The sequence below is a fragment of the Heterodontus francisci genome, chromosome 22 (genome assembly GCF_036365525.1).
Source record: "Heterodontus francisci isolate sHetFra1 chromosome 22, sHetFra1.hap1, whole genome shotgun sequence".
Classification (NCBI taxonomy): Eukaryota; Metazoa; Chordata; class Chondrichthyes; order Heterodontiformes; family Heterodontidae; genus Heterodontus; species Heterodontus francisci.
In genome coordinates this window covers 36951010-37022924 of record NC_090392.1, presented here as the reverse complement: position 1 = coordinate 37022924, position 71915 = coordinate 36951010, and the positions used below count along the sequence as shown (strand labels likewise).

The following is a 71915-nucleotide window of genomic DNA, read 5'->3' as shown; positions in this document are numbered from 1 at the left end:
CCTTCTTCCTCACAGGAACATGCTGGTCCTGGATTCTAATCAACTGACGTTTGAAAGACTCCCACATGTCAGATGTTGAATTACCCTCAAACAGCTGCCCCCAATCTAAATTCTTCAGTTCCTGCCTAATATTGTTATAATTAGCCTTCCCCCAATTTAGCACCTTCACCTGAGGACTACTCTTATCCTTATCCACAAGTACCTTAAAACTTATGGAATTATGGTCACTGCTCCCGAAATGCTCCCCTACTGAAATTTCGACCACCTGGCTGGGCTCATTCCCCAACACAAGGTCCAGTACGGCCCCATCCCTCGTTGGACTATCTACATATTGTTTCAAGAAGCTCTCCTGGATGCTCCTTACAAATTCTGCCCCATCCAAGCCCTTAGCACTAAGTGAGTCCCAGTCAATATCGGGGAAGTTAAAATCACCCACCACCACAACCCTGTTACCTGTACTGGAATATCAGCTGAGATTTTTCTGCTCAAGTCTCTGGATGTGGATTTGAACCCACAACCTACTGACTCAGATGAGAATGTAATCACTGAGCCATGACTAACACCTCATCATTACTCTATATTATTCCAGTTCTCAAACCTTCGGTTATTCTCATGGACAAGTCCCAACTCCCTATCTATTCCCAAGTGCCTCTCCTAGTGTTGGTATCCACACAAAAGATGTTAACTCCTCCGGCAGGAAGTCCACCCACCACTGACCCACAGGCAGTCTGCAACATTTTTCCCAATTGATCCTCATGGAGAAAGTGGCAGAAAAGAATCTGCTGGCACTCGCGTGTTCTCTGCAATTCAACGGGATCTGTGACTGTGAGGAGCCGTCATCAGCTCAAGCCAAGAGTACAACCCACGTGCCCAGCCTGTGCAGAGCCAAACGCACCAAACTCCTGCAAAGCAGGCACAAGAATGGCTCCATGCAGATGGTATATAATTGGCCAGACAAGGGGCATCCCTGATGTACTCCTCTCCCAAAGAGAAGCGGCACCATCAAGGACCAATTAACTTTGACCAGACATTCTGTGGCGGCGTACAAAAGTCGGATCTGCGCCACAAAATATGGCCCGAGTCCAACTGTGTGCAGAGTCCCGAGAAAATGTATTCGTGATCCACCCAGTCGAAAGCCTTCTCCTGTTCAAGGGAGAGAAAGGCGACCAACCGACAAGTCCTCCGAAAAAGATGGATCAGGTCCCGGACCAGGTGGATGTTGTCCTTGATGGACCAGCCTGGGACCGCGTAGGACTGGTCGAGGTGAAGCATGTGGGCCAGCATGGAACCCAGGCGGGTAGACATAGCCCAGGCAAAGATCTAATAATCAGTGCTGAGGCGGGAGACCGGATGCCAGTTCTTAAGCAAGCGGAGAATCCCTTTGGCAGCAGGACGATGACCGTCCTGCACAAAGAGAGGGGCGTCTCCCCGATTGCCAAGCTGTCCCCCAGGTCCCGTGCATAATCACCCCGCAGGACATCACAGAAGGCCCTGAAAAACTCCACGGTCAGCCTGTCTAGCCCCCGGGATTTTCCTCTCGAGAGCTGGTGGAGGGTGCCGCTCAGCTCTGCCTCCAGTCCTTCGGCACCCTCTGGATGACCTTCAACAGGTCCTCCCACAAAACTCTACTCGTATCCTCACTGGGTGGATCTGGAGAGAACAACATGCTAGAATGGGAATGGACAAAGAGGCCGATGCTTTCCAGATCCTTGATTGAGGATCTGTCACCAGCCAGAAGCTCAACGAGCTGCTTACAGAGCCCTCTCCGCAACCCCCGCCATTTTTCCAGCGGGTAGAAGGGATGAGGCACGGTCGAAATCTTCCAGGATCTGCAACCTCATGTACGTGCATCGGGACCCTTTGATCTGCAGGTCCCTGAGCGCACCCTTCTCTTTGTACGCCTGCCACAGGGCTAGGTCCACGATAGCCTGACCAAGACTGGACTCGCTCTACAGGTGCCCGATCTTGGCCTCCCACCTCTTGGTTGACCCCTTCACGTACTCCTGACAGAAGACACAGATGTGAGTCTTGCCCACATTCCACCATAACCTCAAGGAGGGGAAGCACCCCCTTGCTTCCTTCTCCAGTTGACCCAGAATCGACAATGCGCCCTGGAATTGCTCGTCCTCCAGCAGCCGGTTGTTAAAATGCCAGTACGTAGACCTGTCCACGTACAGAATGGACTGAGCTCCGCCCACACCAGGTGGTGGTCCGAGCACGGCACCAACCGCGTGGCGGCCACCAAAACGCAGGAGACGTATGCCTGATAAAGTAGAGGCGTTCGATTCGGGACCCTCCTCCTCCAGACCTCCAGGTGAAGGTGCTGGAGTCGGGATGGAGATTCCGCCAGACATCCACCAAGTTGAGGGAGCTGATCAATTCCCTCAACTTCTCCGACACTTGGCCGCGCTGGGGATCGAGCAATTCCTCACCTTGAGGGCACAGTTAAATTTCCCCCCGAGGATGATGCACTCATCGCTATCGATAGAGCTCAAGAGAGCAGACACTTCTTTAAAGAAGCGCGCTTGCAACGTACTGGGCCTGGGTGCATACACGTTCACAAGGTAGAGCTGCACATCACCCAGGTGAATAACAAGGTGGAGCAAGTGGCCTGGCACAAGCTCCTTGATCCCCAAGATCTCTGGCTGAAAGGTTGGGGCCAACAAGATAGCCACCCCACTAGAAATAGGGGTGAGGTGACTCATGTAGACCCCACCCTGCCACTCCAGGAGCTAAGTGGCTTCGTCTCGTGTAACGGTTTGGGTTTCCTGCAGAAAGCTTACTGCATAGTTCCCTTCCCTGAGGACTGAGAGATTGTGAAATCTGTGGAGAGACCTCCTGCTGCCGTTGATGTTGAGGCTGGCTATGGTCAAAAGTACTACGATCCCGTCATCACTCTGAGGAGGGAGTGGATCTGCTCCCAGCCTTCCAATCCTCCCAGCAATCCAGAGAGGAACACATTGAACAGGCACTGCACTATCTTTTTTCACGTCTGCGCCCTTTTTCCTGCTTCTTAATGGCAGCATAGGTGGATCTGATGATCGGTACCAAATTCGACCACCGGTCGAGGGCCAGCTGAACTTTGTTGTGGCAACCCCTGCAGGCTGCAAGGAAGTCCCGACGTTCCGCAATGGGGATGAGGGGAGACTTGGAGGCACGAGGAAGTCCACTGCCTCACCGGCGATGGATTCAATATCGTCCAACGTGCCCCACACCGAGCTCCCATCCTCCTCCAGGTCACCACCACCAGCGGCAGACACACCCACCACACATTATGGGGCGGACATCCCGGCCACGCCAGCTCTGTCGCGATCCCACCCCCAGGATCAATGGTGGAGGGGTCTGCCCTGGGTTCTTCGAGGAAACCTGAGCCTCTGGGCGCCAGTGGTTCAGGACCCCCTCCTCCACCTCCGTCCCCGGTTAGCGAACGGCCCAGGGGAGATGGTTGTTCCTGACTCTGGAAATCAAGCCAGAGCCGAGACTGGGGGTAGAGAGAGAACCATCCCCTGTCCCGTCAGCATCCACAGGCCCAGCGGGCAGGGCATTATCTTCATTTGCAACTGGATCTGTACATCCCAAACGGGATTGGACTCTAGCTGGGAGGGCCGACCCTTCAGGGCCTCACCCTTCCCTCCACCCAGGGCACCCAACCCAGTGGCAGATGCAAAGGCTTCTCCAGCAGTGTCCCTCGGCTCCGCCACTACAAGCACGGTTCTACTCTTCCCCCCCCCCCCCCCCCACAGAGGGGCCACATGAACAGGGATCACCCCCTCCCCTCCATTCTGAAGGGTAGGGAGCTCCTGCCCAGGCCTCGCAGGCATGATGGTGGTGGCAGGGGAAGCCCAGGGACCTGAACCAGACAGCTCTGCCCAGCAGGTGGCTCCTGCTCCTCATGGCCCTACACTACCTCCGTGGAGGAGTGCTTTCTCTTTTTTTTCTGCGAGGATGCAAAGGCTGAGAGACCTCCATGTTATCAGAGGACTCCGCCTCTGTACCCTCCTTTTACCCAGTTACCCTGGGCCCGAGCCAAGCCCAGGGCAGGTGGGTTCTCTGGGATCAGGCCTTGGGCTGAGCTCGGGTGTAGGGGGATATGGGAGGGGTGGGGGGGTGATGAAGGGTTGGCAGCATCACCCTAGGCTGCCAAGATGTAGTTGATGGCCAGGAGGTTGAGGCAGTTCTTGCAAGCATGCCCTGCTCCCTTATAGGCGTGGCACCACGCCCTGTTCCCAAGGTCGAGAAGACGGGGTAGGCCCCCTGGACCTCTACACTGAAATGTCCCCCCGTGACCTCCCGCACCATCTGATTAAATAGAGGCTAGGCTGTTCTCCTGAAGACTGAGCGGGACTGGGGTGATCCCCAACCTTATCTCCCCCCAAAATGATGCAGGTGGGGGAGGAGGAGCTCACCGGGAATGAAGGGCGGGACATTGGATAATCGAATCCTCTGCAAAGTGCCTCCCAGAGGGTCCACTGGCAATAAAGTCCCGCCCACAGTGAGCCCCTTACTCAGGGCCAGGGACATTGCCAGGAAAAATACAGCTTTCCCATACATCTTTGAAGCAGCGACCATGTCTGAGGAGCCATCAACCTCAGCCGGTACATTTACGGAAGACTCAATAGTCATCGTTTGGTGGGCATAACTCTTCAACCCGTGCTTTGCTGTTAAAAGCCTGAATGGTGACAGGGCCACAGGAACAGCTGCAGCAGTTGCTACAGCATAGGAAAGCCCCGCCACCGGAGAGGATTGAGATGCTGTGGGCCAAATAATAAATTTGTCCCACAAATACTTTGGCGGGGTTTATGGTAAGGCCCGGAGAGGAAGGTCAGGAGGAATCAGTCGCTGCAAATATGTTAACCAGAAGCAGTCTTTTCACTGGTCTTCCAGTTTGGGAGGGGAGTGTGGGGATGTCTTCACCTGGGATAGAGAAAGATGCCCAGGCACACTTTGCTTCTAATGTTGAGAGAAAAAAAAAGTCTCTTCAGCCAGACAACTCCACCTCGCCTAGGCCAGTTGGTTAGCGTAGGGAGGAAGCTCCCTATTCAATGGTGTCAAACTCAGGGGCCACCTATTGAACAAAATAGCCCCACCCAAGGTCTTCTGGTCTCTTCCCCAATCAATCAATGAAGACTTCAAAACCAAACTCAGAAAAGAGCTTTCAGTTCTTGTGGCTTCCTGTTTTCTCCCTTTGTTGTCAGAATAAATGGAAAACCTTCCTTTCTGTCTCAGTCTTTGGCTCTCTCCCTCCCCCCACTTGCAGCAGTTGCCTAGCCTCAGCACACAGCCACAATCAGCTGAACCTGGTTGTCCACTCAGCAGCTCCAATCAAGCAAACGCCAACGCAGTGCTGTACCTGCCCTGGAAGTGTTTGATGGGACAGTGTCGAGGGAGCTTTAGTCTATCTGATCCGTACTCTATCTGACTGGAGAATGCTTCAAGCAGATACTTGGTGCTCAGAATGCCCCATTCCCCAGCAATGACATCCATCACAGCAATGAGAACAACATTTAACCCAGAGATAAGAGAAACCCATCAGTTTTGCCCTCGGACACAGATCTGGAGGGACAATGAGTGTCCCATGTGCTTGATATTTCATCCCTTTGTTCTAATGAAAAGAGCCCCAGTTTCTCTAATCCCTCCTGATAACTAAAGCCTCTCTTCCCTGGAATCATCTCAGTGAATCTCTTCTGCACCCTCTCCATGGCCTTGACATCCTTCCTGATGTAAGATCCCAAAATGTGACCCAATATTCTAACTGCAACCTAACTAATGATTTGTGCAGATTGACATGACCTCTGACCTTTCTACTCTACACCCCGAATTATAAAATTTTTCTTTTACTTGTTTTGTGGGATTCACTGGTTAGGCCAGCATTTACTGCTCATCCCTAATTGCCCCTGAACTGCGTAACCTGCTAGGCCACATTGCTGTGGGTCTGAAGTCAGCATAGGTCAGATCAGGTAATAGCAGATTTCCTTCTCTAAAGGGCATTAGTGAACCAGATGGGCTTTTACAACAATCATCAATGGTTTCATGGTCACCATTAGACTAGCTTTACATTTCAGATTTTTTATTATTTGAATTCAAATTTTAACCAAGGCAGAATTTGAACCCAAGTCCCCAGAGCATTAGACTGGGCTCTGGATTATTAGTCTAGTGACATTACCACTACGCCACTGCCTCCCCATTTGATCAGGGAGTTCCAGGATCTTGATCCAGCAACAGTAATATATTTCCAAGTCAGGATGGTGTGTGACTTGGAGGGGAACTTGCAGGTGGTGGTATATCCACGCTGTCCTTGTCCTTCTAGATGGACGAGTTCACAGGTTTGGAACATGATTTCGAAAGAGGCCTGGTTAGTTGCTGAAGTGCATCCGTGTTGGTAGCAGAGGGAGTGAATGTTTACAGTGGTGGATGGCAGGCTGCTTTGTCCTGGATGGTGTCGAGCTTCCTGAGTGTTGTTGGAGCTGCACTCATCCAGGCAAGTGGAGAGTATTCCATTGCACTCCTGACTTGTGTCTTGTGGACAGGCTTTGGGGAGTCAGGAGGCAGGTTACTCCCCACAGAATTCCCAGTCTTGTGCCCCATATACCCAAGCCCAGATCATTTCTCTATATTGAGAAGAGCAATGGTTCCAACACTGACCCTGGGGGACACCACTGTTTCCATCCCTCCAGTCTGAAGAACATCCATTAACCACTACTCTCTGTTTTCTGCCCTTTACCCAACTTCCTATCACGCTGCCCAACTCCCTTTAATACCGTGAGTTTTAATTTTATCAACAAGCCTCCTGTCCGGCACCTTATCAAACACCTTTTGACAATCCAACTACACAACATCCACTGCAGTTCCTTTCTCACTACACTATTATTCTGTCAGATAATCCCTGCTGTCTGTCCTGAATGAATCCATTTCACTAACAAATGTTGAAATGTTTGCTCCACACCCACAGGGTTTCATCTGTTTGAAACCACAACAGAAAGGGCCAGTTTGCTGCTGGAGTTTGAGACAAATCAGCTTTCAAAATGATACAGTTTCAGCCAATGAGGGAGATCCGGGCTCAGCTCCGCCCACTCGGTGGCGCAGGCCCCGCCCCTCATTCAATCCGATTGGTTGGAGGACCAACCGCCAACTCGGTCCTCCAGCCTCTCTCTGCTCTTCTTATTGGTCCGTAGCTGGTGTCAATCAGCCAGGCATTGTGAGGTGCCAGGTAAGAGGTTTGGGAGCGGCTCCTGGGTTCACCCGAGCCGGAAAGTGCAGTGTAAACAGCAAAATCCGGGAGGAACAGCAAGAGCTGGGAACTCTCAGGGAGCGTCTGTAAATGGAGGAGAAATGGGGACTGGGCGGGGAGTGTCTGTAAATGACTGGGGAGCGGTAAACAGTGAGAAGGATGGTACCAGATCTCTACAGGATATTGACAGACTGGTGCAATGGGCAGATTCATGACAGATGAAATTTAATGCAGGAAAATATAAAGCAATGAATTCTGGAATAAAGAATGAGGAGGAGAAATATAAACTAAATAGTACAATTATAAACAGAGCGTAGGATCAGAAAGACCTGGGGGTGCATGTACACAAATCTTTGAAGGCAGCAGGACAAATTAATAAAGCTGTATAAAAAGCAGACTAAATAGAAGTCCAGAATACAGAGGCAAAGAGGTCTGCTAAACCATGATAAATCACTACTTTGATCTCAGCGAGAGGATTGTGTCCCGTTCTGGGTGCAGAGGAGATTTACTAGAATGGTACCAGGGATGAGGGGTTTCAGTTCCCTGGAGAAGCTGGGATTGTTCTGAGAGCAGAGAGGGTTAAGGGGAGATTTAATAGACATGTTCAAAATGGTGAGGGATTTTCACTGATTAGAGAGGGAGACACTGCTTCTACTGGTAGGATGGTCAGTAACCAGAGGACACAGATTTAAAACAATTGGCCAATAAAGCCGGCAGGAGGAGGTGAGGAGAAATGTTTTTCAGCAGTGAGTTGTTCTGATCTGGAATGCACTGCCTGAAAGGGTGGAGGAAGCAAACTCAATAATAACTTTCCTACCACATCCCCACCTGTCCCTATATTCCCCTACCACCTACCTATACTCAGGGCAATTTATAATGGCCAATTTACTTATCAACCTGCAAGTCTTTGGCTGTGGGAGGAAACCAGAGTACCTGGCGAAAACCCACGCAGACACAGGGAGAACTTGCAAACTCCACACAGGCAGTACCCAGGATTGAACCCGGGTCACTGGAGCTGTGAGGCTGCGGTGCTAACCACTGCGCCACCATGCCGCCCTTAAGTGAGAGATAGAAAATAACGTGGGCTAATGCTGCTTCAGTTTTTTATACGTTAATCAATGTGCTGAAAGGCAGACTCATTATTCTGCACAAGAGTTTATGCAGCTACATATTTTGCACTCTACTTTCATGCAAAAACGATGAGACAAGTTGGCAAACTGACATCCGTAATCTTTTCAAGAAAGCTTCCAGGGCTTTCCATAGGCTCAATACAGATTCGGTCCCATCACCTGCTACATCCAGTACTTTAGTGTAATGAGCATGCAAATCCCTTCCCACACACACAGCAGGTGAATGGCCTCTCCCCAGTATGAGTGTTTAGTTTAGAGATACAGCACTGAAACAGGCCCTTCGGCCCACCGAGTCTGTGCCAACCATCAACCACCCATTTATACTAATCCTACACTAATTCCATATTCCTACCACATCCCCACCTGTCCCTATATTTCCCTACCACCTACCTATACTAGGGGCAATTTATAATGGCCAATTAACCTATCAACCTGCAAGTCTTTGGCATGTGGGAGGAAACTGGAGCACCCGGAGGAAACCCACGCAGACACAGGGAGAACTTGCAAACTCCACACAGGCAGTACCCAGAATTGAACCCGGGTCACTGGAGCTGTGAGGCTGCGGTGCTAACCACTGCACCACTGTTGGTGTATCAGTAGATCCTTTGTGCTTTTAAAGCTGTTTGCACAGACAGAGCATTTAAACGGTCGCTCCACAGTGTGAACTCACTGGGGTATACAGAGGTTGGATGATCATGTAAATCCCTTCCCACACAGAGAGCATGTTGAACACCACTTGGAGCAAGCATTGAGAGTGGCGAGGCCACAGAATGTACTCTGGGTGGGGGACTTCAATGTCCATCACCAAGAGTGGCTCGGTAGCACCACTACTAACCAAGCTGGCCAAGTCCCAAAGGACAAAGCTGCGAGACTGGCTCTGCAGCAGGTGGTGAGGGAACTAGCAAGAGGGAAAAACATACTTGGCTCGTCCTCACTAATCTCCCTACCGCAAATGCATCTGTCCATGACAGTATTGGTAGGAGTGACCACCGCACAGTCCTTGTGGAGACAAAGTCCCACCTTCACATTGAGGATACCCTCCATCGTATTATGTGGCACTATCACTGTGCTAAATGGGATAGATTTCGAACAGATCGAGCAGTGCAAAACTGGGCATCCATGAGGTGCTGTGGGCCATCAGCAGCAGCAGAATTCTGCTCAACCACAATCTGTAACCTCATGGCCTGGCATATCCCCCACTCTACCATTACTATCAAGCCAGGAGACCAACCCTGCCAATGAAGAGTGCAGGAGGGCATGCTAGGAGCAGCACCAGGCATACCTCAAAATGAGGTCTCAGCCTAGTGAAGCTACAACACAGGACTATCTGCGTGCCAAACATCGTAAGCAGCATGCGATAGAGCTAAGCGATCCCATAACCAACGAATCAGATCTAAGCTCTGCAGTCATGCCACATCCAGTCGTGAATGGTGGTGGACAATTAAACAACTAACTGGAGGAAGTGGCTCCACAAATATCCCATCCTCAATGATGGGGGAGCCCAACAGATCAGTGCAAAAGATAAGACTGAAGCATTTGCAACAATCTTCAGCCAGAAGTGCTGAGCGGGTGATCCACGTCGGCCTCCTCCTGAAGTCCCCAGCATCACAGATGACAATCTTCAGCTAATTCAATTCACTCGGCGTGATATCAAGAAATGACTGGAGGCACTGGATACTGCAAAGGCTATGGGCCCTGACAACATTCCAGCAATAATACTGCAGACCTGTGCTGCAGAACTTGCCGTGCCCCTAGTCAAGCTGTTCCAGTGCAGCAATGACACTGGCATCTACTTGACAATGTGGAAAATTGCCCAGGTATGTCCTGTACACAAAAAGGAGGACATGTCCAACCCAGCCAACTACCGCCCTATCAGTCTACTCTTAATCATCAGTAAAGTGATTGAAGGTGTCGTCTACAGTGATATCAAGTGGCACTTGTTTAGCAATAACCTGCTCAGTGATGCTCAGTTTGGGTTCTGCCTGGGCCACCCAGCTCCTGACCTCATCACAGCCTTGGTTCAAACATGGACACAAGAGCTGAACTCAAGAGGTGAGGTGAGAGTGACTGCCCTTGACATCAAGGCAGCATTTGAGTTTGCACTGGAATGCTGACTTGGGGCTCCATTAGAGTGCTAAAGTGGGAGTTTTGTGACTGAGGGAGTTCGGTGAGGAGGGAGCGAGGAGCTCCTTTCATTTCCTACCTGTCCTTAAAGAGCGTGAGGGGAGCCAAGAGTTTCCAAAGAGCACAGCTGACTGGTGAGTAAGTCCTGGTGGGTATTTTTCAAAGTGGATTGAATTGTAAGTCATTGTTTTAGCAGGACTTAGTTGATTTATTTTTTTATTATAATAGTCTTCTAAAGTTTTAACTTTAAAGGGTTTAGTCATGGCAGGAGAGCTTAGAGCCATGGTTTGCTCCTCTTTCTGTATGTGGGAAACCGGGAACATTTCCAGTCCCTGGCACCAGCATGTGTGCAGGAAGTGTGTCCAGCTGCAGCTCCTGGAAGCTCGGGTTTCAGAGCTGGAACGGCGACTGGAAACACTGTGGAGCATCCACGAGTCTGAGAGCATCGTGGTTAGCACGTTTAGAGAGGTGGTCACACCGCAGCTGAAGGGACTTGAGGAAGGAAGGGAATGGGTGACCACCAGGCAGTCCAAGAGAAACAGGCAGGTAGTTCAGGAGTCCCCTGGGGTCCCGCTTGCAAATTGGTATTCCATTTTGGAGGCTGATGAGGCTGGTTCCTCCAGGGAGTGCGGACAGAGCCAATCTTCTGGCACCACAAGCAGCCTGTCTGCACAGGTAGGGGGAAAGAGATGAAGAGCAATAGTAATAGGGGATTCTATAGTCAGGGGAACAGATAGGCGCTACTGTGGCCATCAACGTGACTCCAGGATGGTGTGTTGCCTCCCTGGTGCCAGGGTCCGGGATGTCACTGAACGGCTGCAGGGCATCCTGAAGGGGGAAGGTGAAAAGGCAGAGGTCATGTTGGTACCAATGACATAGGTAGAAAGGGGGATGAGGTCTTGCATCAAGAATTCAGGGAGTTAGACAGTAGAATAAAAAGCAGGACCTCTCGGGTTGTAATCTCTGGATTACTCCCAGTGCCACGTGCCAGCGAGTATAGAAATAGGAGAATAGCACAGATGAATGTGTTGTTTAAGAGTTGGTGCAGGAGGGAGGGTTTTACATTCCTGGACCACTGGGACCGTTTCTGGGGAAGGTGGGACCTGTACAAGCGGGATGGTCTACATCTGAACCAGAGGGGGAGTAACATCCTTGCTGGCGGGTTAGCTAGTGCTGTTGGAAGAAGTTTAAACTAATTTGGCAGGGGGAGGGGACGCAGACTCCTAGCAGAATAGGGACACAGCTAAACACAGGAAAGCAAACAAGTCAGAGGGAATACAGCAGAAGTAAGTTTCAAGGGAGTAAGACCAGGATGGATGGCCTCTACTTTAATGCCAGGAGTATTACAGGTAAAACGGATGAGCAAAGGGCAAGGATTGACACGTGGAGTTGTGATATAGGAGCCATCACGGAGACATGGTTGAGGAAGGGGCAGGATTGGCAGCTCAATATCCCGGGATATTGGATCTTCAGGCGAGACAGAGGAGGGAGTAAAAGAGGAGGGGGCATTGCAATATTAGTTAAGGAGTCAGTTACTGCAGTAAGGAGAGATGATATCTTGGAGGGGGCATCAAATGAAGCTTTATGGGTAGAGTTTAGGAAGAAAAAAGGGACAGCCACATTGCTAGGTGTTTATTATTGACCCCCATATAGTCAGCGGGAAATTGAGGAGCAAATATGTGAGAAATTCGCAGAGGTGTGTAAAAATAATAACAGGGTAATTATATTAGGTGATTTCAACTTTCCCAACATTAATTGGAATAGTCATCGTGTTAAGGGCTTAGATGGAGTGGAGTTCTTAAAATGTATAAAGGAGAACTTTTTAGCTCAATATGTAGAGGATCCAACAAGGGAGGGTGCAGTGCTGGACCTAATTCTGGGGAATGAAGCCGGACAGGTGGTTGATGTGTTGGTGGGGGTGCATTTTGGTGATAGCGACCACAACACGGTACAATTTAAGCTTGTTATGGAGAAAGAAATAGACAAGTTGCAAAAAAGGGTTTTGGATTGGGGGAGAGCGAGTTTTAGTAAAATAAGGCAGAATCTGGCCAAGGTAGACTGGAAAGAGTTATTTGTCGGGAAATCTACAGAAGAGCAGTGGGGGGCATTCAAAAAGGAAATGGGGAGGGTACAGGCCCAACATGTTCCCTCTAGGGTAATAGGTAGGAGCAACAAGCCCAGAGAACCATGGATGACTAGAAACATTCAGGGTACATGAGATGGAAAAGAGAGGCTTTTAGCAAATACAAGGAGAGCAAATCAATGGAAGCATTAGTGGAGTATAGAAAGTGTAGGATGGAGCTTAAGAAAGCAATTAGGAGAGCAAAGAGGGGATATGAGAAAGCTCTGGCTGGTAAAAGTAGGGAAAATCCCAAGATATTCTCTAAGTATATCAATGGAAAGAGGATAACCAGGGAAACAGTAGGAAACATTAGGGACCAAGGGGGAAATCTGTGGGTGGAGCCAGAGGACATTGGTAGGTTGTTGAACGAATACTTCACTTCAGTCTTCACCCAAGAGAATGAGGATGTAGATATGGAACTCAGAGAGAGAGACTGTGAGGTTCTTGAGCAAATTGTCATAGGGCGTGACAAGGTATTGGAGGTTTTGGCAGGCTTAAAAGTGGACAAATATCCAGGTCCCAGGTTGCTGTGGGAGGCGAGGGTGGAGATTGCAGGGGCTCTGACCCAAATTTTTAATTCCTCTCTGGCCACGGGGGAGGTGCCAGAGGACTGGAGAACAGCTAATGTGGTCTCACTATTTAAGAAAGGTTGTAGAGATAAGCCATGGAACTACAGACCAGTGAGTCTCACGTCAGTGGTAGGGAAACTATTGGAAAAAATTCTGAAGCAGAGAATCAATCTCCACTTGGAGAGGCAAAATTTGATTAGTAATAGTCAGCATGGCTTTGTCAGAGGGAGGTCATGCCTAACAAATTTGATTGAATTTTTTGAGCATGTGAACAGGTGTGTAGATGAAGGTAGTGCAGTTGATGTAGTTTGCATGGATTTCAGCAAAGCCTTTGACAAGGTCCCACATCGGAGACTTATCAAGAAAGCAAATGCACATGAGATACAGGGTAACTTGATAAGGTGGATTCAAAATTGGCTTAGCTGCAGAAGACAGAGAGTGATGACACACGGCTGTTTTAGTGACTGGAAATCAGTGTCCAGTGGCGTACGTACCACAGGGATCTGTGCTGGGTCCCCTACTGTTTGTCATTTATATAAACGACATAGATGACTATGTGGGGGGGTAGTATCAGTAAGTTCGCGGATGACACAAAGATTGGCCGAGTGGTTAACAGTGAGGTTGAGTGTCTTGGGTTACAGGAAGATATAGACGGGATGGTCAAATGGGCAGAACAGTGGCAGATGGAATTTAACGCTGAAAAGTGTGAGGTGATACACTTTGGAGGGAGTAATGTGACATGGAAGTATTCAATGAATGACCTGACACTGGGAAGTTCCGAGGAACAAAGGGACCTTGGTGTGTTTATCCATAGATCTCTGAAGGCAGAAGGGCAGGTTAATAGGGTGGTGAAAAAGGCATATGGGACACTTGCCTTTATCAATCGAGGCATAGATTACAAAAGCAGGGCGGTCATGTTGGAGTCGTATAGAACTTTGGTAAGGCCACAGCTGGAGTACTGTGTGCAATTCTAGTCGCCACATTATAGGAAGGATGTGATTGCACTGGAGGGGGTGCAGAGGCAATTCACCAGGATGTTGCCTGGGATGGAACATTTAAGCTATGAAGAGAGGTTGGATAGGCTTGGGTTGTTTTCGCTGGAGCAGAGAAGACTGAGGGGTGACCTGATCGAGGTGTACAAGATTATGAGGGGCATGGACAGGGTGGATAGGGAGCAGCTGTTCCCCTTAGTTGAAGGGTCAGTTACGAGGGGACACAAGTTTAAGGTGAGGGGCAGGAGGTTTAAGGGGGATTTGAGGAAGTACTTTTTACCCAGAGGGTGGTGACGGTCTGGAATGCACTGCCTGGGAGGGTGGTAGAGGCGGGTTGCCTCACATCCTTTAAAAAGTACCTGGATGAGCACCTGGCACGTCATAACATTCAAGGCTTTGGGCCAAGTGCTGGCAAATGGGATTCGGTAGACAGGTCCTGTGTTTTAATGCATCGGCGCAGACTCGATGGGCCGAAGGGCCTCTTCTGCACTGTATGATTCTGTGATTCTGAGTATGGCATCAAGGAGCCCTAGCAAAACTGGAGTCAGTCAGTGAATCAGGGGGAAAACTCTCTGCTGGTTGGAGTCATACGTAGTGTAAAGAAAGATGGTTATGGTTGTTGGAGGTCAATCATCTCAGTTCCAGGACATCACTGCAGGAGTTCCTCAGGATTGTGTCCTATGCCCAACCATCTTCAGCTCCTTTATCAATGACCTTTCTTCTATCATCAGGTCCGAAGCGGGAATGTTCGCTGATGATTGCACAATGTTCAGCACCATTCATGACTCCTCAGATACTGAAGCAGTCCGTGCAGAAATGCAGCAAGACCTGGACAATATCCAGGCTTGGGCTGATAAGTGGCAAGTAACATTCAAGCCACACAAGTGCCAGGCAATGACCATTTCCAACAAGAGAGAATCTAATCATCTCCCCTTGACATTTAATAGCATTACGATCGCTGAATCCCCCACTATCAACATCCTGGGGGTTACCATTGACCAGAAACTGAACTGGAGTAGCCATATAAATAACATGGCTACAAGAGCAGGTCAGAGGCTAGGAATCCTGCAGCGCGTAACTCACCTCCTGACTCCCCAAAGCCTGTCTACCATCTACAAGGCACAAGTCAGGAGCGTGATGGAATACTCTACACTTGCCTGGATGAATCCACAAACATTCACTCCTTGCACCACAGACGCACAGTGGCAGCAGTGTGTACCATCTACAAGATGCACTGCAGCAACGCACCAAGGCTCCTTAGACACATCTTCCAAACCCATGACCTCTACCACCTTGAAGGACAAAGGCAGCAGATGCATGGGAACACCACCACCTGCAAGTTCCCCTCCAAGCCACACACCATCCTGACGGAACTATATCGCCGTTCCTTCACTGTCGCTGGGTCAAAATCCTGGAACTCCTTTCCTAACAGCATTGTGGGTATACCTACCTCAAATGGACTGCAGCGGTTCAAGAAGGCAGCTCACCACCACCTTCTCAAGGGCAATTAGGGATGGACAATAAATGCTGGCCTGGCCAGTGATGCCCACATCCCATGAACAAATATAAAAAAAAGCAATGAACGGCCTCTCCCCAGATTACCTGCATTGATGAGTTTATAGCTGGGATGCGTACTTGAATCTCTTCTCCCAGTTCCCACATTTCCAGGGTGCGGGTGTCCGTGTGGCTCTCCAGGTTGGATAATCAATTGAAGCCTCGTCCACACAGAACATGTGTATGCCTTCTCCCGGCTGTGAATGGGGGCGATGCTTTTTTTTCAATTTCTGTCAGATTTTGATGTCATGTTTGGTTTCAGTTTCCCCTCTGCAAAACCTTCCCTGGTAATACCCTGTAAAAGGAGTTTACAAAAGTCATCACTGTCAGTTCAGGATAGAAAGTCACAACATTCTGGCCCTGTTGTACATTCTCTGAGAAGAGGCAATATAATGCAATACTCCCAGCAACCTACAATCCACCTACATTACCAGGATAGGGAGACAGAGTTTAGAAACATTCACCAACACGACTCCAGTAAAACATCCCAGGAGGAAAAGGGGAAGCAGTGTGTGTACCTGCCCTGATATCCCCCTCCCCAGGCCTGTCAGTCAAACCCCCCACTCCTCCCAGTCCACAGCTCAGCCTAGCAGCTTCCTGCACCTTGAACCAGGTGTGGCCCAGTCCAAGGGGAGTCTTTGTGGAACCAGGGAGTGGGGGAGGGGAGACCTCTTGCCCTGTGCTGTGTCCCAAATGGTTCCTCCCTCCCCTCCCCCAGGCCCCTTTATAACTGAGCTAAGTTTCCTTTAAAGTTTTGCCCTTTGATGTTGCAGTTTATTAATCCTTAGTTCCTCCAAAAGAGCTGGAAAGCTGGCGGCCATTAACCTGGTCCTGTCACGGGGAGAAGCTCCGCAGCTGCAAATGTGGTACCTTGAGGTTATTAAACAGGTTTACGGCCTACGCTGTGTGTTTCTGAAGCTTCTCCGCCCACCCAGTCCTCATTTCTGCTCCATTTACAGACACCCCCTGCCCAGATGGACCAATTAAGAGCCGGTTTGTATCGAGGTGGGTGCTGGATGCAGAAGTCGGTCCCTGACCTGTGTAGGTCTTTTTTGTTGAATTTGAGTTTGGGCTGGAGTGGAGATGGAGGAGAAACTGCTGCGTTTAACCCCGAGTACTTTTGAGCCCAGTCGGGAGGTAGATTCCAGGGGAGATGAAGTTGCTAAATGGACACCAATCACTCAATGTACATGAGAATTGTTTTCATAACAAGCATTTCTGTGGTGGCTTTAATTCATTTTATCTGTACAGATTTTTTTACTTCATTATTGGGATATGGGCGTCACTAGCAAGATCAGCAGAGGTGCAGTCGGAAGCTCATCTTGAGGTCAAATATGACACCAAGGTTATGAATGGTCTGGTTTAGCCTCAGACAGTTGCCAGGGTGAAGGATGGAATCAGTGGCTGGGGAATGGAGTTTGTAACGGGAACCAAAGACAATGGCTTCACACTTCCCAATATTTAATTGGAGGAAATTTCTGTTCATCCAGTACTGGATATCAGAGGAGTCAGGATGGTATGTGACTTGGAAGGGAACTTGGAGGTAATGGTGCTCACATACACCTGCTCCCCTGTTCCTTCTAGGTCGTGAAAGTTGAGGTTTTGGGAGGTGATGTCAAAGTTCAAGTTGTCGATGGATAAAATCCTACTCCTTCGCTCCCTGGCCCTCCCACCCCCCTCTCTCTCCCTCCCTCCTCCCATAGAAGGCAGAGTCTTGTGTTGGCCCAGTCTGGGTGGCAGGTTCTCTTCCCTGAAGGACATTAGTGAACCAGTTGGGTTTTTATGTCAATCCAGCAGCTTTCACAGTCACTTTTTCCTAGTGCCGGACCGACAAATTACGAGATTCATTCAGCTCCATTTCACAACCTGTTGGTGTGTTTTTGTAGGTTCTCTCACACACTTTTTTCTGTTTTAAATCTGTTTCACAGTGTATTAAAAGGGGAGGATTTGCAATCAGGAAACTGAAACAAACATCACATCAGGATCTGAGGGAGTTGCCCAATTTATCACAACCTGAATATCATAGGATTTTGAACATGGAAGGAAAAAGCACTGTTCACAATGGGGAGAAACTGTACACATGTTCTGAGTGTGGACAAGGTTTCAGCCGATCATCTGGCCTGTCGAAACGCAAGTGCAGTCACACTGGGGAGAAGCCTGGAAATGTGGGGACTGTGGGAAGGGACCCGATTACCCATCTGAGCTGGAAACTTATTGGCACATTGACACCGGGACAGACTGTTTACCTGCTTCGAGTGTGGGAAGGGATTTACTCGGTCATCCAGCCTCTATACACACCAGCGAGTTCACACTGGGAAGAGTCCGTTCACATGCTCCGTGTGTAAAAACGGATTAGAGTCATAGAGAGATACAGCACTGAAACAGGCCCTTCGGCCCACTGAGTCTATGCTGACCAACAACCACCCATCGAAATGTGGAGCTTATTCAAGGAGCAGCTACTGCGTGTCCTTGATAAGTATGTACCTGTCAGGCAGGGAGGAAGTTGTCGAGCGAGGGAGCCGTGGTTTACTAAAGAAGTTGAAGCGCTTGTCAAGAGAAAGAAGAAGGCTTATGTTAGGATGAGACGTGAAGGCTCAGTTAGGGCGCTTGACAGTTACAAGCTAGCCAGGAAGGATCTAAAGGGAGAGCTAAGAAGAGCAAGGAGAGGACACGAGATGTCATTAGCGGATAGGATCAAGGAAAACCCTAAGGCTTTCTACAGGTATATCAGGAATAAAAGAATGACTAGAGTTAGATTAGGGCCAATCAAGGATAGTAGTGGGAAGTTGTGTGTGGAATCAGAGGAGATAGGGGAAGCGTTAAATGAATATGTTTCGTCAGTATTTACAGTAGAGAAAGAAAATGTTGTCGAGGAGAATACTGAGATTCAGACTACTAGGCTAGATGGGATTGAGGTTCACAAGGAGGAGGTGTTAGCAATTTTGGAAAGTGTGAAAATAGATAAGTCCCCTGGGCCAGATGGGATTTATCCTAGGATTCTCTGGGAAGCTAGGGAGGAGATTGCAGAGCCTTTGTCCTTGATCTTTATGTCGTCATTGTCGACAGGAATACTGCCGGAAGACTGGAGGATAGCAAATGTTGTCCCCCTGTTCAAGAAGGGGAGTAGAGACAGCCCTGGTAATTATAGACCTGTGAGCCTTACTTCGGTTGTGGGTAAAATGTTGGAAAAGGTTATAAGAGATAGGATTTATAATCATCTTGAAAAGAATAAGTTCATTAGCGATAGTCAGCACGGTTTTGTGAAGGGTAGGTTGTGCCTCACAAACCTTATTGAGTTTTTCGAGAAGGTGACCAAACAGGTGGATGAGGGTAAAGCAGTGGATGTGGTGTATATGGATTTCAGTAAGGCGTTTGATAAGGTTCCCCATGGTAGGCTATTGCAGAAAATACGGAAGTATGGGGTTGAAGGTGATTTAGAGCTTTGGATCAGAAATTGGCTAGCTGAAAGAAGACAGAGGGTGGTGGTTGATGGCAAATGTTCATCCTGGAGTTTAGTTACTAGTGGTGTACCGCAAGGATCTGTTTTGGGACCACTGCTGTTTGTCATTTTTATAGATGACCTGGATGAGGGTGTAGAAGGGTGGGTTAGTAAATTTGCGGATGACACGAAGGTCGGTGGAGTTGTGGATAGTGTCGAAGGATGTTGTAGGGTACAGAGGGACATAGATAGGCTGCAGAGCTGGGCTGAGAGATGGAAAATGGAGTTTAATGCGGAAAAGTGTGAGGTGATTCACTTTGGAAGGAGTAACAGGAATGCAGAGTACTGGGCTAATGGGAAGATTCTTGGTAGTGTAGATGAGCAGAGAGATCTTGGTGTCCAGGTACATAAATCCCTGAAAGTTGCTACCCAGGTTAATAGGGCTGTTAAGAAGGCATATGGTGTGTTAGCTTTTATTAGTAGGGGGATCGAGTTTCGGAGCCACGAGGTCATGCTGCAGCTGTAAAAAACTCTGGTGAGGCCGCACCTGGAGTATTGCGTGCAGTTCTGGTCACCGCATTATAGGAAGGATGTGGAAGCTTTGGAAAGGGTGCAGAGGAGATTTACTAGGATGTTGCCTGGTATGGAGGGAAGGTCTTACGAGGAAAGGCTGAGGGACTTGAGGTTGTTTTCGTTGGAGAGAAGGAGGAGGAGAGGTGACTTAATAGAGACATATAAGATAATCAGAGGGTTAGATAGGGTGGATAGTGAGAGTCTTTTTCCTCGGATGGTGATGGCAAACACGAGGGGACATAGCTTTAAGTTGAGGGGTGATAGATATAGGACAGATGTTAGAGGTAGTTTCTTTACTCAGAGAGTAGTAGGGGCGTGGAACGCCCTGCCTGCAACAGTAGTAGACTCGCCAACTTTAAGGGCATTTAAGTGGTCATTGGATAGACATATGGATGAAAATGGAATAGTGTAGGTCAGATGGTTTCACAGGTCGGCGCAACATCGAGGGCTGAAGGGCCTGTACTGTGCTGTAATGTTCTAATTTATACTAATCCCATATTCCCTACCACATCCCCACCTTTCTCCTACCACCTACCTATCCTTGGGGTAATTTACAATGGCCAATTTTCCTATCAACCTGCAAGTCTTTTGCTGTGGGAGGAAACCAGAGCACCCGGTGAAAACCCACATGGTCACAGGGAGAACTTGCAAACTCCACACAGGCAGTACCCAGAACAGAACCCAGATCGCTGGAGCTGTGTGGCTGTGGTGCTAACCGCTGCGCCACTGTGCCAGATTCACTGACTCATCCAACCTGCTGACACACCAGCGAGTTCACACCAGGGAGAGGCCATTCACCTGCACTGTGTGTGGGAAGAGATTTGCTCATTCATCCAACCTGCTGAGACATAATATAGTGACGAGAGACCTTTTAAATGTGCAATAAAAACAAGAAATGCTGGAATCACTCAGCAGGTCTGGCAGCATCTGTGGAAAGAGAAGCAGAGTTAACGTTTTGGGTCAGTGACCCTTCATCGGAACTGTGCAGACTGTGAGAATTGCTATAACATTTCTGGGGACCTGATGTCCCATCAATGTGTTCACACTGACGAGAGACCATTCAGGTGCTCTCACTGCAGGGCTGGGTTCAGGTGATCAGGTGACCTTACTGTACATCAGCACACTCACACTGGGGAGAGGCCACTCAGAGTGTGGGAAGGGATTCACTCAGTCATCCACCCTGCTGACACACCAGCGAGTTCACAACTAATGACAGTGATTTGATTCTGCTGTTAATCACATGCAGAACTGAACTATGTTCATTGGGGTCTGTTTCTGCTGATGTTAATAAACTACAGTCCAGTTATAGGGGTTATTATTCTGAATAAAAGTCAAATAAATCAGTTTTGTGTTAAACACACAGTGTGTCAGCCTTTTTAATATCTCTAACACAAGTTAGTTCGTTTTGAAGTGCTCTTCCTCTCTCCTGTCTCCTCCATCCTCACCTCCCACAAGTGCGAGGAGCTGAGGGACGTCTTTGTCACTAAGATTGAGACCATCCAATCAGCTGCCTCTGTTGCTTCCCTCCCATCCTCTAGCCCACTGGGCCAAACTGCCTCTAAAGTTCCCCCTGCCCGAGCCCGGAACCCGCATCTTTCTCTAGTTTCTCTCTTTTCTCCCCTCATGCCCTCTCCAAGCTCATCTTGTCCATGAGACCCACTTCCTTCTCCCTCGACCATATTCCCACTAAACTGCTGATCACCCAACTTCCCCATATTAGCTGATATTGTTAACGGTTCTCTCTATTCAGTTACTGTCCCTCTCTTTTTTAAATCTACCATCATCATACTTCAGGTATACCGTTTTGGAGACTGTTGCGGGGGACGACTTACCAGGGGTAAGCAATGGGGTACAGGTATCTGGCACAGAGTCTGTCCCTGTTGCTCAGAAGGGAAGGGGGAAGAGGAGCAGAGCATTAGTCATTGGGGACTCCATAGTTAGGGGAACAGATAGGAGGTTCTGTGGGAACGAGAGAGACTCACGGTTGGTATGTTGCCTCCCAGGTGCCAGGGTTCGTGATGTCTCGGATCATGTTTTTGGGATCCTTAAGGGGGAGGGGGAGCAGCCCCAAGTCGTGGTCCACATAGGCACCAACGACATAGGTAGGAAGAGAGATGGGGATTTAAGACAGAAATTCAGGGAGCTCGGGTGGAAGCTTAGAGCGAGAACAAACAGAGTTGTTACCTCTGGGTTGTTGCCCGCGCCACGTGATAGCGAAGCGAGGAATAGGGAGAGAGAGGAGTTGAACACGTGGCTGCAGGGATGGTGCAGGAGGGAGGGTTTTGGTTTCCTGGATAACTGGGGCTCTTTCTGGGGTAGGTGGGACCTCTACAAACAGGATGGTCTTCACCTGAACCAGAGGGGTACCAATTTCCTGGGGGGGAGATTTGCTAGTGCTCTTCGGGGGGGTTTAAACTAATTCAGCAGGGGGATGGGAACCTAAATTGTAGTTCCAGTGTACAGGATGTTGAGAGTAGTGAGGTCAGGGATAAGGTTACAAGGATGCAAGAGGGCACTGGCAAGCAAGAACCTGGTTTAAAGTGTGTCTACTTCAACGCCAGGAGCATCCGGAATAAGGTGGGTGAGCTTGCAGCATGGGTTGGTACCTGGGATCTCGATGTAGTGGCCATTTCGGAGACATGGGTAGAGCAGGGGCAGGAATGGATGTTGCAGGTTCCGGGATTTAGATGTTTCAGTAAGAACAGAGAAGATGGTAAAAGAGGGGGGGGGTGGTGTGGCATTGTTAATCAAGGAGAGTATTACAGCGACAGAAAGGACATTTGAGGACTCGTCTACTGAGGTAGTATGGGTCGAGGTTAGAAACAGGAGAGGTGAGGTCACCCTGTTGGGAGTCTTTTATAGACCTCCAAATAGTTCCAGAGATGTAGAGGAAAGGATAGCGAAGATGATTCTCGACAGGGGCGAGAGTAACAGGGTAGTTGTTATGGGGGACTTTAACTTTCCAAATATCGACTGAAAATACTATAGTTCGAGTACTTTAGATGGGTCAGTTTTTGTCCAGTGTGTGCAGGAGGGTTTTCTGACACAGTATGTAGACAGGCCAACCAGGGGCGATGCCACATTGGATTTGGTACTGGGTCATGAACCCGGCCAGGTGTTAGATTTAGATGTAGGTGAGCACTTTGGTGATAGTGATCACAATTCGGTTAGGTTTACCTTCGCGATGGGCAGGGACAGGTATATTCCGCAGGGCAAGAATTATAGCTGGGGGAAAGGAAATTATGATGCGATTAGGCAAGATTTAGGATGCGTAGGATGGGGAAGGAAACTGCAGGGGATGGGAACAATCGAAATGTGGAGCTTATTCAAAGAGCAGCTACTGCGTGTCCTTGATAAGTATGTACCTGTGAGGCAGGGAGGAAGTTGTCGAGCGAGGGAGCCGTGGTTTACTAAAGAAGTTGAAGCGCTTGTCAAGAGGAAGAAGAAGGCTTATGTTAGGATGAGACGTGAAGGCTCAGTTAGGGTGCTTGAGAGTTACAAGCTAGCCAGGAAGGATCTAAAGGGAGAGCTAAGAAGAGCAAGGAGAGGACACGAGAAGTCATTGGCGGATAGGATCAGGGAAAACCCTAAGGCTTTCTATAGGTATATCAGGAATCAAAGAATGACTAGAGTTAGATTAGGGCCAATCAAGGATAGTAGTGGGAAGTTGTGTGTGGAATCAGAGGAGATAGGGGAAGTGTTAAATGAATATTTTGCGTCAGTATTTACAGTAGAGAAAGAAAATGTTGTCGAGGAGAAGACTGAGATTCAGGCTACGAGGCTAGATGGGATTGAGGTTCACAAGGAGGAGGTGTTAGCAATTTTGGAAAGTGTGAAAATAGATAAGTCCCCTGGGCCAGATGGGATTTATCCTAGGATTCTCTGGGAAGCTAGGGAGGAGATTGCAGAGCCTTTGTCCTTGATCTTTATGTCGTCATTGTCGACAGGAATAGTGCCGGAAGACTGGAGGATAGCAAATGTTGTCCCCTTGTTCAAGAAGGGGAGTAGAGACAGCCCTGGTAATTATAGACCTGTGAGCCTTACTTCAGTTGTGGGTAAAATGTTGGAAAAGGTTATAAGAGACAGGATGTATAATCATCTTGAAAAGAATAAGTTCATTAGCGATAGTCAGCACGGTTTTGTGAAGGGTAGGTCGTGCCTCACAAACCTTATTGAGTTTTTCGAGAGGGTGACCAAACAGGTGGATGAGGGTAAAGCAGTGGATGTGGTGTACATGGATTTCAGTAAGGCGTTTGATAAGGTTCCCCATGGTAGGCTATTGCAGAAAATACGGAAGTATGGGGTTGAAGGTGATTTAGAGCTTTGGATCAGAAATTGGCTAGCTGAAAGAAGACAGAGGGTGGTGGTTGATGGCAAATGTTCATCCTGGAGTTTAGTTACTAGTGGTGTACCGCAAGGATCTGTTTTGGGGCCACTGCTGTTTGTCATTTTTATAAATGACCTGGAAGAGGGTGTAGAAGGGTGGGTTAGTAAATTTGCGGATGACACTAAGGTCGGTGGAGTTGTGGATAGTGCCGAAGGATGTTGTTGGGTCCAGAGGGACATAGATAGGCTGCAGAGCTGGGCTGAGAGATGGCAAATGGAGTTTAATGCGGAAAAGTGCGAGGTGATTCACTTTGGAAGGAGTAACAGGAATGCAGAGTACTGGGCTAATGGGAAGATTCTTGGTAGTGTAGATGAACAGAGAGATCTTGGTGTCCAGGTGCATAAATCCCTGAAAGTTGCTACCCAGGTTAATAGGGCTGTTAAGAAGGCATATGGTGTGTTAGCTTTTATTAGTAGGGGGATCGAGTTTCGGAGCCACGAGGTCATGCTGCAGCTGTACAAAACTCTGGTGAGACCGCACCTGGAGTATTGCGTGCAGTTCTGGTCACCGCATTATAGGAAGGATGTGGAAGCTATGGAAAGGGTGCAGAGGAGATTTGCAACCTGGATATTGCCTGGTATGGAGGGAAGGTCTTACGAGGAAAGGCTGAGGGACTTGAGGTTGTTTTCATTGGAGAGAAGGAGGAGGAGAGGTGACTTAATAGAGACATATAAGATAATCAGAGGGTTAGATAGGGTGGATAGTGAGAGTCTTTTTCCTCGGATGGTGATGGCAAACACGAGGGGACATAGCTTTAAGTTGAGGGGTGATAGATATAGGACAGATGTCAGAGGTAGTTTCTTTATTCAGACAGTAGTAGGGGCGTGGAACGCCCTGCCTGCAACAGTAGTAGACTCGCCAACTTTAAGGGCATTTAAGTGGTCATTGGATAGACATATGGATGAAAATGGAATAGTGTAGGTCAGATGGTTTCACAGGTCGGCGCAACATCGAGGGCCGAAGGGCCTGCACTGCGCTGTAATGTTCTAATTCTAATTCTAATTCTCATTAAAAAAAACAATACTTGACCACTCCGTTCTTGTAAACTAAAGCCCAATCTCCAACCTCTCATTCCTCTGAAAAATCCTTCAGCGTGTTGTCACTCGCAAATCTGTGTCCATCGTCTCCGGAACTCGATGTTTGAATCCCTCCTGCCACAGTACCAAAATGGCTGTTATCAAAGTCACAAATGACATCCTATGTAACAGTGGCAAAAGTAGATTTTCCCTCATAGAGTCATAGAGTTATACAGCACAGAAACAGGCCCTTTGGCCCAATGCGTCTGCGCCGGTCATCAAGAACCCATCCAATCCAATCCCATTTCCCCGCACTTGGCCCGTAGCCTTGTATGCTATGGCGTTTCAAGTGCTCATCTAAATAATTCTTAAATGTTGTGAGGGTTCCTGCCTCTACCACCCCTTCAGGCAGTGTGTTCCAGATTCCAACTACCCTCTAGGTGAAAGGAATTTTCCTCAAATCCACTCTAAACTTCCTGCTCCTTACCTTAAATCCATGCCCCTGGTTATTAACACCTCCACTAAGGGAAAAAGTTTCTTCCTATCTATCCTATTAATGCCCCTCATAATTTTGTATACCTCAATCAGGTCCCCCCTTGGCCTTCTCTGCTCCAAGGAAAACAACCCCAGCCTATCCAGTCTCTCTTCATAGCTGAAAGGCTCCAGCCCAGGCAACGTCCTGGTGAATCTTCTCTGCACCCTCTCCAGTGCAATCACATCCTTCCTACAGTGTGGTGCCCAGAACTGCACACAGTACTCCAGTGATGGCCTAACTCGCATTTTATACAGCTCCATCACAACCTCCCTGCTCTTATATTCTATGCCTTGGCTAATAAAGGCAAGTATCCCGTATGCCTTCCTAACCACCTTATCCACTGTGCTGCTGCCTTCAGTGATCTATGGACAAGTACACCAAGGTCCCTCTGTACTTCCAAAGGTCCGACCATCCATTGTCTATTCCCTTGCCTTGTTAGTCCTCCCAAAATGCATCACCTCACACTTCTCAGGATTAAATTCCATTTGCCACTGCTCCGCCCATCTTACCAGCCCAACTATATCGTCCTGTAATCTAAGGCTTTCCTCCTCACTATTTACAACACCACCAATTTTTGTGTCACCTGTGAACTTACTGATCATACCTCCTATATTCACATCTAAATCATTAATGTACACTACAAACAGCAAGGGTCCCAGCGCTGATCCCTGTGGTACACCACTGGTCACAGGCTTCCATTCACAAAAATAACCCTCGACCATCACCCTCTGCCTCTTGCCACTAAGCCAATTTTGGATCCAATTTGCGAAATTGCCCTGGATCCCACGGGCTCTTACCTTCTTAATCAATCCCCCATGCGGGATCTTATCAAAAGCCTTACTGAAGTCCATGTAGACGACATCAACTGCTTTACCCTCATCTACACATCTAGTCACCTCCTCGAAAAATTCAATCAAGTTTGTTAGCCACGATCTCCCCCTGACAAAGCCATACTGACTATCCCTGATTAATTCCTGCCTCGCCAAGTGGAGATTAATCCTGTCTCTCAGAATTTTTTCCAGTGTTTTCCCAACCACTGATGTTAGACTCACTGGCTTATAATTACTGGTTTATCCCTGCTCCCCTTCTTGAATAATAGTACCACATTTGCTGTCCTCCTGTCCTCTGGTACCTCGCCTGTGGCCAGAGAGGATTTGAAAATTTGTGTCAGAGCCCCTGCTATCTCCTCCCTTGCCTCACATAACAGCCTGAGATATATTTCATCTGGGCCTGGGGATTTATCCTCCTTCAAGGCTGCAAAAGCTAAATACTTCCTCCCTTTCAATGCTAATTTGTTCAAGTATATTACAATCCCCCTCCCTGATCTCTACACCTACATTGTCCATCTCCATAGTGAACACAGATGAAAAGCAATCATTTAAAACCTCACATAAGTCCTTCGGCTCCACACACAGATTGCCACTTTGGTCCTTAATGGGCCCTACTCTTTCCCTAGTTATCCTCTTGCCCTTAATATACTTATAAAACACCTTGGGATTTTCTTTTATCTTGTCAGCCAGTGTTTTTTCATACACCTCTTCGCTCTCCTAATTACTTTTTTAAGTACCCCACTACACTTTCTATACTCCTCTAGTGCCTCCACTGTTTTTAGTGCTCCGAATCTGCCAGGAGCCTCCTTTTTTTTCTTATCCAATCCTCCATATCCCTTGACATCCTGGGTTTCCTGGACTTGTTGGTCCTACTGTTCACCTTTACGGGAACATGTTGGCTCGGAACCCTCACTATTTCCTTTCTGAATGACTCCTGGTCTGACGTAGACTTTCCTACAAGTAGCTGCTCCCAGTCCAATTTGGCCAGATTCTGTTTTATCATATTGAAATCGTCCTTCCCCCAATTCAGTACCTTTATTTCCGATCATCTTTGTCCTTTTCCATAACTACCTTAAATCTTACAGGGTTATGGTCACTATCCCCGAAATGCTCCCCCACTGACACTTCTCCCACTTGTCCGGCTTCATTCCCTAGGATTAGGTCCAGTACTGCCCCTGCTCTTGTAGGACTCTCTACATGCTGGCTCAAAAAGCTCCCCTGAATGTACTTTAAGAATTCCGCCCCCTTTAAGCCATTTGCACTAATACTATCGCCTCTAATAATCCTCATCCTTCTCGACCTGTCTGCTGGCTCAGACACCGTTGACCACACCATCCTCCTCCAACACCTAGCCACTATTGCTCAGCTGGGTGGACTGCACCCTCCTGGTTCCATCATTATCCATCTAATCATGGCCAGAATATCACCTGCAATGGCTTCTCTTCCAGCTCACCACCATTACCTCTGGTGTCGTCCAGGGATCTCTCCTTGTCCCCTTCCTATTTCTCATCAACATGCTGTCCCTCAACAGCACCATCTGAAAACACAGCGTTAGTTTTCACATGTACATTGATTACACCCCACTCTACCTCGCCACCATCTCTCTTGACTAAATTATCACACTGCTTGTCCAATATCCAGTGGTGGATGAGAAAAAAGTTCCTCCAATTAAATGTTGAGAAGACTGAGCCATTGTCTTCGGTTTCCCACTCCACAATCAATTCCCTAGCCTCCGATTCCATCCCTCTCCCTGGCAACTGTCTGACACTAAACCAGAAGTTTTGCAACTTTGGTGCACGATTTGACCCCAAGATGAGATTCTGCCCTCAAATCCACCAAGACCGCCTATTTTCACCTCTGTAACATTGACCGACTCTGCCTCTGTCTCTGCTCATCTGCTGCTGAAACCCTCATCCATGCCTTTGTTACCTCCCACATTCTACCCTCTGTAAATCTGAGGTCATCCAAAACTCTGCTACCCATGTCCTAACACACATCAAATCCTGTTCACTCATCACCCTTGTGCTCACTGTGCTGGCTTCTGGTTGAGTAATGCCACAATTTTAAAATTATTATCTTTGTTTACATTTGCAGCCTGGCCTCACCCCTCCCGATCTCTGTAATCTCCTCCAGCCCTACAGCCCTCCGAGATATCTGCCCTCTTCCAATTATGGCCTCTTGCACATCCCATATTTTGTTTGCTCCACCAGTGGTGGCTGTGCTTTCAGCTGTCTGGTCCCTAAGTCTGGAATTCCTTTCCTAAAACTCTCCGCCTCTCTTCCTCCCTCTCCTTCAAATTTGCCTCTTTGACCAAGCTGTTGGTCATTTGCCCTAATTTCTCCCTGTGTGGCTCAGTGTCAAATTTTGTTTGACAACTCTTCTTGGAATGTTTTACATTAAAAACGCTACATGAAGGCAAGTTGTTGTTGGATGTGATTAACAACAGCAATAACAGCAGAATCCAATCCCTGCAGTGATGTGTGAGCTCGCTGGTGTTTTTAACAAGATGGATGAGTGAGTGAATCCCTTCCCACACACGGAGCAGGTGAACGCCCTCTCCCGAGTGTGACTGAGATTCCAGTCCTGATGGGGAATCCTCTTTCTACAGTCCTCACATTTCCATGGTTTCTCTGCGGTGTGGGTGTCCTTATGATTCTCCAGCTTGGACGATCAGTTGAAGTCTTGTCCACACAGAGAACACATGGACAGTTTCTCCTTGCTGTGAATGGGGTCACTTTTCTCAGGCTGTGTAACTGGTAAAGCTATTCCCACAGTCAGTGTCACTGGAACACTCTCACTCAGGTGTGTGTGTGTGTCTCGGTGCTTTTCCAGTGACACTGATGTTTGAAATCTTTTCCCACAGACAGAACTGACAAACATTTTTCCTTCCACATTCAAAGCCTGGTGATAGTCAGGTCTGGATGAATTGAGTGACTCTGGTCAGATCTTGATGAGATTTTTGGTTTGAGTTTCCTATCTGCAAAACACCCCCTTCTAACCCCCTGTAAAAGGAGTTTACAGAAGTCATCATTGTAAGTACTGGATAGAAATTCAGAACTGACAATTCTAGTTTCTATGGAACATATTTTTTCTCTTGTTCCCCCAATCTGTAAATTCCTTTCTCACATGCTCTCCCTCCTCTCTGTGCTGAAATTAAGCACAATGCATGTTTCCAATATTTTTCCTTTCGGTCCACTTTTCTCCCTCCCCTCAAGGTGCTGATTCTGGCTAGGTTCAGTTTAGCACTCACTAGTTCCCCTCTCTCTGCTCCCCCAAAGCTTCACCTGCAACAGGGAACACAAATCCATCGGCCCCTCTCCGGGATAAAAGATACTGAGAGACAGGGCGTGTCTGGGACAATGACATCGCTCACTCAAAATGGTAGAAATTAATCCTGTTTCACTCATTAATCCTGGACTCCACAAGGCTCGAATCTTGCTCCTGTTTCCCTTCCTGTAACAGCACTGAGATAAACACAGCCCATAATGAGCAGGGCTCCGGGAGGTCGGTTACTGGGCAATGCAGTGATGTCATAAAGCAGCAACATTCAGCCCAGCAGGTCCCCTCCTTGTCCCTTAAAAAGGTTCTGTCTCAAAACACATCCCACCCTGTCCATACTGAGAATTCCAGGGTGGAGAGCCGGGACATCCTGTCTCAAAACACATCCCACCCTGTCCATACTGAGAATCCGAGGGGAATGGCCAAGGTCCAGAGTGTGGAACACAACTAAGGTGTTAAGGAGGAGGGGAGAACAGGAGGTAAATCAAGGAATAGGGACTGAGGGTCACCAGGCTTCAGTTTGAGAGCCTGTAGACTTCAGGAGGGGAAGGCTGAGTTCAGTAGTTTTCAGATCCAGGGAGAGAACAAGGAACAGATAGGGAGACTGTTGTGGATTCTAGTACAGTGAGGATGTAGGGGGAGAAGATTGTGTACGGCCATGTATTACAGGTGTAGCAAGGACAAGAGAGTAAAGGGCAGAGGAGTCATTGATAGGGGGCTTTCTGACCCGCAGAGAGTCCTGGATAATTAATTTGCCATTGAAAACTCCAGTTATTGAATGGATGACTATTTTTGTGTCATCCCATGGAGATTGGAGCTGGAGAGGCAATGAACATAATTATAAAACTATACAGAAACCCAAGTGCCTGGGCCATCATCTATGGTGCGAAGTACAATGGGGCTAGTGTTCTTTACACACATTTGGACTCAGGAATACATAAATATGCTGGCAAACTGGACAGATAAATGGGAAATGAAATGCAACATAGTGAAATGTGAGCTGGTTCATTCTGGGAGGAGGAATAAGGAGGCCAGTTATTGGTTAGAATGTAAGAAATTAAAAGGAGCAGAGGAGCAAAGAGATCTGGGAACAGAGTCACATAAATCACTAAAAGGAGCAACACAAGTCGATAAGAGAGCAGAGAAAGAGCTGATGTTCTTTTCTAGAGGAATACAATGCAACAGCAGGGAGGGAATAAATTTATAGAGAACCTCACTTAGAAGGACTGTGAGCAGTTCTGGTCTCCATATTAAAAAAGGATATTGAAGCACTGAAGAAAGTGCAGAATAGATTTACAAAGATGTCACCAGAGAGGATGCTACTATCCAGCAAGATTGAGCAGGCTGGGGCTCCTTTCTCTGGAAAAGAGAAGACTAGGAGGAGATCTGATAGAGGGCTTTAAAATTATCAGAACAAGGGGGCAGTAATATAAGATAGACATGAACAGGTCAAATAGAGAACGAAGGAGGAATTCCTCTACTCAGAGTGGTGAGAATGTGGAACTTGCCGCGTGGAGTGGTTGAAGCAGAGAGCAATGATGTGTTTAAGGGGAGGCTCAATATATTTATGAGGGAGAAGGGAATAGATGGATATGGAGGCAGGGTGGGACAAGGTAATTAGATTGGGAAGAGGCTCATGTGGATTATAAATACCAGCACAGACTAGTGGGGCCAAATGGCCTGTTTTTGGGCTGTAATTCTGTGTATGTACAGCAGGGGTGGATTAAAGTTTCAGCCTACAGGCCCAGGGGTAGTGGGACCTGTACAAGATGGGCAGTTGCATCTTAGCAGGACTGGGACTAATATCGTCGCAGGAAGATATGCTAGTGCTGTTGGGGAGGGTTTACGCTAAATTGTCAGGGAGATGGGAAACTGAGAGGGAACTCAGGTTGGAGGGAGGTAAAACTGGTAACTTGTCAGGGGTGTGGGAACCAGGAGGAAATGTCTGAGAGGAATAGCAAGGTACACAGAATACTGAGAGAGATAGATAGCACAAGAGTAGAGAATAGTAAGTTATTAGGTGGGGCCAGAGTAATGGACAAAGTAATAAAGTCTAAATCAGGGTTAATATGCATGTATGTGAATGCACGGAGTGTGGTTAATTGTTGAGGTACGGTCGCAAGTTGCCATGTGGAAATATGATGTTGTGACTATTCCAGAGACCTGGGTTAAAGAAGGCAGGACTGGATGTTAAATATTCCTGGATACAAGGCTTTCAGGCAAGATAGGAAAGGGAAAAAGGGGGAGGGGTGGCAGTATTGATTAAGGTGAGCATTTCAGTGCTGGAGAAAAAGGATGTCCCAGAGGGGTCAAGAACAGAATCAATTTGGCTGGAGCTAAGGAACAAAAATGGTGCAGTTACATTGCTCGGTGTTGTCTATAGGCCACCAACTAGTGGGAAGGATGTGGAGGAACAAATTTGCATGAAAATTAGCAGAGAGGTGAAAAAATTATAGGGTAGTTATAATGGGGACTTTTAATTATCCAAACATAGACTGGGATAACAGTAGTGTAAAGGGCAGTGAAGGACAAGACTTCATAAAGTGTGTTCAGGAACATTTTCTGCAGCAGTATGTTTTTAGTCCAATGAGAAAGGAGGCACTGCTAGACCTGGATCTTAGGAATGAGGTGGGCCAAGTGGATCAAGTGGAGATCATTTAGGGGACAGTGATCATTGTATCATATGGTTTAGGCTGATTATGGAAAAGGACAAAGAACAATCCAGAGTAAGAATAATTAACTGGGGGAAAGCCAACTTCAATGGGGTAAGAATGGAGCTGGGGTAAATAATACAGAGTCAAAGGTTGGCAGGAAAAACAGTAGTTGAACAATGGGCTACCTTCAAAGAAGAGATAGTTTGGGCACAGTTAAGGTATGTTCCCTCAAAGGGGAAAGGAAGGGCAAACAAATCCAGAGCTCCCTGGATGACAAAAGAGACAGAGATTAAGATAAAAAAACAAAAGGTGTGCTTATGACAAATGTCAGGTAGAAAATACTATTGAGAACCAGGCTGAATACAGAAGGTTCAGAGGGGAAGCCAAAAAGCAAATAAGAGAAGCAAAGAGAGAGCATGAAAAAAGACTGGCAGCTAGCATTAAAGGGAATCCCAAAGTTTTCTATAGACATATAGATAGTGAAAGGGTGGTAAAAGGAGGAGTGGGGCCGATTAGGGACCGAAAGGTGGATTTACACATGGAGGCAGAGGGCATAGCTGAGGTATTAAATGAATACTTTGCATCTGTCTTTACCAAGGAAGAAGATGTAACCCAGGCAATTGTGAAAGAGGCAGTAATTCAGGCACTAGAAGGGTTTAAAATTGATAAAGAGGATGTATTAGATGGGCTATCTGTACTTAAAGTGGATAAAGCACCAGGACCGGATGAGATGCATCCAAGGATACTGAGGGAAGTGAGGGTGGAAATCACTGAGGCACTGGCCATAGTTTTTCAGTCTTCCTTAGACTTTGGGGTGGTGCCAGAGGACTGGAGAATTGCAAACGTTACACCCTTGTTAAAAAAAAAGGTGTAAAGATAAACCGAGCAACTACAGGCCAATCAGTTTAACTTCAGTGGTGGGGAAACCTCTAGAAAGAAGAATTCCTGTCAAAATTAATGGTCACATGGACATAGGCGAGTTAATTAAAGAAAGCCAGCACGGATTTCTTAAGGGAAAATCAAGTTTAACTAACTTGCTGGAGTTTTGTGAGGAGTTAACAGAGAGGGTTGATGAGGACAATGCTGTTGATGTTGTGTACATGGACTTTCAAAAGACATTTGATACAGTGCCACACAACAGACTTGTGAGCAAACCTGTAGCTCATGGAATAAAAGGGACAGTAGCAACATGGATACGGAAATGGCTGAGTTACAGGAAACAAAGAGAACGGATGTTTTTTCAGGCTGGAGGAATGTTTGCAGTGGAGCTCGCTCGGGGTCAGTGTTGGGACTCTTGCTTTTCCTGATATATATTAATGACTTAGGCCTTGGTGTAAAGAGCACAATTTCAAAATCTGCAGGTGATACGAAACTTGGAAGCATTGTGAGCTGTGGGGAGGATAGTGTAGAACTTCAAAAGGACATAGACAAGTTGGTGGAATGGGCAGACAGGTGGCAGATGATGTTCAATGTAGAGAAATGTGAAGTGATTCATTTTGGTAGGAAGAACATGGAGAAACAATATAGAATAAAAGGTACAATTCTAAAGGGGTTGCAGGAGCAGAGGGACCTGGGTATATCTGTGCATAAATCATTGAAGGTGGCAGGACAGCTTGCAAGAACGATTAATAAAGCATACAGTATCCTGGGCTTTATTAAAAGGGGTATAGAATACAAGAGCAATGAAGTTATGTTGAACTTGTATAAGACACTAGTTCGGCCTCAGCTGGAGTATTGCGTCCAGTTTTGGGCACCGCACTTTAGGAAAGACGTAAGGGCATTGGAGAGAGTACAGAAAAGATTCACGAGAATGGTTCCAGGAATGAGGAATTTCAATTATGAAGGTAGATTGGAGAAGTTTATTTAGAGATACAGCACTGAAATAGGCCCTTTGGCCCACCGAGTCTGTGCCGACCAACAACCACCCATTTATACTAATCCTACATTAACCCCATATTCTTACCACATCCCCACAATTCTCTACCACCTACTGACACTAGGGGCAATTTACAACAGCCAATTTACCTATCAACCTGCAAGTCTTTGGCTGTGGGAGGAAACCGGAGCACCCGGCGGAAACTCACGCAGTTACAGGGAGAACTTGCAAACTCCGCACAGACAGTGCCCAGGACTGAACCCGAGTTGCTGGAGCTGTGAGGCTGCGGTGCTAACCACTGTGCCACTCAAAAGTTCAGACTGTTTTCCTTGGAGAAGAGAAGGCTGAGAGGTGATTTGATAGAGGTATTCAAAATCATGAAGGGTCTGGACAGAGTAGATAGAGAGAAACTGTTCCCACTCGTGAAAGGATCGAGAATGAGAGGGCACAGGTTTAAAGTATTTGGTAAGAGAACCAAAAGTGACATGAGTAAAAACTTGTTCACGCAGTGAGCGATTAAGGTCTGGAATGCACTGCCTGAGAGTGTGGTGGAGGCAGGTTCAATAAAAACATTCAAAAGGGAATTAGATAGTGATATGAAAAGGAAGAATGTGCAGGATTACGGGGAGAAGGCGGGGGGATGGAACTGAGTTATTTGCTCTTTCGGAGAGCTGAGGCCGAATGGCCTCCTTCTGCACTGTAACGATTCTGTGATTCAGCACACTCTGCGCACGTGAAGACAGCCCTATCATCATCTGTAGGGTGGACAACAAGTAGGTGCAGGATGACGCCACCCCCAGAGCCCACCTGTCTGTGCAGAGCATGTGCAGTGCCCCTCCAGGAAGCTGAGCAGTGGTGAGCGCAATCTCAGCAACACCAAGTCTCAGCAGCTCTCAGACCCTGAATCAGAGCCGCCAGGCCCGGCGGACATGCGGTGAGGGCCCCGTGGAGAGGGTGGGGTGGGGGGGGGGGTTGCCATTCAAGCGATGGTACAGCGCCTCCCCTATCCAAGTCGCTGCTTCCCACTTTCTTCTCCAGTTTCCACCGAGTCAGAAAGCTGTGAATTGATTGGCTGGTAAGTATAGTAGCTTTGTTTCCCTTTTTTCCAAAGTTAGGAAGTTACTCCAAGAAGCTGGATATTAAGCATTCCCGTTTTCTTCACAATAAGGGTTAGCTTCCCTATATGTAAGTGACACCAACAGAAGGGAAGTGAGTAGTTGGTGTGTAGTAAGCTTTATTAGTATTTGTAAGATTTATTAGTAGTTGCACGGTTTATTAACTAATAGATAGAGGAATGGCAGGGTTGTTCTAACCGCTAGAGTACACCTCCTGTGCTATGTGGGAACTCCAGGACTCTTCCTGTGTCCTGGATAACCATATGTGCAGGAAGTGTCATCAGTTGCAGCAGCTTGAGATCTGTTTTTTGGAGCATGAGCAGCAGCTGGCATCACTGCGGTGCATACATGAGGTTGAGAGCTTTGTGGAGAGCACGTTTATAGATGTGGTCACCCTACAATTTAAGAGTATACAGTGAGAGAGGCAATGGGTGGCCAACAGACAGTCAAGAAGAAACAGGCAGGTAGTGCAGGAGACCTCTGAATGCATCCCACTCTCCAACCAGTATTATGAATACTGATGAAAGTGATTGTTCATCTGGGGAGTGCAGCTAGAGCCAAAGCCATACCACCAGAGATGGCTCAGCTGTACAGGGGGCACAAAGAAGACTGGAAGAGCAATAGCAATAGGAGATTCAATAGTCATATGGAACAGACAGGCGTTTCTGCAGCCTCAGACATGAATCCTGGGTGGTGTGTTGCCTCCATAGTGCCAGGGTCAAGGATGTAACTGAACAGCTGCAGAGCACCGTGAGTGGGGTGAAAAACCAGCAGTAGTGATCCATATTGGTACCAATGACATAGGCCCTGCAGTCAGAATGTAGAGAGCTAGGTAGGAAATTAGTAAGCAGGACCTCAAAAGTAGTAATAAATGAATGGCTGGAAAGATGGTGCAGAGAGAGGGCTTTAGATTCCTTGGACATTGGGACCAACTCTTGTGGAGGTGAGACCTGTAACAGGTTTGCTCTTAAACAGAGTTGGAACCAAATTCCACGCAGGACAAATTTTCTAGTGCTATTGGGAGAATTTAAACTAACTTGGCAGGGGTAATGGGAACCAGGAGGTAATATCAGAGAGTAATACCAAGGTGAGCAGAATATTAGGCGAGGCAGATAGCATGAGAGTAGTAAATAGTAAGTTATTAGATGGGTTCAGAGTAAGGGAGAAAGTAATAAAGTCTAAATTAGAGTTATTGTGCATGTATGTGAATATGTGGAGAGTAGTAAATAAGATTGGTGAGATACAGGTGCAGATTGCCATGTGGAAATATGTTGTGGCTATACCAGAGACCTGGCTAAAAGAAGGGCAGGACAAGGTGTTAAATATTTTTAGATACATGGTATTCAGGAAAGATAGGAAAGGAAGGAAATGGGGAGGGGTGGCAGTATTGATTAAGGAGAACATTGCAGTGCTGGAGAGAGAGGATGTCCCAGTGGGTTGAAGGATTGAATTTATTTAGCTAGAGATAAGGAACAAAAAAGGTGCAGTTACACTGCTCAGTATTGTCTATAGGCCACCAGCTAGTGGGAAAGATGCAAAGGAACAAATTTACAATGAAATTAGAGAGGTGCAGCAATTATAGAGTAGTTATAATGGGGACTTTAATTATCCAAATATAGACTGGGATAATAATAGTGTAAAGTGCAGAGAGGGTCAAGCGTTCCTAGAGTGCATTCAGGAGAATTTTCAACGGCAGTATGTTTCCAGTCCAATGAGAAAGGAGGCACTGCTAGACCTGGTTCTTGGGAATGAGGTGGGCCAAGTGGATCAAGTGTCAACAGGGGAACAATTAGGGGACAGTGATCATTGTATCATAAGGTTTAGGTTGGCTATGGAAAAGGTCAAGGAACAATCTAGAGTAATAATTATGAACCTGGGGAAAGCTAATTTCAATGGGGTAAGAATGGATTTGACCCAGATAAATTGGAATCAAAGGTTGGCAGGCAAAACAGTAACTGAACTGCCTTTAAAGAAGGGATAGTTCGGGCATGTTCATGAAGGAGAAGGTAGGGCAAACAAATACAGAGCTCCCTGGATGAAGAAAGAGATAGAGATTAAGATGAAGAAGTAAAAGGGTGCATATGGCAGATGTCAGGTGGATAATAGAACCGAGAACCAGGATGAATATGGAAGGTTCAGAGGGGAAGTTAAAAGCATATAAGAGAAAAAAAGAGTGTATGAAAAGAGACTTGCAGATAACATAAAAAGAAATCCAAACATCTTCTATAGGCATATAAATGTTAAGAGAGTGGTAAAAGGAGGAGTGGGGCCGATTAGGGACCAAAGAGGGGATTTACGCATGGAGGCAGGGGGCATGGCTGAGGTATTAAATTAATACTTTGCATCTGTCTTGACCAAGGAAGAAAATGCTGCGTGGGTCATAGTGAAACAGGAGGTAATTGAGATACTTGAAGGGTTTAAAATTGATAAGGAGGAGGTATTGGATAGGCTGTCTGTACTTAATGTTGATAAGGCACCAGGGCCGGATGAGATGCATCCAAGGATACTGAGGGAAGTGAGTGTGGAAATTGCAGAGGCACTGGCCATAATTTTTCAGTCTTCCTTGGACTTAGAGCGGTGCCAGATGAGAATTGTTATATCTCCGTCACAGTTCAATGGTGAAAGCATGGTTTTATTTCTCAGGTAGGGAATTCAATGCCAACTCCAGCCTCTGCCTACGTATAGTTTAAAGATGGTGATCTTAGGCAGGTCCTTCCTCTTCTCTGGAATAGATGGAAATTTTTTATCACTGGTTCAGTGAATCTACCTGTAGTAAACTTACATTTCACTAAATTGCATTTATATTCTCTCTATACAAATGTAAATCCACATCCCTCTGGGTGGAGAATTCTAAAGATTCACAGCTGTCTAAGTGAAGAAATGTCTCCTCATCTCAGATAGAAGTGATCGTCCTTTTATCCTGAGACTCTGCCCCTTAGTTCGAGACTCTCCATTCACAGGAAACAGTCTATCAGTACCTAACCTGTCAAATCCTCTCAGAATCTTACATGTTTCAATGCCATCACCTCCCCCTCATTAAAACGCCAGAGAGTATCGGCACCGTCTACTCAATCTCTCCTTGCAGAACAACTCTCTAATCCCAGGAATCAGTGACCTTTTGTTGCACCCATTCTCGGGCAAGGACATCTTTCCTTAGGTACGGAGACCAAAACTGTACACATTACTCCAGGTCTGATTTTGCCAAAGTGGAGTGGAGGGGGGAGGGGGGGAGGCGGTGGCGGGGGAGGGGGGTGGGCGAGGGGGGATGGGGAGAGGGGGGAGGGGAAGAAGGGGTTAAATTCAGAAGTTCCTGAAGAGGGGGATGCAAAAGACAGGGAACAGACAGCTGCAATGCCTGAAGTACAGCTGGGAAGTAGGGGAGAAAGCGGCTGGATGGGGGATCTGCAGCTGGAGGGAACGGCTGGATGGAGAGGGCCACGGGGAGAGAGCGGCCGAAGACCTTGGTGTCGCCCGGTGCAGGGACCGGCCGGTGCGTCATTTGCCGTTGCGTTTATGGCGCATGCGCAGAAAAACGCACTCCTCTTCCCCACCCGGCACCCCCCCCCCCCAACCACCACCCCCCACTGCTGTCTCCGGCCGCTCCGTTCCCCTCCATCACCGGCCCGTTCGCTCGCCCACTGGCCGGCCGCTCCCCTCCTACCAGGCCCGCTCCCCCCCACTTCCCCGGCCCACTCCCCCTCCCTCCCTTCCCCTCCCCTACCCCCTCTCCCCTCCCCCCTTCCCCCCTCTCCCCCTCCCTCCCACTCCCCTCTCCCTCCCCCTCCCTGTCCCCCCTCCCACTCCTCCTCCCTGCCCCCTCCCCCTCCTCCTCCCCTCCCCGCACTCCCCCTCCCTCACCTCTCCTCCCCTCCCTCCCCCCTCCCCCTAACCCCACCCCCTCCCTCCCCCCTACCCCCTTCTCCCTCTTCCCTCCCCCCCTTCTCCCTCCCCCCCTCCCCCCCATTTACCTGCTCCGAGTGTGGGAAGGGATTCACCTTTTCATCCGACCTGCAGAAACACCAGCGAGTTCACACAGGGGAGAGACTGTTCACCTGCTCCGTATGTGGGAAGGGATTCACTTGTTCATCCTCCCTGCTGACACACAAGAACATTCACAGTGATGAGACCTTTTAAATATTCTGAATGTGAGAAGCATATGTGAAATGGCAACAGACCAATGCACTCATACTGGGGAGAGACCATTGATCTGCTCCGTGTGTGGGAAGGGATTCACCCAGGCATCCAACCTGCTGATACATCAGCAGGTTCACAAGTGACTGCAGGGGTTGGATTCTGTTGTTATTGCTGCTGTTAATCACATCCAGGACTGAACCATGTTCATTCTGAGGGTTAAAGAAAGATCTGCACATATACAGCACCGTCCACTACCTCAGGACATGGCAAAGTGCTTTACAGCTAATGGAGTACGAATGAAGTGTAGTCACTTGTAATGTAGGAAACACAGCAGACACTTACACACAGGAAGCTCTCTGGAGTGGGACCAGAACCTACAGCCTTCTGACTCAGAGGTGACAATGGAACCAACTGAGTCACAGTCACGGTTCATTTCTGTTGATGTGACCTGTGTTAGGAACACTGGACCTTGGAACATGATTATGTTTTATAGATTGTGATTTTTTTTTTAAAGTTCAAGATGGAATCCAGGCGATCAGCTGACCTCACCTCCACTCTGTAAAAGGTTACCAGGGCAACAGAGGGAACAGATCAAAGACTGTTTTCTGAGGAAACTTGAACCTGTTTTTTGAGAGTTGAAGTTTGTGGAGGAGTAAAGGACCCATAGGATCACCTGAAATCACATTATCCATGGATGTCCAGGTCAGAAGTGCTTGGAGAAGTGAACGAAGGAAAATATTGTTTTTTGAAATGTCTGGGGGATCCAGCCCATTGCAATGGGGAGTAATTTGTGACTTTTCACAGCAAAGGATTTCATCATTTTAAAAGGACTGTGTAATTTACAAATGTGGTGTTAGATATTCGAGTGTTGAATAATTAAAGAAAATACCTTTGATTGTAATTTGGAGTATCAGCTATTTCCAAAGTGCTATTTAATTAATTGGAGATTTCTTCTAGTTTAGGTGCTATAAAAGAAGATTTAAAACATAAAATCTTTGTGGTGTAATTTGTTAAATTGGTCTGGGGGTTCATATTTAGTATTTGTCAGGTTAACGATCTCTCTGAGGTCGTAACAACTGGAAAGTGGGATTAAGCTGGATATCTCTGTTTTTCAGCTGGCACAGACATAAAGGACCATAAATGGTCTCCTCCTGTGCCATAAATTTTCTATATTTCTATTCTGAGAGTTGGGGTTTGCTTCTGCCAATATTAATAACCCTGTAACTTGGCTGGAGTTTAATATTCTGGATAAATGTCAAATAAATCAGTTTTAGTTTAAACACACTCTTGTAGATTTTTGATTTTCTCACCTGAGTGTTTAGCATCACCTGGCTGGAGCTCAGAAAGGACAATCTGAGGGAGGATCGTACGGAGGAACAGAACGTCAGCCCGGACACAGTCATTCAGAGTCACACTGAGAGGGACAAACGGCACTTTGGTCTTTCTCGTCTCCCTTCACTGACAGCAAAGTCCCCGTGTGGGTTAATCCTGAGATGTGTAAGAAATGTGTCTCAGCTGCTCTCTTCCATGGTTCAAAGCTCCTAGGCAAGGAACAGAAGTCTCCTTTACAACTGTGTTTAGAATCACGAAGAACAACAATGAATGCTGGAAACGTGCTGTCAAATCAGATTGTTGTAAAACTGTGATCTGTTCCTGACTGAAAGTGAAACGACAGGTTTAAGTTTCCAGCCTGAAAATCACGAGTAATTATTTTACGAAAGTCCTGACTCTACCATTTTAAGGTAGACATTAACTCATTTAAGTAGACCCATTGAAAACAAATGTATTTAATTCTGCACGATAGCTGCTAGTACAATTATACAACAGTCATTTAATCTCCAGATAAAGAAGGATCTGCCGTGTGTTTCCAGGAATACCCTATAGATGTGTTAGTGTTAGATGGCAGGATACACAACCAGGAACATCCACGGGAGTGCGATCCTGACAATTACTCTGGGATCATTCTGGCTGTGAAACTCCACAACTGACCCTGCTGAAGGTTGTAGCCTCAGGGTTGTTTTTCATGGGATGTGGACATCACTGGCAAGGCCAGCATTTATTGCCCATGCCTAATTGCCCTTGAGAAGGTGGCAGTGAGCTGCCTTCTTGAACCGCTGCATTCCATGTGGTGTAGATACATTGTTATTAGGGAGGAGGTTCCAGGGTTGTGACCCAGCGAAAGTGATGTAGTTCTAATTCAGGATGGTTTGTGGCTTGGAGGGGAACTTGCAGATGATAGTGTTCCCATGTGTCTATCTCTCTTGTCCTTCTACGTGGTAGAGGTCACAGGTTCAAAGGTGCTGTGGAAGGAGGGTTAGTGAGTTCCTGTAGTGCATCTTGTAGATGGTACACACTGCTGCCATTGTGCGCTGGTGGTGGAGGGAGTGAATGTTTAAGGTGGTGGATAGGGTGCCGATCAAGCAGGACGCTTTGCCTTGGATGTTTTTTAAAAATTCGTTCGTGGGATGTGGCATCGCTGGCTAGGACAACATTTATTGCCCATCCCTAATTGCCCTTGAAAAGGTGGTAGTGAGCTGCCTTCTTGAACCGCTGCAGTCCATGTGGGGTAGGTACATCCACAGTGCTGTTAGGAAGGGAGTTCCAGGGTTTTGACCCAGCGACAGTGAAGGAACGGCGATATAGTTCCAAGTCAGGATGGTGTGTAGCTTGGAGGGGAACTTGCAGGTGGTGGTGTTCCCATGCATCTGCTGCCCTTGTCCTTCTAGGTGGTAGAGGTCGTGGGTTGGAAGGTGCTACCTAAGGAGCCTTGGTGTGTTGCTGCAGTGCATCTTGGAGATGGTACACACTGCTGCGACTGTACTTCGATGTGGAGGGAGTGAATGTTTGTAGATGGGGTGTCAATCAAGTGGGCTGCTTTGTTCTGGATGTTGTCGAGCTTCTTGAGTGTTGTAGGAGCTGCATGAATCCAGGCAAGTGGAGAGTATTCCATCACACCCCTGACTTGTGCCTTGTAGATGGTAAACAGGCTTTGAGGAGTCAGGAGGTGAGTTACTCGCAGCAGGATTCCTAGCCTCTGACCTGCTCTTGTAGCCACGGTATTTATAAGGCTACTCCAGTTCAGTTTCCGGTCAATGGTAACCGCCCAGGATGTTGATAGTGGGGGATTCAGCGATCATAATGCCATTGAATGTCAAGGGGAGATGGTTAGATTCTCTCTTGTTGGAGGTGGTCATTGCCTGGCACTTGTGTGGCGCGAATGTTACTTGCCACTTATCAGCCCAAGCCTGGATATTGTTCAGGTCTTGCTGCATTTCTGCACGGACTGCTTCAGTATCTGAGGAGTCATGAATGGTGCTGAACATTGTGCAGTCATCAGTGAACATCCCCACGTCTGACCTTATGATTGAAGGAAGGTCATTGAAGAAGCAGTTGAAGATGGTTGGGCCGAGGACACTACCCTGAGGAACTCCTGCAGTGATGTCCTGGAGCTCAGATGATTGACCTCCAACAACCACAGCCATCTTCCTTTGCGCTAGGTATTACTCCAGCCAGTGGAGAGTTTTCCCCCGATTCCCGTTGACTCCAGTTTTGCTAGGGCTCCTTGATGCCATACTCGGTCAAATGCTGCCTTGATGTCAAGGGCAGTCACTCTCACCTCACCTCTTGAGTTCAGCTCTTTTGTCCATGTTTGACTGTAATGAGGTCAGAAGCTGAATGATCCTGGCAGAACCCAAACTGAGCGTCAGTGCTGCTTGATAGCACTGTCGATGACACATTCCATTACTTTACTGATGATTGAGAGGAGGCTGATGGTGCGGTAATTGGCCGGGTTGGACTTGTCCTGCCTTTTGTGTACAGGACATACCTGGGCAATCTTCCACATTGCCGGGTAGATGCCAGTGTTGTAGCTGTACTGGAACAGCTTGGCTAGGGGCGCAGCAAGTTCTGGAGCACAGGTCTTCAGTACTATTGCTGGAATATTGTCAGGGCCCATAGCCTTTGCAGTATCCAGTGCCTTCAGTCGTTTCTTGATATCACGTGGGGTGAATCAAATTGGTTGAAGACTGGCATCTGTAATGCTGGGGAGTTCAGTAGGAGGTTGAGATGGAGCTTCTTGAGTGCTGTTCGAGCTTCACTCATCCAGGCAAGTAGAGAGTATTCAATTACACTTCTGACTTATGCCTTTGTCGATGGTGGACAAGCTTTGGGGAGTCAGGAGGTGAGTTATTCACTGCAGAATTCCCAGTCTCTGGCCTGCTCTTGTAGCTACATTATTTATATGGCTGATCCTGTGAATTTTCTGGCCAGTGGTAACCCCCAGGATGTTGATCGTGGGGGATCCAGTGATGGTAATGCCATTGAATGTCAAGTGCAGATGGTTAGATTCTCTCTTGTTGGAGATGGTCATTACTTGGCACTTGTGTGGCTCGAATGTTACTTGTGACTGGGGCCTCCAGGAGAGGACTTTAGGAAAATTGAGTTTCAGTATTTTGAAACATACTGTTATGAAAGTGATTGTTTTTAACAAAAACATTTTAAAGGAATTTATGGTTAAGCTGAATAAATACTAGATCAGGTTTTTTTAAAAGAGACTCAAGTTAAAGATAGAATAGAATCCTTGGTAACAGGGGCAGAGAAGTGATGAGTATTCCTTTGATTGGAAAAGCCCAGTAGTAACAGAGAGCACCTGGAATGGGCAGAAAACTGACAAGCTTTTTGATTGTCAGTTAGTGAGTGTTTTACCTTCCAGAGTGAGATAAAGTCAATCTGCTGATGAAGTGTCAAAAAAGGACAGAAGACCACTTTCCAGAAACTCCTGTGAAGTCCACTGTGTCAACTCATCTCGTTTCCTTGGAAGAAAGCCTGCTATATTAATTCTCAACACTGCCTGTAAAAAACTGTTCTAAGATCTCAGTGACCTGTCTACCTGTACTCAGAAGTTAGACTGTATGCCAGTTTTGGAACAACATAACTCATTTGTTTTCTTCAAAAATGAGCAAGTAATCTGCCTAAGATTCTTTTGTCTGTAATAGTGCTCTGATCCAAAAATTCCTTTTTTTTTAGTTAACGTGTGTGTGTGTGTGATGCTAAGGTAAAGGGACTTTAAAATTTAGTTAAGGTAAAAAGGGGACTTTTAAAATTCAATGTTGGAACTTTAAAATTTCAATCTGTGTGTTTATGTTTTACTTCATTACGAGTTAAGACTTGTTTTGTAATAAACTGATAATTTTGTTTGTTCATTAAAGAAACCTGATTAGTGTGCTCTATTCTGGGAAAAATAGTGGATCTGATTAACTTTTTCAGTAAATGGGAAAATTTGAAAAAATATGTTGTGACCTGTGGAGAAGTGGGAATGAATTAACAGTGCACTCCTCCCACCTTCATCATAACAATATATTAAAAAAACAGAATCACAGTGTTATTACAGCAGAGAAGGAGCCATAGTGTCTGCACTGGCTCTCTGAACGAGTGAGGAACTGTCATAGAGTAGTACAGCATAGAAACAGGCCCTTTGGCCCACCGCGTCCATGCTGACCATAATGCCTATCTATACTAATCCCACCTGCCTGCATTAATTCCATATCCCTCCATGCCTTTCTCATTCTAGTACCTGTCCAGATGCCTCTTAAATGTTGCTACTGTTCCTGCCTCCACCACCTCCTCAGGCAGCTCATTCCAGATACCCACTATTCTTTGTGTGAAAAATTTACCCCTTTGATCCCCTTGAAACCTCCTCCCTCTCACTTTAAATCTATGCCCTCTAGTTTTAGTCACCCCTACCATGGGAAACAGACTCTGGCTATCTACCCTATCTATGCCTCTCATAATTTTATATACCTCCATCATGTCCCCTCTCAGCCTCCTTCGCTCCAGAGAAAACAGACCCAGCCTATCCAATCTCTCTTTATAACTCAAGCCCTCCAAATCAGGCAACATCCTTGTGAATCTTTTCTGCACCTTCTCTAGCTTAATCACATCTTTCCTGTAGTGCGGTGACCAGAACTGTACACAGTACTCCAAGAGTGGCCTAACCAATGTTATGTACAACTGTAACATGACGTCCCAACTCTTGTACTCAATGCCTCGGCCGATGAAGGCAAGCATGCCATACGCCTTCTTCACCACCCTGTTTACCTGTGATGCCACTTTCAGGGAACTATGTACTTGCACCCCAAGGTCTCTCTGCTCAACAGCACTCCCCAGGTCCCTGCCATTCACTGTATATGTCCTGCCATGGTTTAACTCCCAAAATGTATCACTTCGCACTTGTCTGTGTTAAATCCCATTTGCCAATCCCTTGCCCACTTTCCCAGTTGATCTATATCCTTAGACAACCTTCTTCACTGTCTACGATATCACCAATTTTGGTGTCATCTGCAAACTTACTAATCATGTCCCCTACATTCACATCCAAATCATTAATATATATGACAAACAACAGAGGGCCCAGCACCGATCCCTGCGGCACACCACTGGTCACAGGCCTCCAATCTGAAAAACAACCCTTCGCTACCACCCTCTGCCTCCTATCACCAAACCAATTTTGCATCCAATTGGCTAGCTCACCCTGGATCCCATGTGTTCGAACCTTCCAGACGAGCCTACCATGCGGGACCTTGTCAAAGGCCTTGCTAAAGTCCATATAGACAACATCCATCGCCCTGCCCTCGTCAATCCTCTTGGTCACCTCCTCGAAAAACTCAATCAAATTCGTGAGACATGATTTCCCACGCACAAAGCCATGCTGACTATCCCTGATCAGACTATGCCTTTCCAGATGCATATAAATCCTGTCTCTCAGAATCCCTTCCAATAACTTTCCCACCACTGATGTAAGGCTCACCGGCCTGAGGTTCCCTGGCTTATCCCTGCAGTCCTTCTTAAATAAAGGCACAACATTAGCTATCCTCCCGTCCTCTGGTACCTCACCCGTGGCGAAACAGAAATCTCTGCCAGGGCCCCTGCAATCTCCTCCCTTGCTTCCCATAGCATCCGAGGAGACACCTGGTCAGGCTCTGGGGACTTATTCACCTTAATGCGCTTCAGAACATCCAACACCTCCTCCTTTGTAATGTTGATATGCTCAGGATATCGATGTTTCCATCCTTGAACTCACTAGCTTCCATGACCTTCTCCACGGTAAATACAGACGAGAAGTATTCATTTAAGACCTTGCCCATTTCCCGTGGCTCCACACATACATTACCACACTGATCCTTAAGGGGACTCTCCCTAGCTACCCTTTTACTCTGAATATACTTACAGAATCTTTTAGGATTCTCCTTTATCTTATCTGCCAGGGAAATCTCATGGCCCCTTTTCGCTCCTAATTTCCTTCTTAAGTGTACTCCTACATCCCCTATACTCCTCGAGGGACTCGCTTGATCCCAGCTGCCTATACTTGACATTTGCCTCCTTCTTTGTCCTGACCAGACCCTCTACATCCCTCGTCAACCAAGGTTCCCTAAACCTGCCAGCCTTGCCCTTCCATCTAACAGGAACATGCCGGCCCTGAGCTCTTCCTATCTCATTTTTAAAAGCCTCCCACTTGCCAGACGTCCCTTTACCTGTAAATAGCCTCTCCCATTCAACTTTTGAGAGTTCCTGTCTGATGCCATCGAAATTAGCCTTCCCCCAATTTAGGACTTCAACCTGAGGACCAGTCCTATCCTTTTCCATAACGATCTTGAAGCTAATAGAGTTATGCTCACTGGTCCCAAAGTGCTCCCCCACTGACACATCAACCACCTGCCCATCCTCATCTCCTAAGAGGAGGTCGAGCGTAGCCCCTTCTCTCATAGGGCCATCCACATACTGCTTCAGAAAACTATTCTGGGCACACTTAACAAATTCTTCCCCATCTGATCCCTTAGCACTAAGGCAGTCCCAGTCAATATTAGGGAAGTTAAAATCACCTACTTTTACAATCCTATAATTCCTGCACCTATCTGTGATTTCCCTACATAAATGCTCTTCCAATTCCCTTTTACTATTGGGGGGCCTATAGTATAATCCCATCAAAGTGATCACCCCTTTCTTATTTCTAAGTTCTACCCATATGGTCTCGCTGGACGTTCCCACCGGGATATCCTCTCTAAATATTGCCATGATGTCCTCCCTAATCAATAGTGCAACTCCCCCTCCTCTCTTACCTCCACCTCTGTCACGCCAGAAGCATCGGTACCCCGGAACATTGAGCTGCCAGTCCTGCCCATCCCTCAACCACGTTTCCGTAATAGTTATAATATCACAATCTCATGTACCGGTCCATGCTCTGAGTTCATCTGCCTTACCTGTAAGGCTTCTTGCATTAAAGTAAATGCAGTTTAGCCTACCAGACCCTCCACGCTCCCTGTCCTGCCCCTGCCCAGCCTACCAACTGGACTTGCTTGCTTTAACCTCTACATTTGCCTCAACTATCTCATCGGAGAGACTACTACTTTGGGTCCCACCTCCCTGCAAGACTAGTTTAAACCCTCCCGAGTAGTACTAGCAAACCTCCCCACAAAGATATTGGTCCCCTTCCAGTTCAGATGCAAACCGTCCCTCTTGTACAGGTCACTTTGCACCAGAAGAGATCCCAGTGATCCAAGTAGCTGAAGACCTCCCGCCTACACCAGCTCTTCAGCCACGCATTCATTTGCCTAATCCTCCTATTCCTACCCTCACTAGCACATGGCACAGGGAGTAATCCTGAGATTACAACCCTAGAGGTCCTGCTTTTTAACCTTCTGCCTAACTCCCTATATTCACTTTGCAGGACCTCATCTCTCTTCCTGCCTATGTCGTTAGTACCAATATAGACCACGACCTCTGGCTGCTCACCCTCCCCTTTCAGAATGTCCTGCATCTGCTGCGAGACATCCTTGACCCGAGCACCAGGGAGGCAACATACCATCCTGGAGTCTTGTTTGTGGCCACAGAAACGCTTATCTGCACCCCTTATGATAGAATCCCTATCACTATAGCTCTTCCAACCCTTTTCAAAGAACAAGAACAAAGAACAAAGAACAGTACAGCACAGGAACAGACCATATGGCCCTCCAAGCCTGCGCCGATCTTGATGCCTGCTTAAACTAAAACCATCTGCACTTCCGGGCACCATATCCCTCTATTCCCATCCTATTCATGTATTTGTCAAGATGCCTCTTAAACGTCATTATCGTACCTGCTTCCACCACCTCCCCCGGCAGCAAGTTCCAGGCACTCACCACCCTCTGTGTAAAGAACTTGCTTCGCACATCCCCTCTAAACTTTGCCCCTCTCACCTTAAACCTAGTAACTGACTCTTCCACCCTGGGAAAAAGCTTCTGACTATCCACTCTGTCCTTGCTGCTCATAACTTTGTAAACCTCTATCATGTCACCCCTCCATCTCCGTCGTTCCAGTGAAAACAGTCCGAGTTTATCCAACCTCTCCTCATAGCTAATGCCCTCTAGACCAGGCAACATCCTGGTAAACCTCCTCTGTACCCGCTCCAAAGCCTCCACGTCCTTCTGGTAGTGTGGCGACCAGAATTGCACGCAATATTCTAAGTGTAACCTAACTAAGGTTCTGTACAGCTGCAACATGACTTGCCAATTTTTATACTCTATGCCCCGACCAATGAAGGCAAGCATGCCATATGCCTTCTTGACTACCTTATCCACCTGTGTTGCCACTTTCAGTGACATGTGGACCTGTACGCCCAGATCTCTTTGCATGTCAATACTCCTAAGGGTTTTCCTCCCCTGCTGTGCAGCAGAGCCCTCCGTGGTGCCACGGACCTGGCTGTTGCTGCTTTCCCCTGGGAGGTCATCCCCCCGCAACAGTATCCAAAGCGGTATATCTGTTTGAGAGGGGGATGGCCACAGGAGATACCTGCACTACCTGCCTGCGCCTACTACTCCGTCTGGTGGTCACCCATCTCTTTTCTGCCTGTGCAGCCATTACCTGCAGTGTGACCACCTCACTAAACGTGCTCTCCATGACGTCCTCAGCATCGCGGATGCTCCACAGTGAATCCACCCGCAGCTGTCTGGGGTTTTACCTTTCACTGTAGATCTGGGGATGAATGATGCCTGACTCCCCGAACTGTCTTACATTGAATCCAGTTTGGAACAAGATGGATTCTGTTTCCAGGAGAATAGGGACAAATATCACCCACATTTGAGGGAGACAAAAGCAGACAATAGAGAAGCTGAGAGATCTTTGGAAAAGAAGATGGTGCACAATTCATCTAACCCTATTAGCATATCCTTCTATTCCTTTCTCCCTCATGCACTTAACTAGTTTCCCCTTAAATGTATCTCTGCTATTTTCCTCAACTACTCCCTGTGGTAGCACATTCCACATTCTTCCCTCTCTTTGCGTAAAGAAGTTTCCCCTGAATTCCCTTTTGGAATAATTAGTGACTATCTGATATATATCACCACTGGTTTTGGAATCACCCACAAGTAGAAACATTTTCTCTATGTCCACCCTGTATGAGCTTTAATAACCTTCAAAGACCTCTATCAGATTACCCATCAAAGAACAAAGAACAAAGAACAGTACAGCACAGGAACAGGCCATTCGGCCCTCCAAGCCTGCGCCGATCTTGATGTCTGCCTAAACAAAAACTTTCTGCATTTCTGGGGATCGTATCCCTCTATTCCCATCCTATTCATGTATTTGTTAAGATGCCTCTTAAATGTCTCTATGGTACCTGCTTCCACCACCTCCCCCGGCCAACAAGTTCCAGGCACTCACTACCCTCTGTGCAAAGAACTTGCCTCGCACATCCCCTCTAAACTTTGCCCCTCTCACCTTAAACCTATGTCCCCTAGTAACTAACTCTTCCACCCTGGGCAAAAGCTTCTGACTATCCACTCTGTCCATGCCGCTCATAACTTTGTAAACCTCTATCATGTCGCCCCTCCACCTCCGTCGTTCCATTGAAAACAATCCGAGTTTATCTAACCTCTCCTCATAGCTAATGCCCTTCAGACCAGGCAACATCCTGGTAAACCTCTTCTGTACCCTCTCCAAAGCCTCCACGTCCTTCTGGTAGTGTGGCGACCATCAAGCATCTCCTTTCGCTCCAGAAAAGAGCTCCAGCCTGTTTAGCATTTCCTGGTAAGGATATCCTCTCAGTTCTAGGACAAACCTTGCAAATCATCTTTACACCTTTTCCAGTGCCTTTTTATAATATGGAGACCAGAAGTGTTCACAGTTCTCCAGGTGTGGTCTAACCAAGGTTCAATACAAGTTTTAACACAAATTCTTCTATTCAATTCTATCCCTCTAGAAATGAACCCCAGTCTGTGTATCTGTAAACTCGATCCCTTTGCTCCTCTGCTCTATTTAGACTCGTATTTTCCAAGTAGTATGTGGCCTCCTTATTCTTCTGACCAAAATACTTCACAGCACATTTATCTATATTGACATTCATTTGCCAATTACATTCCCATTCGGTAAGTTTATTAATATCTTTGTGCATTTTGTCACAGTTTTCCTCAGGAGTAATTCCATCTCCCAATTTGGTGTCATCCACAAATTTTGAAATTATACTTCCGAATCCCTAATCAAAATGATTTATGTAAATGGTGAATAACAGTGCTCCCAGCACCGATCCCCGTGGAACACCATTTCCCACCTTCCGCCAGTCTGAGTAGCTACTCTTAACCCCTACTCTCTGTTTTGGAACCAGCTTGCTATCCATAACAGTATGTACAATCTGCAAGTGACCAAGATCAGGCTGTGTGGAGTGAAGGACCAGGCAGCAGAATGGATGGAAAGATGGTTACAAAATAGAAATCAGAGGATTTATGGGGTGTTCATAAATGCGTCTGATGAGTGTGACTGTCTACCCACAATGTGTAAGTCACAGGAGTTCATCAAACTCTCCTGGTTAAAGACTGACCAACAGATCAGCTGGAATCAAATGGTTGCAGCCATGGAAGGAGTGTTCAACAGCCTGTGAATCCTACCACCAATTCACACTGCTCTCCAAGGGAAGAATTCAAAATGAAACAATCACTGCACTGTGTTGGCATCCTTCCATCTCCAAAGATGAACACGCAGCAAGCAATCCATTTAGCTGGCTTCTCTTGGTGTACCTTTGTTGATGGCTGTGAAGGCCAATCCTAGAGATGGAAGTTCTGCCACAAGTGCTGCATGTGAAGCTGCCAAGTGACACTGTGAGCTGTTGTTTTTAATGTTGCCACCTGTTGCCAAGCTGCTGTAGAGACTGGTCATCGTGGTAGTGCACACCAGTCCACAGGATGTGTCACCGTTTCTCTCTTTCACCAGTTCGTGGCTCCCAGCTGTGATAGTTGACATTTAGGGTCTTCATGTCAACTCGCAAGCATCGATGAAGCTGAGCTTTGGGCACCCCACTGGTCACCTGGCCCCAGGTACCTCACTACACAGAAGGTCTTGGGTAGGCGACAGTCTTCCATCCTGTGGACATGTTCAATTTACCGAAGCCACCTCTGATTCATGCCAACATACTTGGGAGCTCTGCATTTGTGAGGACTGGTGCATTTGTGATTTTGTCCTGCCAGGGTATACCCATAATACACCACAGACAGTGAAGATGGAAACTATTAAGGTTCTTTTCCTGATACGGGTGACTTACAGCTAAGACCTGGATGTGGTTTTTCTCTTAAATTTGGCTTTAAATTCCTGGCTTCACTGGACATCAAGATCACGGTTCCTGTGCTGGACTAGATTGGAAAAAATGTAAGGCTCTGCTTCCGTCTATAATCTGCTGTCTTTTTTTATTATGGTCTATGAGCTGTGGAAAAGATCTGGAAAAATCTAGATCTAGATCTTCTTTCAAACTTGGCTTCAAATTCCTGGACTTCTCTCAACATCAAGAATACACTTTTGCTCTGAACTATACTGGTTCTTACATAATACCCAACATCTGTCTCTGATTTGCTGCTCTTTAGTGTTATTAAATGTAACTTTGATCAGTTTACTGCCCTTCCCCCACCACTGCTGTGATTGGGAGACTTCTGCTGAGCCTGTGACTGGCCACTGATTATACTGGTTTTTCAGCTTCAGCCGTTTCCTAGTCAGAAAATCACTTACCTGCACTGAGTTCACTCCTTAGTGACCTACAATCATCTCAAATTGACCAACTGAAGGCGTAGTAGCTGGAGGGTTTGGGGAATGGAGGTGGGAATGCCGATCTGGGCCCTGCTGGCCGGCACCTTCAACATTAGCAACAACATCCTGTGAGTGAATAGGGCACAGTCACTACCGTGGGGAATGCTGGGTAGCAGCCCCACCATTGGAAACCCAATTAGTTCATAGAAATTATATTCTATGATCAGACTGTGATGAAATTATTAACTAACTCATACAGAAACCCAAGTGCATGGGCCCTCTTTAATCGTTGAATCTTGGATGTGATTAATAAAGCTCTGGATATATTTGCATGAGAGTGAGTGCAACTAAAGTTCACTGGACTGATTCTAGTCATGGGGGATTTGTACTAGAAGAGAACATTTAGCTGAAAGCTATAATCACTCAAGGTTAGAAAAATTTGAAGTGATCTCATTGAAGCGTATCAAATTTTTAAGGGCTTGACATATTAAATTGTGGGATGTTTTCACTGGCTGGGGATTCTCAAACTAGGGATTACAGTCTCAGAATAAGAGCTCAGCCACCTGGGACTGAGAGGAGAAGAAATTCTTTACTCCAACTGAAATTCTCCACTTCAGAGGACTGTGGATGCTTACCCCAGTGGGTAGGGGCTGAGGTGAGGAAACCCTCCCAGTGGGTAGGGGCTGAGGTGAGGAAACACTCCCAGTGGGTAGGGGCTGAGGTGAGGAAACCCTCCCAGTGGGTAGGGGCTGAGGTGAGGAAACACTCCCAGTGGGTAGGGGCTGAGGTGAGGAAACACTCCCAGTGGGTAGGGGCTGAGGTGAGGAAACCCTCCCAGTGGGTAGGGGCTGAGGTGAGGAAACCCTCCCAGTGGGTAGGGGCTGAGGTGAGGAAACACTCCCAGTGGGTAGGGGCTGAGGTGAGGAAACCCTCCCAGTAGGTAGGGGCTGAGGTGAGGAAACCCTCCCAGTGGGTAGGGGCTGAGGTGAGGAAACACTCCCAGTGGGTAGGGGCTGAGGTGAGGAAACCCTCCCAGTGGGTAGGGGCTGAGGTGAGGAAACACTCCCAGTGGGTAGGGGCTGAGGTGAGGAAACCCTCCCAGTGGGTAGGGGCTGAGGTGAGGAAACACTCCCAGTGGGTAGGGGCTGAGGTGAGGAAACCCTCCCAGTGGGTAGGGGCTGAGGTGAGGAAACCTTCCCAGTGGGTAGGGGCTGAGGTGAGGAAACACTCCCAGTGGGTAGGGGCTGAGGTGAGGAAACCCTCCCAGTAGGTAGGGGCTGAGGTGAGGAAACCCTCCCAGTGGGTAGGGGCTGAGGTGAGGAAACCCTCCCAGTAGGTAGGGGCTGACGTGAGGAAACACTCCCAGTGGGTAGGGGCTGAGGTGAGGAAACTCTCCCAGTGGGTAGGGGCTGAGGTGAGGAAACCCTCCCAGTAGGTAAAGGCTGAGGTGAGGAAACACTTCCAGTGGGTAAGGGCTGAGGTGAGGAAACACTTCCAGTGGGTAGGGGCTGAGGTGAGGAAACCCTCCCAGTGGGTAGGGGCTGAGGTGAGGAAACACTCCCAGTGGGTAGGGGCTGAGGTGAGGAAACCCTCCCAGCGGGTAGGGGCTGAGGTGAGGAAACACTCCCAGTGGGTAGGGGCTGAGGTGAGGAAACACTCCCAGTGGGTAGGGGCTGAGGTGAGGAAACCCTCCCAGTGGGTAGGGGCTGAGGTGAGGAAACACTCCCAGTGGGTAGGGGCTGAGGTGAGGAAACACTCCCAGTGGGTAGGGGCTGAGGTGAGGAAACCCTCCCAATGGGTAGGGGCTGAGGTGAGGAAACACTTCCAGTGGGTAGGGGCTGAGGTGGGGAAACACTCCCATTGGGTAGGGGCTGAGGTGAGGAAACACTCCCAGTGGGTAGGGGCTGAGGTGGGGAAACACTCCCATTGGGTAGGGGCTGAGGTGGGGAAACACTTCCAGTGGGTAGGGGCTGAGGTGGGGAAACACTTCCAGTGGGTTGGGGCTGAGGTGGGGAAACACTTCCAGTGGGTAGGGGCTGAGGTGAGGAAACACTCCCAGTGGGTAGGGGCTGAGGTGAGGAAACACTCCCAGTGGGTAGGGGCTGAGGTGAGGAAACACTTCCAGTGGGTAGGGGCTGAGGTGGGGAAACACTCCCATTGGGTAGGGGCTGCAGTCAAAGATGGAAGCCCTTCGTATCTGTGTTGACTCTGAAAGACTGATTCAATTAATCCCACTCCTCTCCTCTTTTCCCATTGCCCTGCAATGTTTTTCTTTTACACTTCCCTTTTGAAAGTGCCTATTGAATCTGCTTTCACTGCCCTTTCAAGTTCATTCCAGATCACAACTTGCTGAATAAAAATAACTCCTCACCCCACTTCCTCCACCCCGGCTTTTTAAAATTTCTTGTCAATTATTTTAAATCTGTGTCTTGTGGTTACTGACCCTCTTCTCAGTGGAAACAGTTTCTCCCTCTGCTTTATCAAGCCGCTCTCCTGTCTATAATTTTGATCACCTCTATTAAATCTCCGCTTACCTGCTTTGCTCTAAAGAGAACAATCCCAGGCTCCATAGACCCTCCACAAAACTGAGTTTCCTCATCACTGGACATGATAAAAGGTGAAGGATCGTGTTGAGGTTTTAGAAAATATTGCCACTTGGAAGTGGGAAAAATCAAAAGGAATCAAAAGGGAAAACCCTGTCTCCAGCTTTGTGAATCTTCAGAAATGCTTTGGGAAACAGAATCAGAGGAGAACGATGGGCAAACTGCCTGATTGACCAGAGGCAGTCAAGGCACCTTTCCCTTTAAGATGCTGAAACATTAACACTCATGTTAATGGGAAATTGACTGACCTGAGCCATTGAAAGGATTCTCGTTACTGCACATCAGGAATTAAAAAGTAACATTGGCTTCGGGGTAATCAGAATTCCTGGTAACAGATAAGACACTGAAGGTTCGAAGGGAGATGGCGCTGGTTGTTGGAGAGCTGGTTCACAGTGAGATGTCTGCAGTGGGCAGGATCAGACTGTTTTCATGATGAATGTCCCACCTGTTATTTCGGAAAAGTAAACCTGACAGATGACAATTGCCATTCTGCAACAATCTGAAGCTTTAACTCACTCACACCTCACCTTTAAAATATGTGATAGTCTCTGTGGTGCTATCAGTTAATGCATTTGGCTGTTAATTGAAAGGTTGGTGGTTTGATCCCACCCAGTAATTTAGTTTTGTATTGTTGCTTTCCTCTTGAGGATTCATTATCTCTCAGTTCCCCATTGTATGCTTTGGCTGCAAGAAAATATTCCCAAGACATTGACAGTTCTGCTGTTATTCAGCAAGTTCCCATCCAGGGATGAGGAAATTCAGTTATGGAGATAGATTGGAGAAGCTGGGACTCTTTCTTTATAGAAGAGAAAGTTGAGAGGAGATTTGATAGAGGTGTTCAAAATCATGAGGGATCAGGACAGAGTAGATCGGGAAAAACTGTTCCCATTGGTGAAAAGGTCAAGAACAAGAGGGCACAAATTTAAGGTAATGGGTAAAAGAAGCAATGGTGACATGAGGAAAAACTTTTCCACATAGTGAGTGGTTGAGATCTGGAATGCACTGCCTGAGAGTGTGGTGGAGGCAGATTCAATCGAGGCTTTCAAGAAGGAATTGAATCGTTATCTGAAAAGGAAGAATGTTGCAGGGATACGGAGAGAAGGTGGGTGTGTGGCACAAGATACATTGCTCCTTCGGGGAGCCAGCGCAGACACGATGGGCTGAATGGCCTCCTTCTATGCTGTAACAATTCTGTGATTCTGTGATTACAAATAAAATGTCTAGAGCCTGAGATGTTGCTCCACGAAAATCATTAACAGACTGAATAAGGAATGGGACCCCATTCAGTAAGATTATAGATGATCATTGACCTCAACTCCACCTGTCCACACTGTCCACATATCACTCGATTCCAAAAATCTATCAATCTGAGTCTTTAATATATCATTCACCAGCCCCAGAGGGAGGATTTTTATCCCAGACAGGGTTCAAGGAGAGGGATAGAAAGAGCAAGAGACAAACAGATAGAGAGAGAGACAGAGACAGATGTACAGAGACAAAGAGAGTGACAGATAGAGAGAGAGAGAGACAGAGTGAGTGAGATAGAGTCAGATATACAGAGACAAAGAGTCTGACTGACAAAGAGAAAGAGAGACAGAGAGGGTGAGACAGAGACAGATAGACAGAGACAAGAGAACAACAGAGAAACAGAGAGTGGATACTGAAAGGAACAGATACATTTCACAATTCCATATCTTTCTTCATAAAGACTGAGAGACAGGAAATAAGAAAAGAAACAAAGACTTACATTTAAACAGAACCTTTCACAAGATCTCACAAAGAGCTTTACAGTCAATGAAGTTCTTTTGAAGTGTGGTGACTGCTGGAATTTAATGACAGAGAGACAGAGACAATTCAACAACAATGCTGATTCAGGAGATACCAAAATATGATCTTAAGAATTCGACCTCAATATGGAATCTTTCTTTCCAAATTTATGAATATCTCATTGTTTGTTTGATGCAAGTTCAGTAGATGGAAATTTGAAGCTGAATGAATAAATTTCACCTCAAATCTCTAACGAAACAGGGACTAAACATCCCAAATTCTATCAGGTCATCTCCCAGCCTTCTCTTTGCTCGTGAGAAGAGCCTCAGCTTGTTCCAGTTTTCCTGGCTATGACAATCTCTCCATTCCGGTAAAAGTTGTGAATGAACATTTATTTTCCTGTTCATTGCGAGACCCGGCAGCAGTGAACTAATGTCCGAGGACTTTCAGTTTGCTCTGTTTTTATTTATTCATTTTCTTGATGTGTCCAGTTAAATAAACAGCATCTACCCAACACGCACTGCATTTCCTTTCTCACTACACTGTTATTACTCCAATAATCCCTGCTGTCTGTCCTGAATGAATCCATTTCACTAACAAATGTTGAAATGTTTGCTCCACTCCCTCAGGGTTTCATCTGTTTAAAATCACAACAGAAAAGCGTTTAAAACATGTTGTTGATCTCTAAACAATGAGTGATATCCGGGTTCAGACTCTCCCACTCAGTCCTCCAATCCCTTTCCCTTATTCCTGTTGATCTGAAGCTCCCTTGTGAACGGAGATTAATGTTTAATGTTTCAGGTGAGTCATCATTAAGAAGGAATACCTCCTGCAACACAAGAGATCCAAACCTCATTTTCTGATGTTAAACAGTTGGAAATATTGTATTGTTCTCAGTAATCTCCCCCACTACCTGAATAGTGTAATACGTCAGGCTGCATGGCACTTCTTACATCCTTACAAACTTTGGGAACAAAATCTGAAGAGTTGGGATGGATGCAAATGGGAAACGGATTAAGAAAAAGGATAGTGAAGAAAATATTAAGGAAGAATAGAAGCAAGAAATAACAATGGGATCGGCTGAATGCCAGAACAGTGGAAACAAAACTGAGAGATAAGAAACACTAGTTACTAAGATTGTTGGAAGAAACTTGCTTGGGAGACAAACAGCAGCAAGATATTTGACTAAAATACATTTGTGTGATGTAACAAACATGAAATACACAAACAATTCCTGTTTATATATTCCGAGCAGATCAGCCAAGGCACAGATCATACTGAGCCAGAGGATCTGCTGTTTTGCAGCCATAGGAGTGTTACAGAATATTATGGACCATTTATCAGGGGCACTGATTTACGCTGGTATAATTTGTGCATTTCCCATTTTTATTGTATGGAAATTATAGCAGTGTTTTGGGGACTAAATTGGAGATACAAGCACAGACATGTGGGGAATCAAACTTCCTAATGTGGGGACTGTTAATGCTCCTGTGAAGAGTCTCGGGGCGTTTTAATGTGTTAAAGGTGCACATTATTGTTGTTGACTGGAGGCAGGGATTCTATTGCCAGTCTGAGTTGGAAAGTCATGGGTGCAGCCAGATCAGGGAGAGGGTGTTCACCCGCTGAATGTGGAAATGGATTCACTCAGGCATCCCCTCTACTGATACACCAGCACAGTCACACTGGAGAGAACATTCAGATAGTTCGTGTGTACGAAGAGATTTACGCAGTTACCCACCTGTTAACATCTGAGCTTCAATAGTTCAAATGATTTGATACATGATCAGCACATTCTTATTGGAGAGAGGATGTTTAAATGTTCTGTGTGTGGGAAGAGATTCACTTCTTCATTCCACCGACTGACACACCACTGAGACTGGAGGGGTCACATGTGGCTGGAGGGGTTGGATTCTGCTGTTATTGCTGCTGTTTTGGGGACTCTCGATTGGTCACCAGATCCCACTCCCCTTCTTTTGGTGGATAATGAAGAATCCATGCTCTTGGGTTTCTGTATAATTTGTTTACTAATTTTATTGATTGGCCCTCTGGCCCTAGTCTTTAACCCATCCAAAACGGAGGATGTGTTTGCTGAAGCAGGTGGCACAGCACTGGCATGTGTGTAAATGCAGCCTCATCAACTGAAGTGTCACTGTCTCTGATGTCACAGCTGCCTGCCAGTAATAAAGACAGCACTGACTGAAACATCACTGTCTGTGACACTGTCCTAGGCCCAACCATCTTCAGCTGCTTCTTCAATGACCTTCCTTCAATGACAAGGTCAGAGGTGGGGACGTTGCATGATGATTGCACAATTTTCAGCACCATTCGTGACTCCTCAGATACTGAAGCAGTCCGTGTAGAAATGCAGCAAGAGCTGGACAGTATCCAGGCTTGGGCTGATAAGTGACAAGTAACATTCGTGCCACACAAGTGCGAGGCAATGACCATCTCCAACAAGAGAATATCTAACCTTCTCCCCTTGACATTCAATGACATTCAGCATTACCATCGCTGAATCCCCCAATATCAACATCCTAGGGGCTACCATTGACCAGAAACTGAACTGGAGTAGCCATATAAATACCGTGGCTACAAGAGCAGGTCTGAGGCTGGGAATTCTGCAGCAAGTAACTCACCTCCTGACTCCCCAAAGCCTGTCCACCATCTACAAGGCACAAGTCAGGAGTGTGATGGAATACTCTCCACTTGCCTGGATGGGTGCAGCTCCAACAACACTCAAGAAGTTCAAAACCATCCGGGACAAAACAGCCCACATGATTGGCACCCCATCCACAAACATTCACTCCCTCCACCATCGACGCACAGTGGCAGCAGTGTGTACTATCTACAAGATCCTGTGGGTGTACCTACCTCATATGGGCTTCAGCAGTTCAAGAAGGCAGCTCACCACCACCTTCTCAAGGGCAATAAACGCTGGCCTAGCCACTGAGGCCCAAATCCCATGAATGAATTAAAAAAAAATCACAGGGAGCTGCCAGTAATAAAGATGGAGCTGCTCAAATTGACACAAAACAAATTAAAACCAAACTCCCTCATTGGCCCCGATGGCCTCAATCACTGCATTTGGCTTCCCGCTCAATCACCACTTCTCTCCCTGATCCCTCCAGTCCCGCCTCACCACTCTCCCCTGACACCCCCACCGCCGCTGCTCTGCCCATCATCCCTGAACCCCTCTCCCCTCCCCACTCCCCTTCCCTCTCCTCTCCTCTCCTCTCCTCTCCTCCCAAACCTCCACCTTGCCTCACCTCCTCCTTCCTCACCACCTCCTTCCCTCCCCTCCCCTCCCAAACCTCCACCTTGCCTCACCTCCTCCTTCCTCCCTCCCTCACCACCTCCTTCCCTCCTCCTGCCCCACTTCCTTCCTCCCTCCCTCCTCCTGCCCCACTTCCTTCCTCCTGCCCCACTTCCTTCCTCCCTCCCTCTCTCCTCCTTCCACCCTCCCCACTTCCTTTTCCCCTCCCTCTCTCTCCTCCTTCCACCCTCCCCACTTCCTTTTCCCCTCCCTCCCTCTCTCTCTCTCTCCTCCTTCCACCCTCCCCACTTCCTTTTCCCCTCCCTCACCCCACCCCCTTCCTCCCTCCCTCCCTCCCTCACCTCCTCCTTCACCCCACCCCCTTCCTCCCTCCCTTTCCATCTCTCCCACCACTCTCTCCTCCCCCCCACTCTCCCTCTCTCTCACTCTCCCTCCCCCCACACTCTCGCCTTCCCCCACACTCTCGCCTTCCCCCACTCTAACCGCCCCTCCCCCCACTACTCCACCTCCCCTCCTCTCCTCTCCTCTCCTCTCCCTCACCGCCGCTCACCCCCTCCCCCTACTCTCCTTTTCCCCCTCCACTCTCCTTCGCCCCTCTCTTCCTCCCTCCCTCACTCTCACCTTCCCCTCTCCCCTCAACCCCAAACCCCACCCCCCACCACTTACACCCCCTCCCGCCACTCTCCCCACTCTCCCCCCACTCTCCCCCCTCAACTGCCCGCTGCCTGGATCTATTGATGGCCACTGGAGTCAATGTTGCGAACTCCCAGGGTCGCGCCTTCCTGACTGTATACTACCTCTGGGATGGTGATGGTGGTGACTGGGACATAGTCATACTCAAAGAATCATACCTTACAGACAGTTGTTGGACAGGTCTCCAAATTTTGCTGCAAGCCCCCACATGTTAATAAGGAGGACATTACAGGGTTGAGTTTGCTGTTGTTGTTTTCAGCGCCTAGGTCACCTGCCAGGTGGTCCGTCCGGTTTCATTCCTTTTCTTCCAGTTTGATACAACTGAGTTGCTTGCTAGGCCATTTCAGAGGGTGTTTAAGAGTCAATCACATTGCTGTTGGTCTGGAGTCACATGTAAGGATGGCAGATTGCCTTCCCTAAAGGACATCAGTGAACCAGATGGGTTTCTGTAACAATCGATAATGGTTTCATGTCACCATTTTTTAATTCTAGATTTATTAATGGAATTTAAATTCCACCAGCTATCATAGTGGGATTTGAACCTGTGTCCCAGAGCATTAGCCTGGACTCTTGATTGCTAATCCAGTGACATTACCACTACACCACCACCTCCCCCATGTATTTCTAATTTCCTGATCTATACTCTGCCCTAACACTACACCTACTGTTAAGGGGGCCTATAATCAAGTCCCACCAATGTTTTCTGCCCCTTGCTGTTTCTTAGCTCCATCTAAACTGATTCTACTACTTGACTTTCTGAGCTACGATCCTTTCTCTCTACTGTCTTTATCCCATCCTTTATTATCAGGGTGACCCCTCCTCCTGGTCCATTTTGTTCTATCCCTTTTAAAGGTTAAGTGTCCTGAAATCTTAAGTTCACTTTGCAACCATGTCCCTGTAAAGGCTATTAGATCAAACCTATTCATTTCTATCTGTGCTGTTACTACATTGAATTTGTTGTGAATCCTTTGTGCATTCAGATATTGTGCCTTTAGCTTTGACTTTTTTCTAATTTACCCTGATGTCATCTTAGTCACTAATGTCCTTACATTTCCGTATACTGAACTGTCTTTGTTCCTCTCACTGTCCTTTCCTGACCCACTCTGCTTATATTTTCACAACACGCTGCTCTGCTTCAGAGCCTTGACATTTCCCTTGCTGCTTTGGAATTTACCCTTTCCTGAATCCTCCCACCAGCCAGGGCATCCTGGACAACAAGTTTTTAAGCATCTTCACCCACTCCCAGACTGCATGTGATGTTTGCAGCTTAGAGGAGTCCATGGACCATGTATGTATTCAGTGTGAGAGGTTACAGCCCCTGTATAGTTACCTGAAGGGGCTGCTGCTCAATGTTTGGTTAAACTTTAGCCCCACATTCCTAATCATTGGACGCTCAGTGTGGAGGAGGGGGAGCAATTTGGAGGATGTTCCCCTGGACCTGCTCTTGGGCCTGGTTAAAACAGCAGTGTGTCGATCCAGGATGTGTGGGGACCATGATGGCCTCTATTCCGTGGTCTTGTCAGTGCTCGGGTGGCCCTGGAGAGGGAGCACACTTGATGCCTTCTGCATCCGGTGGCACCTCAGGGTACAGAGTGTCTCATAGTCACTGATAACAACATTCTGGTTTAGTTGGGAAGGTTCCCTTTGCGTTTGTTGCAACTTTGTTGCTTATTTTGGCTTCTTTTAGTTCGATTGGATCATATGTGGCAAAACAAGAGAGGAAAGAATGTTCCATAGAAACTAGAATTGTCTGTTCTCAATTTCTATCCTGGACTGACAGTGATGACTTTTGTAAACTCCTTTTACAGAGTATGAGAAGGGGAGGATTTACAGACTGGAAACTCAAACCAAATGTCAAGTCAAGATCTGACAGAGTCACTTGATTCATCCAGACTTTCAATCTGGAAGGAGAAATGTTTGTCAGTTCTGGCTGTGGGGAAAAATTTCAAACATCAGTGTGACTGGAAAAGCAGCGAGACAAACACACCCGAGTGAGCGTGTTCCAGTGACTGACTGTGGAAAGAGCTTTAACCAGTTACACAACCTGAAAAAACATCGCATCATTCATGTTCTCTGTCTGTGGACGAGGCTATAGCTGATGATCCATCCTGGAGAGACACAAGGACACCTGCACCATGGAGAAACCGTGGAAATGTGGGGACTGTGGAAAGGGATTCAATTACCCATCCCAGCTGGAAACTCATCAACGCACTCACACTGGGGAAAGACCATTCACCTGTTCCAAGTGTGGGAAGAGATTCACTCAGTCATCCAACCTGCTGACACACCACCGTGTTCACAGTCGGGAGAGGCCGTTCACCTGCTCAGTATGTGGGAAGGGATTCACTCAGTCATCTCACCTCACTGAACACCAACTTGCTCACACTGATAAGAGACCTTTTAAATGTTCTGACTGTAAAAAGAGCTTTAAAAGCAGAAATGATCTGATGAAACACGAACACACCCACACTGGGGAGAGGCCGTTCACCTGCTCTGTGTGTGGGAAAGGATTCACTCTGTCATCCCACCTGCTGAGACACCAGCGATTTCACACTGGGGAGAGGCCGTTCACCTGCTCCACCTGTGGGAAGAGATTCACTTTGTCATCCCACCTGCTGACTCACCAGCGAGTTCACTCTGGGGAGAGGCCGTTCACCTGCTCTGAGTGTGGAAAAGGATTCACTGATTCAACTAACCTGCTGACACACCAACGAGTTCACACTGGGGAGAGGCCGTTCATCTGCTCTGAGTGTGGAAAAGGATTCACTCAGTCATCCAATCTGCTGAAACACCAGCGCGTTCACACCGGGGAGAAGCTGTTCACCTGCTGTGAGTGTGGGAAGGGATTCACTGATTCAACTAACCTGCTGACACACCAACGAGTTCACACTGGGGAGAGGCCGTTCATCTGCTCTGTGTGTGGGAAGGGATTTACTCAGTCATCCAACCTGTTGAAACATCAGCGAGTTCACAAGTGACTGCAGGGGTTGGATTCTGTTGTTATTGCTGCTGTTAATCACATCCAGGACTGAACCTTATTCATTCTGACAGTTGGAGATTATTCCAGTTGATGTTAATAATCGCTGCAACTGGGCTGTAGTTTAATATTCTGGATATATGATAACTAAATCAGCTTTGCATCAAACACAGTGTTCAAGTCTTTGATTTCTCTGCAGTAAGAGGAGACTGATCTGTTACCAACTGTTTCATTTTTTGGCCTTTTCTCCTTTGTTAATGGAAGACTTGTATTTGTATTGTGCTTTTCACGACTTCAGGATGTCCCATAGTGTTTTACAGCTAATGAAGTTCTTTTGATGTGTTCTCAGTGCTGTTGGCAGCTGTGACTCAGTGGGTAGCACTCTCACCTCTGAGTCAGGAGGTTATGAGTTCAGTTTTCTGCAGGTCTTGAGCACAAAAATCAAGTGCAGTACTGAGGGAGTGCTGCATGGTCAGAAGTGTTGTCCTTCAGATGAAACATTAAACCGACACCCTGTCTTCGCCCTTGAGTGGATGTAAAAGATCCTCTGGCACTATTTCATTGAGCAGGGGAGTTATCCCCGGTGTCCTGGCCAATATTTATCCCTTCATCAACATCAGTAAAACAGATGATCTGGTCATTATGACATTGCTGTTTGTGGGATCTTACTGTGTATAATTTGGCTGCTGGGTTTCCTACATTACAACAGTGACGACACTTCAAAATTACTTCAGAGGCTGTAAAATGCTTTGGACATCCTGAGGTCCTGAAAGGTGCTATATTAATGCAAGGGTGGCACAGTGGTTAGCACCGCAGCCTCACAGCTCCAGGGACCTGGGTTCGATTCTGGGTACTGCCTGTGCGGAGTTTGCAAGTTCTCCCTGTGTCTGTGTGGGTTTTCGTCGGGTGCTCCGGTTTCCTCCCACAGCCAAAGACTTGTAGGTGATAGGTAAATTGGCCATTGTAAATTGCCCCTAGTGTAGGTAGATGATAGGGAATATGGGATTACTGTAGGGTTAGTATAAATGGGTGGTTGTTGGTCGGCACAGACTCGGTGGGCCGAAGGGGCTGTTTCAGTGCTGTATCTCTAAATAAAAAATCCTCCTTTTAATTTTGGAAATACAGCAGGAAAATTGAACACAGCAAAGTGGCTACAACCACATAATCTCTTTTAGTGATGTTGGTTGATGGATAAAAATTGGCAGCACCGGGGAGAACACCCCTGCTCTTTATGGGATTATTTGCATCTATCTGCAAGGACAGATGGGGTCTTGGTTGAGGTGTCATATTAAAGACAGGACCTCTGACAGTGCAGCACCCCCTCCGCACTGCATTGGAATATCAGCCTAGATTTTGTGCTCAAGTCTGTGATTCAGAGATGCGAATGTAAGCAGTGAACCACAACTAACACCTCATCATTACTCTGGATTATTTCAGTTCTCAAACCTTCCGATATTCTCCCAGCTCCCCGTCACTTCCAGAGAGCCTCTCCTAATCTTGATATCAGTAATATACCCATTTATCTGCCATTTTTTTTTTCTTTCATGAGATGCAGGTGTCACAGGCAAGACCAGCATTTCTTGTTCATCCCTTGACACTGTGTGGCTTGTTAAGAGTCGACCACGTTTCTGTACATCTGGAGTCACGTGTAGCCCAATGGCAGATTTCCATCCTGAACGTGCACTAGATGAATTTTTACAACAATCAATAATAATGTCAGTAATGGTGCCAGGAAACTATTTACCAATTCCAGATTTTTTTTCAATTAATTGAATTTAAATTCCACCACCTACTATGGAAGGATTTGAACCCATGCTCCCAGTGATATTAGTTCAGTGACATTACCACTATGCCCCCAGCTCCCTGATGAGTAGTTGATGCGACAGTGTAGAGGGAGCTTTACACTGTATCTACCCTGGTCCTGACCTGATCCTGTGTTTGAATGGGACAACATCGAAACAGCTTTACTCTGTGTCGAATCTGTGCTGTACCAGTGTTTAAAGGAATAGTATTGAGGGAGCTAGTCTGTACATCACTTTTTTTTTGGTAGCCTTTATACCCCAGGCCCCTTTTCGTTTTGTTGAGGGGGGCTTTATTTCCCAGGCACCTGTATATGTATTTTAAATAAATAACTTTATTAAAAACAGGTAAACAAAACAATTCAAAATGCAATTTTCAGTATCTATGATCCCCTGTGGTGCCAACCGGTCACGGAAGGCTTTAAACGAACCAGCGGACACCGCATGCTCCTTCTCCAGGGACACCCGGGCGTGAGCATAATCTCGGAAGAGGGGAGGGCAATTAGGATGGACAGACTCCCCTGACAGCTCGCTGCCTGGACCTGTGAATTGCCCCCTTAGCCAGACCCAGGAGCAGACTGAGAAGGAGATCCTCCTCCCGGCTCACCCCACTCCGCACCAGGTTCCCAAAGATCAGGAGTGTGGGGTTGAAGTGCCAGCCAAAACTTAAGGAGCAGCCCCTTAAATACTCAGAGGAGCTGCAACCTCCCATACTCCATATAAACATGGAACAAAGACTCGTCCAGGCCGCAGATATTACAGGCAGCCTGGAAGTCTGTGAACGGACTTAAAAGCCTATTGTATGGGACTGCGCTGTGCAGCACTCTCCGCCTCAGGTTCCCATGTAAGAGGGGAGGACTCCCATGTCGAGAAACATCCACTAGGATTTTCACTCACCGCCAGATGACAACATGGATGGCCATGGCATGTCCGGGCAGTAGACGAGGGCATGGAAGTGGAGAGTGTGCAGGTGCAGCCTGCACAGGTAACCATGTGCAGTGTAGAATGGTACAGAGGGCATTTCTGACAGTCGGCTCACATTGTGTGGGACCAGCTCCTGACAAGAGTTTCGGGGCCTGGGTCCAATGAGCAGTTCTAACCACACGAGGGTCAGCTCAGTTGAGAGCATTCCACACACCCAAGGCCGCTCAACACTCACAGTGAGGGGCGTCCCAGAGGCTTTGGCTACTCCTCCATCTGTTGGTCCATCCCCAGAGCCAGCTGCCCAGACAGCCACAGCCCTCTCCTCTGTTACCAGGGAAGTGTCCTGACTGCAGGTGACCATGTTCCAGACTCTGAATCGATCCCGGTAAAAGACAGGCAACTCCCTTGGAGAGGCGCGGCTAATGTTTGCTGCCAGGAGCTGCATGTTGACTTAAAGGCAATGCCTCTGGCGGAAAATATACGTCGCCAGCGCCACCATCTGGGCGGATGCTCAATGTACAGGTATCTCTCCAGGGTCTGAAGGTGGTGAGTCGCACTCTGGGTGCGGATGCACACCAACGACAAACTGCCTTCTTCAATCAGGAGACTCAGGACCACTGCAGCAACCCAGTGTTTCCCAGTGCTGCTTCTGGATCTTGGCGGCAAATGCCAAAGTGACCAACTGGTACCATAGCATAGAGGCCACCAGTTAGTTTATGACCAATGCTTGGCCCTTGTAGGAAAGCACTCAGAGCAGTGCTGTCCAGCCGCCCTAGCTGAGTGGTGACTTTTGCCTCCATCTCCTGCCAGTTTGCTGGCCAGGTTTCCTCAGCGGGGCTTAGGTGGACTCCCAGATAGAGGAGGTGCATGGTGCTCCATGCAAAAGGCATTAACTCCTCCGGCAGGGACTCTACCAGCCACTGACCCACCAGGAATCCGGAACATTTCTCCCAATTGATCCTCACGAAGGACATGGCAGAAAAGATCTGCTGGCACTTGCGCATCCTCCGCAAGTCAATGGGATCTGTGACCATGAGGAGCAGGTCATTGGCATAAGCCTGCGCAGAACCAAGCCTGCCAATCTCCTGTTAAACAGGCACAAGAATGGCTCCATGCAGATGTATTATAATCACTTCTCGGCCTTTTGGCTAAGATCATGTGTAGTATCTGTTCTTATCAGTGCTTACTTGGTTGAGAAGAGACCATGATCATTGCCTTTTGATCCTGGGGAAGCTTTGAGTAAAATGGCTATAACTAATCTTCGAGCTTCGGGCCAGGGAGTGCGCAACACCGTTCGGGCGGTCGTGAAGGACAAGGAAGGAGATGCACCAGTCGATCGCACCATCTTCATCAAGAAAATTCTCTTTGATTGCTGTGGATTTCAAGCTACGGACGTCTTCTGCCTGCAGGATTTTCCCAGCAGTGGATACTTCGACGTGACGTTCCGGAACGTGGCGGGATGCATCAAGTTCCTGAAGGCGTTCAAGGAGAAAGGGGACCGGGCGCCACTGTCGATCCTCACAGCAGAGCTGCTCTTCACGCTTCCGTCACCACAGGACCGGGTGGTGACGATTCACCTCTACAACCCCCATGTTCCGGTGGTGGATGTACTCACCTTTCTCACCAGGTACGTCGAGGTGGCCGGCAGCAGCACTGATGTCAAGGACCCCTTTGGGATTTGGACCAGCAAGCGGCAGGTCAAGGTCACCTTGAAGGTCAATCCCAGTGGAGCCATCATCCACCCTCCCTCCAGCTTCACTATCGGGGGAAGTCGAGGCTTCTTGGTCTACGCTGGGCAGCCCAGAGTTTGCCGCACCTGTGGCAAATCTGGTCACATGGCAGCCAACTGCAGTACGGTTGTTTGCAAGAACTGCAAGGAGGAAGGCCATCAGACCAAGGACTGTAAGCAGGCTAAGTGTTGCAACTTGTGTGGTGCGGCAGGCCACCTCTACAAAACCTGCCCCAAACGCTGCCTCAGTTATGCTCAGGCGGCAAGGTCCAAGGAAAGGGCGGGAGAAGGTTCGATGAAGGCGTCCAGTGTTCGAAAGGAGACCAGCAATCCTATCCGCAGTGAGGAACTTCAACCTGAGAAGGAGAAGGAAGGGGAGGCAGCTGAAACCAGCGACCCAGCACCTACCCTGCGCTCGGAAACCCTTCCTCCACAGACAGAATCAATGGAGGAGGAGGCAGCAGATGGACAAACAGGTCAGTGGCAAGTGGTCCAGAGGAAAACCACAAAGAAAAAACATCCCAAAGCGGAACAGGCCACCACCCAAACCAATGTCAAGAGGAGGCTATCTTCTGAATCAGACTGCAACAACTCCTCTTCACTGGACGGGGGAATGCTGGAACGACAGCCCCTTCAAAAGAGGCGGCAGAACTCCAAGGAGATGGAAGATAAAGCATCCCAGCCCCCGGGCACTGGAAGCTGTGATGGGCCCGGCGTGCCCCAACCCCAAAGCGCCACACATAACGACGTGGCCAACGCGTCTCAGCTCCGGGACACCGGGAGCAAAGACACGTCTGGCGCACCTCAGCTCCGGGAAGCCGGGAGCAGTGATGTTTTCGAGGAGGAACAGATGGAAGCAGCAGAGGATAACCCAATCCCCTCTGCCTACAAGACCCCCCCCCGATGTCACCCCAGCGGAACGACCCCTGCATGAAAAACCAGGAGGGGTTTCTGAGCCCAACTATTGTGAAACAGCTTGCGTACACTATGGGTATGCAGGAACATCCCAAAGGACTGGGACTAGCAAGGACAAATGGTATGGGAAGCAACAACCAACTTTTAAAAAATGGGTGTAAAGATTGCTTCCATTAATGTGCGTAGCATTAAATCTACTACGCGATGTGTTTCAACCTTGGATTACCTCGCCAAGGTCAAAGCCGACCTACTGTTTCTGCAGGAGTGTGGAATACCACACCTCAGCACCTACAGGCAGTGGTCGCGATGGTGGTCCCACGGGCCATCGATCTGGCCGGGGGGTAATGATTGCCGTTCCTCCGGTCTGGGTATTCTGCTGTGGGGAGGTAACTTCACCATCTCCGAAGTTAAGGAGGTGGTGGGCGGTCGCCTCCTCATAGCAGACGTAATGTACAACAATGCTCCGTGTACGCCCCGGTACAACGCAGCGAGTGGCTGCCCATCTTCCAGCAGCTCCCACTGCTGCTGGCGACGTCCAGGCCGGTCATCCTAGGCGGTGACTTCAACTGCATCATCGATGCGGCTGGACGATCTGGCAGTGATGACAGCAAACTGGATGCTGCGTCCAGATTCCTAACAGAAACAGTTAAAGATGCCAAACTGCACGACGTCTTCAGCAAACCTGCAGACGGAGCGCAGCGCAGATACACATGGTCAAGATCGGACGGGTCTGCCCGTTCCAGGATTGACTTCCTGTTTGTGTCCCGTGCTGTCACGGTCGGATCCACCGACGTCAAGCCAGTGTTCTTCTCCGACCACTGCCTCTTACTGGCCGACTGTCACTTACAGGACGACCAGCGGGTTGGCAGAGGGACGTGGAAGCTCAATGCTACACTGCTGACCCCAGAGAACGTTGAGGAACTCAAAAGGGATTACAAAGGTTGGAGGACCGTGAAACCCCTCTTTGAGTCTCCAGTTCACTGGTGGGAAGCGATTAAGGAGAACATCAAGAGGTTTTTCATCCACAAAGGTGTTCAGAGGGCGAGAGAGAGAGACAGAGGGAAATGTCCCGACTCCAGAAAAGTATGCAAAATCTGCTCCGGTTGCAGTCAATGGGGGTCGAGGTGAAGGAGGACCTCCATGAGGTGAAGTGCCTGCAGGTCTCGCTCTTTGCCACGGAGGCCTCCAAGATCATCTTCCGGTCCAGAGTCCGCTCCATCGAGCAGGATGAGACGTGCTCGCGTTACTTCTTCCAAAAGGTACACAGAGAGAGCTCTGTTATCAGCAGCCTGAAGGAAGAGGATGGCTCGGTAACGTCTTCGCAGTCCGACATACTAAGGATCAGCAAATCCTTTTATGCTGGGCTGTATGACGCGAAGCCCACAGACAGCAGAGCCTCCAAGTCCTTCCTGTCATCTATCACAGAGGTCTTAGATGACAGCACAAGGGAGAGACTGGACAAGCCGCTAACTCTGGACGAGCTGACAAAGACCGTCGAGTCCTTCGAGATGAGTAAAATTCCCGGAAGCGACGGCTTACCGGTCGAGTTGTACTCGGCCCTGTGGGACTGGGTCGGCCCGGACCTGCTGGAAGTATATGAGAGTATGCTCCTGGCCGGCAGCATGTCAGAATCCATGAGGAACGGCATCATCACCCTCATTTACAAGCAGAAGGGGGAGAGGGCAGAAATCAGAAATTGGCGGCCCATCTCACTGCTTAATGCTGACTGCAAGATTCTGTCCAAAGTCATAGCCAGTCGACTTAAGTCTGCTCTGGAGTTGGTGATCCACCCCGATCAGACCTGTACTGTACCCGGCAGGAAGATCTCTGATAGTCTCGCGCTACTCAGGGATACAATCGCCTACGTACGGGACAGGAGGGTGGACACCTGCCTCATCATCCTGGACCAGGAGAAGGCTTTTGACAGGATATCGCACACCTACATGATGGACGTGCTTTCCAAAATGGGGTTTGGGGAGGGAATCTGCAACTGGATCAAACTGCTCGACACAAACATCAGTAGCGCAGTCTCAATCAATGGGTGGGAATCGGAAAGTTTCCCGATCAAATCTGGAGTCAGACAGGGCTGTCCTCTCTCCCCGGTCTTGTTTGTTTGCTGTATTGAATCCTTTGCTGAGTCTATTAGGAAGGATGCGAGCGTAAGAGGGGTGACAATCCCAGGCAGCGGAGGCACTCAGGTTAAAACCTCCCTGTACATGTATGACGTCGCCGTCTTCTGCTCGGATCCGCTGTCCGTGCGCAGACGGATGAACATCTGTGACCAGTTCGAACTAGCCTTGGGAGCCAAAGTTAACCATGGCAAGAGCGAGGCCATGTTCTTTGGGAACTGGGCTGACCGATCCTTTGTCCCCTTCACCGTCAGGTCAGATTAACTGAAGGTGCTGGGGATATGGTTCGGAAGGGCCGGGGCGTGCACCAAAACATGGGAGGAGCGAGTAGCCAAGGTACGACAAAAGTTGAGCATGTGGGGGCAGCGATCTCTCTCCATTGTGGGTAAGAACCTGGTCATCAGGTGCGAGGCGCTCACGTTGTTGCTGTACGTGGCGCAGGTCTGGCCCATACCCCACTCCTGCGCTGTGGCTGTCACCCGAGCCATTTTCCGCTTCATCTGGGGATCT

The 71915-nt window shown here is 47.8% G+C and overlaps 1 protein-coding gene and 1 pseudogene across 1 annotated transcript; both read left to right on the top strand.

The window, feature by feature from the left end:
- Window positions 1–31273: 31273 nt before the first annotated feature.
- Window positions 31274–64276, top strand: LOC137381529 (zinc finger protein 585A-like). Its single transcript, XM_068054230.1, has 14 exons — window positions 31274–31391; window positions 35128–35242; window positions 35695–35838; window positions 39392–39540; window positions 39597–39682; window positions 40072–40115; window positions 40880–41054; window positions 44456–44518; window positions 51190–51458; window positions 58221–58327; window positions 59021–59084; window positions 62130–62517; window positions 63140–63898; window positions 64259–64276. Exons 1-14 carry the CDS (start codon window positions 31274–31276, stop codon window positions 64274–64276), a joined length of 2499 nt encoding a protein of 832 aa, XP_067910331.1.
- Window positions 64277–67760: 3484 nt separating this feature from the next.
- LOC137381676 (U2 spliceosomal RNA) lies at window positions 67761–67869 on the top strand (annotated as a pseudogene).
- The last annotated feature ends 4046 nt before the right edge of the window (window positions 67870–71915 follow it).

Excerpts from the sequence above, each read along its gene's own strand:
- LOC137381529 (XM_068054230.1), top strand. The coding sequence starts at position 31,274 with ATGTGGAACTTGCCGCGTGGAGTGGTTGAAGCAGAGAGCAATGATGTG. Across the intron at positions 59,085-62,129 it reads GGCACAGCACTGGCATGTGT|CCAGGGCATCCTGGACAACA; the intron begins GTAAATGCAGCC and ends TCCTCCCACCAG. Across the intron at positions 62,518-63,139 it reads GCATCCGGTGGCACCTCAGG|CGCACTCACACTGGGGAAAG; the intron begins GTACAGAGTGTC and ends GAAACTCATCAA.